The sequence below is a fragment of the Zingiber officinale genome, chromosome 11A, assembly GCF_018446385.1.
Source record: "Zingiber officinale cultivar Zhangliang chromosome 11A, Zo_v1.1, whole genome shotgun sequence".
In the NCBI taxonomy this organism is placed as follows: Eukaryota; Viridiplantae; Streptophyta; class Magnoliopsida; order Zingiberales; family Zingiberaceae; genus Zingiber; species Zingiber officinale.
In genome coordinates this window covers 3,436,842-3,501,254 of record NC_056006.1, presented here as the reverse complement: position 1 = coordinate 3,501,254, position 64,413 = coordinate 3,436,842, and the positions used below count along the sequence as shown (strand labels likewise).

The 64,413-nt window shown below is 37.7% G+C and overlaps 3 protein-coding genes across 3 annotated transcripts; 2 read left to right on the top strand and 1 right to left on the bottom strand.

Moving 5' to 3' along the window:
* Positions 1-7,664: 7,664 nt before the first annotated feature.
* On the top strand, positions 7,665-11,116 carry LOC122032251 (GTP 3',8-cyclase, mitochondrial-like). The gene is made up of 7 exons (XM_042591524.1): positions 7,665-7,825; positions 7,960-8,031; positions 8,672-9,244; positions 9,342-9,509; positions 9,591-9,782; positions 10,387-10,455; positions 10,816-11,116. Exons 2-7 carry the CDS (start codon positions 7,966-7,968, stop codon positions 10,897-10,899), a joined length of 1,152 nt encoding a protein of 383 aa, XP_042447458.1. The 5' UTR covers positions 7,665-7,825; positions 7,960-7,965; the 3' UTR covers positions 10,900-11,116.
* Positions 11,117-27,687: 16,571 nt separating this feature from the next.
* LOC122031731 (citrate synthase, mitochondrial-like) lies at positions 27,688-35,626 on the top strand. The gene is made up of 20 exons (XM_042590830.1): positions 27,688-27,825; positions 27,911-27,984; positions 28,090-28,152; positions 29,516-29,557; positions 30,148-30,213; positions 30,327-30,392; positions 30,514-30,627; positions 31,315-31,378; positions 32,008-32,090; positions 32,928-32,977; positions 33,065-33,142; positions 33,616-33,744; positions 33,833-33,875; positions 34,005-34,091; positions 34,307-34,408; positions 34,551-34,658; positions 34,750-34,800; positions 34,871-34,944; positions 35,119-35,170; positions 35,254-35,626. The coding sequence occupies exons 2-20, from the start codon at positions 27,934-27,936 to the stop codon at positions 35,344-35,346; spliced, it is 1,416 nt and encodes a 471-aa protein (XP_042446764.1). The 5' UTR covers positions 27,688-27,825; positions 27,911-27,933; the 3' UTR covers positions 35,347-35,626.
* A 1,396-nt stretch (positions 35,627-37,022) lies between these two features.
* Positions 37,023-41,086, bottom strand: LOC122032217 (wall-associated receptor kinase 2-like). The gene is made up of 3 exons (XM_042591483.1): positions 40,087-41,086; positions 38,578-38,745; positions 37,023-38,350 (listed from the first exon to the last, which is right to left on the bottom strand). Exons 1-3 carry the CDS (start codon positions 41,024-41,026, stop codon positions 37,167-37,169), a joined length of 2,292 nt encoding a protein of 763 aa, XP_042447417.1. The 5' UTR covers positions 41,027-41,086; the 3' UTR covers positions 37,023-37,166.
* Positions 41,087-64,413: the final 23,327 nt, after the last annotated feature.

The following is a 64,413-nucleotide window of genomic DNA, read 5'->3' as shown; positions in this document are numbered from 1 at the left end:
GGTTCATTCTGATTTGTGTGATCTTATGACTATCCAGACAAGAGGTAGTATTGAATATTTTATCTATTTTATAGACAACTATTCAAGATACAAATAAATTTACTTAATGTGTTGCAAGACTAAGTACTTTGATTAGTTCAAAGAGTACAAGGCTGATGCGGAGAAATATTAAAGTAAAAGTCACTATGGTAAGATCGTAGTGGCAAGTACCTCTTGGGAGAATTTAGGAGTCACTTATCAGAAGTTGGATTTCAATCCCAACTAACTGCATCTGGTACACCCCAACAGAATGATGTAGTAGAAAGAAGGTATAGGACTCTTATGGAATAATTAGATAGGTGATGAGTTATTCAGAAAATTACCAAATTTGTTTTAAGGATATGCTCTGGAAACGGAAGTGAACGTAGTACCTTCCAAAGTCATAATTCTCTACTCATATAGAGTTGCTGAATAGGCATAAGCCTATTTTGAAGCATATTCGGATTCGGGTAATCCAGCACATATGAGAGATAATGATAAGTTGGATAGGAGTTCACTTGTTTGTAAGTTATCCTAGATAAACAAAAGTAGGTTTATAGTCTTAAAAATCAGAAGGTCATTGTTAACATCAATGACTGTTTTTTAGAAAAGGACTATATAATGAACCACGTGCTCATAAGTAAATTTGTTCTTAAGGAAATAATAAAAGATATGTCTAATCTAGTACCAACTGTACAAGATGAGATACCACAAGAAAAACTGCAACATGTATCACAAATGATACACAATTGCAGAAAATGTCTTATCGTAGTGGGAGGGTTGTAGAGCAACCTTAAAAGATTCATGTTTTGGGAGAGTTTTTGGACTCGATCCCTGAAGGACATGAACCTGATCTCCGGACATATGACGATGCACTCCAAGATAAATATGCAGCATCTTGGCAAAGAGTAATGAATAATAGAATTAGAATATATGTATTCTAATAAAATCTGGAAGCTTGTAAAACCACCAAGTGGTGTAAAAGCCTTTGGGTGTAAAAGGTCTATAATAGGAAAAGAAGGATAGATAGGAAGGTAGAAATCTTCAAAGAAAGGCTTGATGAAAAAGGAAACTTTTTTCACTGGTAGCCATGCTAAAATCTATCTGGATTCTTTTATCTATTTGGCAAGTGGATGTCAAGACAGCATTCCTTAATGGAAGTCTTGAAGAAAGCATCCATATAAAGCAACCAGAAGGGTTCATTACAGAGGGCTAAGAGCATCTTGTGTAAGCTCAATCAGTCTATGGACTGAGGCAAAGCTTCAAGGTCTTGGAACATCCGGTTTATCAAAGTAATCCAGACCTATGGATTTATTTAGTAACCGGATAAGTCTTGTGTATACAAAAGGCGTGATGGAAACATGGTGGTATTTCTTGTACTATACATAGATAACATTTTTGGTAGTTGGAAACAATATCAAAGTGTTGTCAGTAGTAAGGGTATGGTTGTCCAAACAATTCGATATGAAGGACTTGGGAGAATGTATATATTCTTGAGATCAAAATAATAAGGGATCGCAAGAAAAGAATATTTTACTTATCCCAAGCTTCATACATCGGAAAAATCCTTGCTCGTTTTAAGCATGCAAAACTCCAAGAAAGGTTTCTTACCTTTTTAGGATGGAGTAACTTTATCTAAAGATATGTCTCTGTAGACATCAAAGGAGATAAAGGAAATAAAGGCAGTTCTTTGTGCTTCGGCTGTCGGAAGCCTAATATATGCTATGCACGAGATCAGAAATCTGTTTTGCCAAGGGCATAGTTAGCAGATATCAAAGTAACCCTGGACAAGGATAGTAGACTGCAGTAAAGCATATAGTACCTTAGAAGCACTAGAGATTATATGCTAGCTTACAAGGCAGTTAATTTAGTCCTTGTGGGTTGCATGGATTTTGACTTCCAATCGGATAGGGACAATAATAAGTCAACCTCGGGGTTTTGTGTTTACTTTAGGAGGTAAAGTCATAATTATGGAAGAGTGATAAGCATAGGTGCTTTTCTGGACTTCGCCATAGAAGCTTAGTATATGGCAAGCCTCTGAGGTAGCCATAAAAGCTGAATGACTCAATAACCTCAAGATAGACTTAGATATGATTTCTGGTTTGTCCAAAGATTATTACAATTTATTGTAATAATGTTGGTGCAGTAGCAAACTCGAAGAAACCATAAGTCTATAAGGCAAGTAAACACAATAGAGCGCAAGTACCACCCAATACGAGAAATCGTATAAACGAGGAGAAGTTGTTGCCGCCTAGATTGCATCAGGTGATGACCTATAGATCCTTTCACTAAGGTCCTTAAGGCAAGAGCTTTTGATGGACATGTTGAAGAGCTAGGAATCAGATGTATGGCAGCAGATATGGCAGCTTAGTCTTTTAGTATAAGTGGGAGAGTGTTAGAGTGTATACTAAAAGCCTAGCTTTTGGTATAAACATTTATCTAGAAATAAGAATCACATTGGTCAAATGTCTACATTTATGATAAATGTAGTTGTTCAATTAATTTATATTGTAGATAACATGGTGTGTGGTGTCACACGAGAAGATCATGTTATCCTTATAAATTATAAACAGTAGCTCACGACCATAATGGAAAGGAACAAACCATTGGAAGGTCGTAGTGTAATTATGTATTAGTTTATCTTAACTATATAATTACACTAGTACACTTAGAGTGTATTGAGTAGGACCATTAGAGGTCGTTTCTTTTATACTGACTTTATAAAGAAACAAAGACCTCAGTTATTATGGAAGTGTGTGCTCTTAATCCTAATATAATAACAAGCACATATATTTGATATTTATTTCTTTAATTTATCAATGGGTGAGATTTAGTTCGATGAATCAATAAGCCCGATAAGTTGGGAAATGATATCACTTATAGTGTGTGTTGTCGATTATAGAAGGAAACTGTGTCCTAGTGATCTAGGTTGAGAATGTCCCCAAGAGGAGCTCATAAGGATTGTCATGTTAAACCCTGAAGGTGGACTTAGTCCGACATGACGATGAAGTTGAGTGGTACTACTCTTGGAGTTAGATATTAATTAAGTGAGTTGTCAGTAACTTACTTAATTAGTGGGCATTTGTTATCTTAAACACAGGGAGACTAACACACTCATAATAAGAAGGAGCCCAAAAATGTAATTTGGGATTGGTGCGGTAGTTCAATAATAGTTCTTTAGTGGAATGAATTATTATTGATGAAATTAAGTTGTGTGTTCGGGGCGAACACGGGATGCTTAATTTCATCGGGAGACCAAAACCAATTCCTCCTCTCGGTCCCTATCGTAGCCTCTAGTATATAGAGATTTATACCCACCGCATACCCACCTTCTTACCCATCCAATGGGGCCGGCCAAGCTAGCTTGGAACCCAAGCTAGGGCCGCCAAGTCCAAGTGGATGAGCCGTAAAGGCCACCCTTGGGTCCCAAGCTTAGGTGGCCGGCTACTAGAATATTAAAAAAGATTTTTATTAAAATTATTTCTTATGTGGATATCATGATTTTAAAAGAGAGTTTAAAAAATTAAAAATTTCCTTTCTACAAAAGATTAAGAGAAGAGATTAATCTCTTTCCTTATTTGTAGATTAAAAGGATGGTTTTAATTTTTGGTAAAAACTTTCCTTATTTGTAAATCATCTACATGTTTAAAAGAGAGTTTAAAATTTGAAATCTTTCCTTATTTGTTGATTAAAGGAGGATTTTAAATTTTAAGAAAACTTTCAATTTTAATCATGTTCATGATTTAAAAGAGAGTTTAAAATTAAATATTCTCTTTTATAAGTTTCTACAAAAGATTAAGAAAAGATTTGATATCTTTCCTTATTTGTAGATTAAAAGATATTTTAATTTTTAGAGATAACTTTCTTTTTAACCACATGTTTAAAAGAAATATTTTAATTTATAAAATTTCCTTTTTATTAACCACCATGAAGGGAAAAATTATTTGAGAAATTTTTATAAATTTCCGAAAGCAAATTAGGAAGTTTTAATTCTTGTGTGAATTAAAATTTCCTTGATTTGTGGAATGGTGTGGCCGGTCATTGTATTTGTAAAAAGGAAATTATTTTTAATTAAATAAAATTTTCTTTTTCATGGCAAAATAATTAAGGAAGTTTTTAATTAAATTTCCTTATTTGTCAAGACCAAGGATTATAAAAGAGGGGGTAGAGAAGGCTTCATGGTGAACAACTCTATTCTATTCTTCCTCTCTTTTCCTCCTTGGTGGCCGGCCCTAGCTTCTTGCTCTTCTCTTCTTCTTGTGGCCGGCGGCAATCCCTCTTGGAGCTCTTGATGGTGGCCTGTTCTAGCTAGGAGAAGAAAGAGAGAAAGGAGGTTTTATTTCTTGCATCCCTTGGAGCTTAGTGGTGGTGGCCGGACCTCTACTTCTCTTGGAGAATTTTGGTGGCCGAAACCTAGAAGGAAGAAGAAGGTGCTTGGTGGTTCTCATCTCGGAAGATCGTTGCCCACACAACGTCCGAGGTTAGAAGAGGAATACGGTAGAAGATCAAGAGGTCTTTCTAAAAGGTATAACTAGTATTTTTTCTTTCCGCATCATACTAGTTATTTTTGGAAATAATACCAAATACAAGAGGCTTACGATTCTAGTATTTCGAATTTATTTTCGATGTAGTGTTCTTATGTTTTCTTCTTTTTCTTGTGATTTGATTGTTCCTTTTGGTTAACCTAAAGTTATTTTAGGAAATTAAATATTATTTTTCTATAAAAGGTTTTGTCTAGTCGGTGGTGGTTGCTCCCATATCCAAGAAGGTCATGTGCCTCGCCACGTCAGTACTGGGAACTAATTATGGAAATTAATATTTAATGGAATTAATAACTTAGGTGATTTGGATCGAACGTGTTAAGTTCCGCAGGAGATCCAAGTCAAAACCTAAAAGAACAAATAGATTAAGTTTTGGATCAAACGTGTTAAGTTCCGCAGGCGATCCAAAATTTAATTTAAAAGAACACATGGTAGCTAGGAAAAGGTTCAGACCTTTGTACAAAATTTTTGTACAGTGGAACCTCTAGGCTTTCCGAGTAGCAACCAACAACTATTCATAATATTTTCAATTTCTGTAAATATTTTCGACTATCGTCTGCAATTTTGAAGAGTTGCAATTTTGAAGAGTTGCGAGGAGATTAAGACCATTTTGGAGGCTGAGTGTCTATACAATCAGAAACGTTTTTGGGAACTCGTAAATATTAATGTAAATTGACAATGTTATTACTGTGATCAAGTTCAAGAATTAGCAAGGGGTGAATCGTGAACACTGCTAGTTGACTGTCTGTCTTGTTTTTTCATTAAGTGATTGTGTAATATCTTTGATTTTCTTTTCATAAAAATTTGTGTACGATCCTTCTTCATCTTGACTGAGAAATGAAGCTAGAATATCCAAATATATTTTTTTAACATAAGTATCTACCTTGTTGAGACGATTAATTCTAAAAATGATCGGTTCATCTCACGAAATTTCTCATCGGCCACCGATAAAATGGAAAGTACTCATGGAAGGCTATTCAAGTGGTTAGCATTATTAGAGTTGTCATTCCGCTAGAAAAAAAAATTATATGCTACGGTTAAGATTTGATCTTTAATTATCTGGTTAACTATTGAAAACCATTGTTTTGTTGTCTCAAAGTTAGAATATCAAAATCAATGAATCATTATTCATTAATAATCATGATGGTAGTAATTTTTTATTAATAGAAATTTATAAAGGTGAAGCAAAGTTGGATGCAAAATTATTACGGTATGATCTTATGAGATCATATCTCCTGGTTTATAAAAAAAATGGAATAGGGGATGGATCACTTGTAATTGTGGTCATATCGTAGTCGTGATTCGACCGCAATGGATTACGATCCCTTCCTGAGTTGACCATCCCCCTTAGGTTATAGTTTGGATCCGGACAAACAGTCGAAGGTTGTTGGAGGTGGGCAAGTGATCATGTGACTGGGCACCGAGTGAAGGGCGGCCTCCACCTGCCCGCCCGAACCCAAGCTGTAGCCTAGGAGGATAGTGAATTTAGGAAGGAATCATAATCAATTGCGGCTGGATCACGGTTATAAAACGGACGTAATTTCGTGTGGCTCATCCCCTAATCCACTTTTTAATAGACCAGGAGATTTGATCCCATGATCTTATGGTCAGTATTTGAATTACTAAAATAATTTTTAGAATGTAGGGTAAAATTGTATATAATAAATTTTTACGGAAGATAAGTCGTTATTAATTTTGGCAAAGATTAAATGAGCTTCTCAAATATTACAAATCATCTAAAGATACTCTTCTTAAAAAAAAAATTCCCCTAAAAGATATTAAGTAGTTATTACAATATGTTTAGGATAAGTTTAAATTTAGAATTTATACTATATAAAAACTACTTAGTAATTGTTAGAGAATATAAAAGATACTTAGCAACTACCCTAATATGTTTAGGGTGAGTATGAGCTTAGGATTTACATCGTGTAGAAGTTACACAATAGTTGCTACAACAAAATTAGGGTGAGTTTCGATTTAAGACCTATATCGTGTGAAAGTTACTCGGTAGTTATTATAACATGTAGAAGTTACTCGGTAACTATTACAATATGTTTAGAGTGAGTTTATGATTTAAGATGAGAATTTAAGAATTTTAAATACTATTATATCAATTATTATATAACTGTTATAATTCTAAGCTTTAAACTCACTCTAAACATAAACATATTGTAACAAGATATCAATCATAAACTCAGTATAACAATTAATAAGTAGTTTTTACCCATTATACTAACTATCGATAACTTCTACAGGTTATATATATATATAGTAGCTACCCTTAACTATTAAAATATTATTGGCCCAAAGGATGATTATTGGGATTAAATCACGGATAAACACCTGTTTGTTTGTTTGTTTTTTATTTTTAAGGGACGCCCATTTCATAGAGAATGGTTTTTCTCTTTATTATTATTCTTAATTATATTTTTTATAACTTAAAAAAAATCCCAGATTGTAAACAGATTGGACCTAATGCGAGTCAAATCCAAGTGAAGATCAACCAACGGACGTACGTCATCACATACGTCTGTTTAATCATATTCTTTATAAATCAAATAATCTTGTAACGCCCAGACCTGAGCGGGTCCCACCCGGATTGAACTAGAAACGTCACCAAAACATGTTTAATTTTGGAATTCTTAAGTTTGGACTTCCGAAAAGTAAGGTGCACCTTAATGATACGAATGGTATCATCTAACTTTTTAAGTCATACTTAACCAAAATATCAGAACCAGTGTATTACAATCACCTCCACTTAAAGACACAACATCCTCGTTGTGTAACCACGAATCACACCACTGATAAATCCTAGAATCTCCCTCGTTAGATGGTGCCTTAGGTGCTCCTGCCACAGGTGTACTCATGGTCGTAAGATCATTCTGATATCATCTATAACACCTTGGCCCTTTTAGAGTTCTTAAATTTGGTTTTCGGAAAAGGAAAATATAACTTGATGATATAGATAGTACCATCTAATTTTTTAAATCATATTTAATTAAAATATCAGAATCGAGGTATTACAAATCTATTTTGACACGGCGAGAAACTGATAATGACAGTGCTCCATACGGTACTTAACAACAACGATCTGTCAATCGCTCCAACAAGAGAGATTATTAAATTAGTCGTCATTTTTGGCATCGAATAAAAGGCGATCAATCTCGGGCCGTCGATCGATCTTTATTCGTTTCTTCCTCGCTTGCCTCAAATTCCTCTTCCATGCTTTGATTCATCCGGCGAGAGAGTTCTTCCCCAAATAGGAGGTTAGTTTGGATTTTTCCTCTTCAGATTTCCCCCAAATCTCAGGGTTTTCTCCTTCAATTCGGTTGTTTTTTCTCGCGGATGAGCTCCAGGAGATCTGAAATTGCTTTCTTTTTTTTGGTTGTTTCCTGTTTAGGTCATCATGAGGGGAGGACGGGTTCTGGATCTCCTCCGCCGGGGTTTGCCGTCGCAAAAATCCAATTTTTGGGTAATTTCACAACCTTCATTCTTCTTCTCCTGCTGCTGTTATTGTTTTTTTTTTAATAAAAAAAGGGAGATGAAAAGAGTGAACATAAGAGTTAGTTCATGCATTCATTAAAACTTTGAGAGCCCAGCATACACTGAACCTGATGAGCAAACTACAAATTTCTCAAATGAAACTTCATTCTTCTGTTTAGGGTTTAGGGCCAGACTTGCTCGTCTCTCTTAATAGAGAAATGCCTGAAGTCATAGGAGAATACTATGCAATTCTGTGTTTATCTAGAGGAGGGGAATCAGGAAATAAATAGAGTTGTTAAATGAAGAGAAAATGAAAGAAATGAGCTGTCTTATCAAATTGCCTTTCTATTATATTCTTCTTGTTTATCTGGCCGGAATTGAAAGGGAAGAAATAATATCCTCAAGTAAACTTATTTTCTTCCGTTTCCGTTTTTATTTCCCAATTCTAGCGAAAATAAGATAGAGGAGCTGGATGGAAACAACTTTTTCCCTTGCATTTTACATGTTTATGGTTTTAGAATGATTGTTTCTTTTAAAACAACTTCAATGACTGAAAGTACACTATTGTGTATGTCTCCCACGATATTGGTGAAATATGAGCTGTATTGGTGGCATTTCAATTTTTGTAGTTGACTGTTGATGGACAAAGCTGTTCAAGGTCAATGGCTTCTGCAACTACTTGTGCTGTTTTATCTGAATTGCCGCCGAAAGTTTCAGATAATCTTCCATCTGATATGCTGGTTGATTCATTTGGGAGGTTCCATAACTACTTGAGGATCTCATTAACAGAGCGTTGCAATCTCCGATGCCAATATTGCATGCCAGCGGAAGGTGTCGAGCTTACACCTAAGGCTGAGCTCCTTTCTCATGATGAAATTATTCGACTCGCAAATCTCTTTGTTACTTCTGGAGTGGATAAAATTAGGTTGACAGGAGGTGAACCTACAATTAGGAAAGATATAGAGGACATATGTTCAAGTCTTTCCAACTTAAAAGGTCTAAGAACGCTTGCAATGACCACCAATGGGATAGTTCTTTCGAAGAAGCTCCCAAGATTGAAGGATTGTGGTCTTAATGCGATAAATATTAGTTTGGACACATTGGTTCCAGCTAAGTTTGAGTTCATGACTAGACGGAAGGGTCATCAGATGGTCATGGAATCAATAAATACTGCAGTTGAACTTGGATACAATCCTGTGAAGGTATCATTAATATGTTTATAAAGAATTTTTCTCGATAGTTTTTCTTGTTAGTGTGCCTCTTTATGCATAATGAAATGGTCTCTGCTTGCTTTATCAGATAAATTGTGTTGTAATGCGTGGACTAAATGACGATGAGATTTACGATTTTGTAGAGATGACAAGAGAGAAACCGATCAATGTTCGCTTTATTGAGTTCATGCCATTTGATGGGAATGTTTGGAATGTCAAAAAGCTTGTTCCTTATGCAGAAATGCTGGATAGAGTGGTAAGGTACATTTCTGCCAGATGTTTGAACCACAAACTTATAAACTTATCTATGATTCTCACGATAAATTCCTCCATGCAGAGACAGTGGTTCAAAAATGTAGAGAGATGTAAGGATCACCCTACTGATACAGCGAAAAATTTCAAGATCAAAGATTATTGTGGAACTATCTCATTTATTACATCAATGACTGAACACTTTTGTGCTGGTTGCAATAGATTAAGACTTTTAGCAGATGGAAACTTCAAAGTGTGTCTCTTTGGTCCATCAGAGGTATGATATTTGTAATGGTTCTTTGCCTATGCATTTAGCTTTTGACTTTTCATATTGTTCTTTTATTCATTTAGCTTGAATTTTGCCTTGAATGTTGTTTGTGAGAATGTCTTCTACATCTGATAATTTTAATCTTCGACAAATTACTTATCAGGCCATATTGAAGAAAAATGTAATATTATACAGTTTATGATTCATGTTAGAACAAGTTAAAGATCTTCAATTGCAAATTCATAATATGTTAAAAACCTTGTCTATGTGGTCATGCATCTTGGACAGTGTCTAGGTCTTCTAGGGTAAACACAAACAATCAATTTTCTTATTCAACAGTAGTGCTTACGATCCAATACTTTGATGCCCTTTCATATTACTTATATCAAATAAGAAGTATTATTTCGATTTAGGAATGAAAATGTTATTAATGAAAAGACCCTTCTTTACTACAAAAGATTATGGTTAGGTAACATGTAACGGCTTTCTAATGCGGTAAACTAGTTGACCGTCTTCTGTCATAATACACTTTGCACATTTAAATAGTAGGGTTGCCACTGTGTTCTAGCCTCTGCACACTGGGTATTGACTAAATATCATCACTTTTTTATAGGTAAGTTTGAGAGATCCATTGCGAGCGGGAGTTGATGACCTCGTGTTGAAGGAAATCATTGGAGCTGCAGTAAGTACAATTCTCGAGCACATAAATTGTCTCAACCGAAAATTTCTCGAGAATAACTTTTTTATCATGTTATTCTGCGTGATATTGCTTGTCATTAGGGATGCGTCAAGAACTTTCAATCATTAAAGCATCGTCAAACTGTGCTTATATCAACTATTTGGTTTGACTATGTAAATCTTATCCTTCAAATGAGCTATATAAAATCTTGGATAGATTTAATAGACCAAACAAGTCGAATGTGACAAGCCAAATAACTCATACACACAGAATGAATTTGGCTTATGCTCATTTATTGCACTATATAGAGCAAATTCTGCAATTGTTTGTGTTACTAAAACTATGCCACATTTACATTATCAGGTAAAGAGGAAGAAAGCTGCACATGCCGGGATGTTTGATCTCGCAAAAACAGCAAATAGGCCCATGATACATATCGGTGGTTGAAGCGATTACATTCTGATTACTTTTTGGCCGGTGGTATATATCTACAGTGAAGCCCTTACATGCTGATGTCATAGAAGAATATACATATTTTAAAATGTATCATGTTAAGAATTGAATTTATGAGCCCTTTGTGCTGTAATATGTTTTTTTTATAACAAAAGTGTTTGATAAAGTATGAAAACACATGCTTCAAAAAAAATGTGATTCATATTTGGCAGAGGTATCCATTCAATTTGAGTGAAATTATTGGACAACTATATTGAAATATATTAATATTTTAATTCAGTTTGATTTGAATTTTTTAAAAAACGGAATAATAGTTAATTTTAAAGTTTATGATAATTCTAAAATTTGAGTAGGATTTTAGAAAAGTCACTTAATTTTAGTAGGTGAACTAAAACTTTTCTCATCTCATTTTAAAACAGGATTAAAAACAAAAATTTTAAAAAACTTTGAACTGAAATAAAATTTAACAAATTTGATTTTTTAATTTATATCGAGTCTTTCACTATGATTGAAGAACAATATCAAAAATTTAGTGTATCATATCAAATTATATTGATATTATTGATATACTTAAAATTTTAATACGATATTATATTGTATCAAATTCTTCAATATCGATATCGGTTTGAGATTTAATATCGATATACCATATATATTATATCAAAATTTTAATATAGATGATGTGCAGTATCAATATAAATATTTTTATATTGAATTTTTAATATGATATATGATATATAGAATTCGATCGAACACCCTTAATCTTCCATACTCTTTCAGTAGAGACAAACTCATTCAAATAATAGAGAAGAAATATAAGAATTAATTTATTATTATAATAAAATATGGTGCAAAAATTACTTCCCTAATAAATGTCAATGCTCTTGGATGCTAGGAAGCCTATTTATTTTAATCCAATAAGAAAGCAGGTTTGTTGAATTGATTGCATGTGAAGAGATGGGGGGGGGTTGAATCATGTAATTTTCAAAAACTCATTTTATCGGTTTTAAAATTACGAGTACGCAGCGGAAAAGAATAAGAAAACAGAAACAACATAGAGCACAAGTGATTTTACTTGGTTCGGAACTTTCGGCGACTCCTATTCCAAGACCCAGATCCCGCGAACCTATCGATGGATAATTCACTAAAAAACCTCTTCCAGTACTTCTGGAAGAGGAAATCGATTACAAGAAGATTAGAACAAGTACAACACATTGCACTTGTTCTTTTACAGTAAATAAAAACACAAATAGAACTTGTTACCGACACGTAGGATCAAGCGTGGGAACCTTCGTGTGTCGTAGTCGATCTACTGGACGTGATCGGAAGTCCTTGGAACAGTCGTTGGGCCCAGTAGCTTTGCAGCAGAGTCGTAGCAAAAGCTTGGAGCAGTCAGAAGCTCAAAAGGATGCGCAGAAGCTCGTATATCAGTTGTGTCTCAATGTCTTCTCGAGACAGCCTTATAAAATGAATGGAAGGCACCTTCCATAGCCATGGAAGGGACCTCCAATGAGGTATATTCAATCCCGAACAGTCCAACACTTATCCACGACTTTGACAACAATTTATACTGCCTTCTATGAATAGTATGAAGGCGCCTTCACTGCTTGAGGCCGCCTTGGGCATTGTTCATCCGAAGGTAATTTTTCTCTTTTTATCCTGCAAAATAACATTAGTTCAAATAACCTGCAAAATAAGTATTAGGACAAATAATAATTAATAAAGGATAGTAATTAGTTCCTGTCCTCCCAGGACCAGGAACTAGTCAAGATCTCAGCTTAGGGATCTCAAATGGATCTAAACTGGACCGATGCCTACTGTCCTTTCAACCGGGACGCGTCCTCACTTAGTCACTCTTCTCGAGTGACTTATCTTAACTTACCAGTTCACTAGATATCTGGTCAACTTGTCAACCTGTCTAGACTTCATGCCAACTATCTGGTCGACCCATTGACCTAGTTGGATTTTTTGCCAGATATTCGATCATCCCATCGACTTATCTGTGTTGGTGCAATTTACCTAGGTTTGATCATAGTTTTGATGTGTGATATGTGTTTAAGTCATGCAAGATTTGGTGAAACACATGAGGAACTTGGTATGACCATGTTTGGGAATCTCATCCTAGGGCTCGGATCCTTGAGTCGGTGAAGGATGGTGTGGAAGACATCCAAGGGACCGTCGGACGAGGAGCAATGGAGTGGAGCTGAGGGAAGCAGACTTTAAGGCAACATGAAGGATGGCACGGGGAGGCGCCACAGGTTCGGGTGCATCTAAGGGACGAAGGCCGAGGAAGAGGGCTTCAAAGGCGACTCCGGAAAGGATGAGTATGAGTGAATGTAAGGTACCGTCGATTGGTACTTAGACCAGTTGACTGGTCTAAATTCATGAAGAGCACAAAAAGGTTCTATGCTCGTCGGCTGTGAAGATCAGTCGACTGGTATTGACACCAGTTGACTGATATATGGCTGTTGGCAGAAAATGAGTTCTGCAGAGAGCCGTTGGTTGTATCTAACGGCTATATCAGTCGACTGGTGCATGGACCATTCGATTGATGCCGAGATGAGTTGATGTTGTGATCAACTCTCTCCTCTTATTTAAGAGGAGGTTTGGGGCATGAAGGATGTTTGTTACTCATGATCATTGAATAACTCCTAAGTCTCTGCCCAAAGCTCCCAAAACCCTGCTCTCTTCTTCCTAAGCTTATTCTCAATCTTGTAAAGAGGAAGAGAGCATTGTGAGAGGTTGTACTCCACTGAGAAGGAGTAAGTTTTAGCCGGAGATTGCCGGGGACTAATCCACCAAAGAATTAAGAGTTCGTCCACCTCAGGGACAAGCCGTGAAGTAGGAGAAAGCAATCTCCGAACCACGTAAAAGGAATTATGTTAACGTTTGCATTATTTCTTTACATTGCTTTCATTGTTATAGTTGTATTTCCGCTTGCGCACTAACCTTATAGGAAGAACAAATTGACTTGGGGGTGCACAACTATTCAACCCCCTTCTAGCCAGCCACAAGATTCCCAACAAGTGATATCAGAGTGAGGACGTCCTTCAACGGACTAATCGCCGAGAAGAATACTTCATTAAAATGACCGGTTCAAACATCCATCCATCCAAATTCGAAGGAGAATTCTCTTGGTGGAAAAAGAGGATGGAGGTATTATTCGATACCGATTTTGATATTATGCTAATTATGAAAAATGATTTCGAGATACCTAGGGATGAAAACAACATGATAATCAACAAAGCAAGATGGAGCAAGAAGCAAAAGGAAGAACACTTAGAAAATTCAAAGGCCTTGCATCATCTACTAAATGTTCTTCCTCAACAAGAAATAATAAGGATTGGAAACTACACAAGTGCCAAGGATTTGTGGGAAAAACTAGTGGAGCTTCATGAAGGGACATCGGAAGCGAAATCAACAAGAAGGGACCTTCTCCGAACTCAACTCAACAATATCAAGCTTAAGAAAGGAGAAAAGGTTTCTATTCTACATTTTAGAATTAAAGAAATTTTAAATGGACTAACAAGTGTAGAGGAGACACTTACAAACCGAGACATCATAATGAAAGCCATCAATGCTTTCCCAAGAACCACTACATGGATGTCCATTGTAGATTCATTCTACATTTCAAAAGACCTAGAGAAATCCTCTCTAGATGAATTCTTCTCAACAATGTGTTGGTGCAACGGAGGGTGGCAAGAGGAGGGTGAATTGCTGTAAACAAAAAGTAACTATACCCTCCTCGTACTTTCAACTCAGTTAGTGCAATAGTTAACAAAATAATAAATCAATAAAAAGAGACTCAGGAATTAATCTGGTTACAACCAAGGAGGTTGTTAATCCAGGGCAGTAGAAAACTCTCCTTTGCTGAAGGCGGAGAAGCCTTTTACACTTTCAAAAGCTCAGAACTATTGCTAGGAAACACTACAGATTGAATGCTTGAGTTGTTGTTGAATTCCTAGCTCCAGGGGCCGTTATATAGCTCCTGGAAACTCTATCCCGAGGGTCCAAGGCGCCTCCAACAAGGTTCAAGGCGCCTCTAGCTTGGTCAGCGGATAAAACTTTATCCGCAACGCAAATGGTCAAATCTGACCTGTTGAAGGCGCCTTCAACAGGGTTGAAGGCGCCTTCATGATGGAGGCGCCTCCAAGCTGGCAGCACAGATTCCAGCTTGGTTTTTCCAGCTTTCGACGCTCCGTTCTTTTGGGTGATTGCGGCCAACCGGAATAGGACTCACCCGAACCCAATTCCAGGCCTTCTCCTCGAGCAGTTTTTCGTCCCGGCTTAACGTCCCTCGAACGCCGCACACGCTCTTCACGCCCACCGGGAGTACTCTTCCGCAGCTCTCTGGTCCTTCGGATGCACCAAGCCCGTCGGCTTCCTTCCCGTGCCGTCTTTCTCGCTAGCTGCGTCTTCCGCTCGACTTCCTGTGTTCCTAAGCTCCTGCACACTCAGACACAGGGATCAAACACAGCAGGACCTAACCAACTTGGTTAATCACATCAAAACTATCACGAGGTCCAACAATCTCCCCCTTTTTGATGTGTATCAACCCAAGTTCAAGTTAGGGTTAAAAATAGACATGAACAGTAATTTTAAAGAAAAAATTACTAAACTAACAAGTTAAGTATAATTTTTGCAATTAGAAAAATTGCAACAATTTATATAAAAAAATTGCAACACTTTTTAGAAAAACAAATTAACTGTTCTCTAACTCTCCCTAAACTTGTACTTTTCTCTCCCCCTTTGATCACAGCAAAAAATGGGGTCTTTAGAATTCTCAAGTAAGATTGAAGTTTTTGAAAGTTTTCTAAGTAAGAAAAATGATTTTTTTTAAAAAAAAAATTGCTAAGTTAAAATCAATTTTCCAAAAAATATTTAAGTAAGAAAGAAAAAAAATCCTAAGTAAATGTTCAAATGTTCCCAAAAAAATTCCTAAGTCAAGTGAATGATCTTTTAGAATTTTCCAGAAGAAAATTTCTAACCTAAAAAATTAAGTTAGAATTTTTTTAAAAAAAATCTAAGGAATTTTTGTTTATTTTAACAAATATTTTATAAACTTTCAAAGCATTATTTAATTCTTTTTTAATATTTTTTCAGAAAGTTAATTAAACATTTTCTTTCAATATTTTAGCTTCCAGGTCGTGGCAAGGCACTAGGCCTTCTTGGTTATTAGAGCAACAACCACTTCCTTAAACAAAGCTTCCATAAAGAATTTCAATGTTTAATTTTCTCACTATAAGCTTTTAATTTTTTGAAAAATTAATTAAGCACAAATTTTGGAACCCAATAGAGGTTCCTACCTACAGGATTATTCAGATACTTAGGGGGTACATAATTTTTGGGTATTCTTCTAAGTTGACCCTGATGGTTTCTAATGTACCAGTTCAATTTTCCATAAACTTTAATTTTTGAATTTGGAAATCTATTTAAACATGTATTATTTCTTAATTTCTCAATTTCTAATTTTAGATTTTTATTTTCATATTTCAAATTTCCATTTTCTTTTTCTAATTGATCTAATTCTTTAGACAAAGCTTTAATAAACTCAAAAGACTGTTTAGAGTTTAGGGCACGTACCTTACTTACCTCATCTTGCGATGCTCCCCCTTCATCATTGCTTTCTCCTTCTGATGTTCCTCCCCCTTCATCTATGCTCATTTCTGAGCTAGACGTTTCTTCTAGCTGATGGTTGGCCATCAGTGCTAGTGCCAAGAATTCTTCGACTTCGGAGTCAGAGGACGACGAATCATCCCATGTAGCCTTTAGATTGTGTTTGGGTCGAGTGGGCTTCTTGCTCCTTTCCTTACTTTTGCTCTTCAGTTTTGGACAGTCGTCTTTGATATGTCCTTCTTCGTTGCAATTGTAGCAACGAACCACCCTTTTCTTTCGCTGGAGCTTTTTCGACTGCAATCTAAATTTGTTAGAATTTACAAATTTATTAAATCGTCTTACCAGTAGTGCCGCTTCGGATTCGTCGATCGAAGCTTCGGAATCGGGATCGTCCCTCCTTGCTTGTAGGGCGACGTCGAGGTTTGACTTCACTACTTCTTTAGGCTCTGCAATCCGAGACTCGTGAAGTTCAAAGGTAGAAAACAAACTTTCTAAGGTACTTACCTCAAGGTCCTTAGAGATGTAGTAAGCATCTACTAAGGACGCCCATTCCGGAGTCCTCGGGAAAGCGTTGAGCGCGTACCGGATGGAGTCTCGGTTCGTTACCGTTTCGCCAAGATTCGTCAGTTGCGTTATCAACTCCTTGATCCGTGCTTGGAGTTGCGCTACCTTCTCGCCGGTGTTCATTCGGAGATTCGTTAGTTGTGTTCGAAGAATGTCGCGTCTCGCTAGCTTTGCTTCCGAGGTGCCTTCGTGGAGCTCTAGGAATTTCTCCCAGAGGTCTTTTGCGGAGTCATAGCTTTCGATCCGACTTACCTCTTGGAGCGGAAGAACGCTGAGCAAGTGAAACTCAGCTTTTCCGTTCGCCACAAAATCCGCCTGCTCCTTCTTCGTCCATTGGAACTCTTCTTTGTCTTTAGGAGCTGTAAAATCGTATTTCATTGTTAGTAAGATATCGAACTCGGTTTTGAAGAATACCTCCATTTTTCGCTTCCATGTAGCGAAGTCTCCGTCGAACTTCGGGGGATGGATGTTCGCTCCGGCCATCGTCTTGATCGTAGTGCTTCAGTTGGCGGTTAGTCCTTCTGAGGCTATCAGGCTCTGATATCACTTGTTGGTGCAACGGAGGGCGGCAAGAGGGGGGTGAATTGCTGTAAACAAAAAGTAACTATACCCTCCTCGTACTTTCAACTCAATTAGTGCAATAGTTAACAAAATAATAAATCAATAAAAAGAGACTCAGGAATTAACCTGGTTACAACCAAGGAGGTTGTTAATCCAGGGCAGTAGAAAACTCTCCTTTGCTGAAGGCGGAGAAGCCTTTTACACTTTCAAAAGCTCAGAACTATTGCTAGGAAACACTACAGATTGAATGCTTGAGTTGTTGTTAAATTCCTAGCTCCAGGGGCCTTTATATAACTCCTGGAAACTCTATCCCGAGGGTCCAAGGCGTCTCCAACAAGGTTCAAGGTGCCTCCAGCTCAGTCAGTGGATAAAATTTTATCCGCAATGCAAACGGTCAAATCTGACCTGTTGAAGGCGCCTTCAACAGGGTTGAAGGCGCCTTCATGATGGAGGCGCCTCCAAGCCTGCTGGAGGCACCTCCAAGCTGGCAGCACAGATTCCAGCTTGGTTTTTCCAGCTTTCGACGCTCCGTTCTTTTGGGTGATTGCGGCCAACCGGAATAGGGCTCACCCGAACCCAATTCCCGACCTTCTCCTCGAGCAGCCTTCCGTCCCGGCTTAACGTCCCTCGAACGCCGTGCACGCTCTTCACACCCACCAGGAGTACTCTTCCGCAGCTCTCTCGTCCTTCGGACGCACCGAGCCCGTCAGCTTCCTTCCCGTGCCGTTCTTCTCACTAGTTGCGTCTTCCGCTCGACTTCCTGTGTTCCTAAGCTCTTGCACACTCAGACACAGGGATCAAACACAGCAGGACCTAACCAACTTGGTTGATCACATCAAAACTACCACGGGGTCCAACACAATGGAGCTCCATGAGACTCGGATTGAAGGATTAGATGGAGAAACCTATAGATCAAGAGGAGTAGCCCTTGTGGCAAACAAGGGAAAGGGAAAGAAGAAGAAATCTCCATCTCCACCATCCTCTGATTCCGAGGAGTTAAGTGCTTCAATGGATAGTGATCAAGAGGCATATATGGTAAGGAAGATGAGAAAAGCGTTTAAGAATTTTAATTCTAACAAATCACATGCTAGGAGAAGTTCAAGGGGAAAGAGTAAAAGAAGGAAGATAAAATGCTACAATTGTCAAGAAGAAGGACATATGAGGGATGATTATCCTCTCTTGAAGAAGAAGGAAGGAAAGAAGAAGGAAGGAAAGAAGAAGGAAGAGGAGAAGAAGACAAAAGAAAAATGGAAGAAGGTCAAAAGTTTATTCACAACATGGGATGATCCATCATCATCGGAGGAAGAAGAACACCATGTCTCCTATTTTGTATTAATGGGAGTTGATGACATAGCCTCCACCTCATCCGAAAAAGAAGAAGGAAGGAGCTTAAGTGAAGATGAAGAAGGAAGCTTAGGTGAAGGGCAAACATCGGATTCGGACGTCTCGATAAGCGAGGTTTACAATCTTCCTCCTTATGTTTTAATTAAAATTATTAAAAGTACAAATGAAGATTTGTTTAAGGCTAAAAGGAAAAATAAGTCTTTGAAAAATGATATTATTAGCCTTGAAGAAAAATTAGAATCCATGTGTTCTAAGTATAATGATATGCATGTTTCTTCTACTATTTCAAATGATTCATGTTTAGAAGAAGAAAGTAGGAAATTAAGAGAAAAGGTAGAATACTTTATCAACGCCCTTAAAAAATTTGAAATTGGCTCAAATATCCTAAGAATTATCATTGAGAGCCAAAGGGCAAGCTTTAAGAAAAAGGGATTAGGTTATGATGAATCTAACAATGAAAAATCTTATCATTGTTTAATTGCTAGGGGGCAATAAAAAACAAAGACCATAGATAGGAAATAGATCCCCAAGGAGTATTTGGTTAACCCAATTATGAAAAACTTCTATTGGGTACCAAAATCAATCATCAAGGGTTAGAGAATTTTGGGATAAGTCAACCATGGAAGTCATAATTCTATTTTTTTTTTCTATATGGTTAACCCTAAAGGGGGGACACTTATTCTTGATAGAAATTCATGATAAAGAGAGCTAAGTAGAGGTTACCTTTATTTTATCTCATAATGACTTGCATTATATTCCTAAATATAGATGTGAGATGATAGGATGATACTCACAATTCACATATGCTTATGACATTTTGATGAATTATGAAATGTATCAAATTCTTAATGATCATAGGCCAACTATGGGGAAAGCAAATGTTTAATTAATGAACATCTTACTCATAGATCATAGTTGGACATTTTAAATATTTTGAAAACATTCTATGTTTTACTTGTAGTGGTACACTTATTTTGAAACATATGAATACAAAATAAAGTTCCAAATTGATACAAACTTGAGTTATTTCCAATGTTTTTGAAGTTTTATCAAAACATCAAAAATACTTTGAATTTTCATGAAAATATATTTTTTTTTCTTGATAAAGGACCTTAAAAGAAATAAGTTTTCAAATTTTCATGATTTTTTGAATTTTTTTTATGCATTTCTGAAGTTGACTTCAAAATGCTGAAATTCGAACTGCTAGTGTACCAATCGACTGCATCAGATACTAGTCGACTGGTGCATGTTTTCCAGCACTTTTAGGAGCTAATGTTTGTTAATTTAGTCTAAAATTTGATGTCATAGTATGTATAATTGTTTGGTACAATCTTTTTGATGATATCAAAGGGGAAGAAATAGGAAAGTTTAAGTTAGAAACTTAATTCTACATATTAATATGCAAAACTTGAAATTAAGTGTTAGAGCATATGTTAAGGGGGAGTTTCAATTTTATGCTTCATGTTTATACTATGCTTGTAATTTTTAAGTTGTTATTTGTGTCTAACTTAAATATATTACCACACATTAAAAGGGGGAGATTGTTGGTGCAATCGACTTAGATTTGATCGGTTTGATCATGATTTTGATGTGTGTGTCAAAGAGTTTAAGTTAAACTTTCATATGTATTTGATATATGTTTAAGTCATGTAACACTTGGTGAAACACATGACGAACTTGGTACGGCCATGTTTGGGAAGCTCATCCTAGGGCTCGGATCCTTGAGTCGGTGAAGGATGGTGTGGAAGACATCCGAGGGACTGCCAAACGAGGAGCAATGGAGTAGAGCCGAGGGAAGTGGACTTTAAGGCAACATAAAGGATGGCACGAAGAGGAGCCGCGGGCTCAGGTGCATCTGAGTGACGAAGGCCGAGGAAGGGGACTTTAAGGGCGACTCCAGAAAGGATAAGTGTGAGTGAATGTAAGGTACCAGTCGACTGGTCTAAATTCACGAAGTCACAGAAAGGTTCTGTGCTCGTCAGCTACAAAGATCAATTGACTGGTGTTAACACCAATCGACTGGTATATGACCATTGACAGAAAATTAGTTCTGTAGAGAGCCGTTGGCTGTGTCTAACGGCTACATCAGTCGACTAGTGCCTGGCAAGAGGGGGGTGAATTGCCTGCACAAATCAAAACTACCCTCCTCGGATCTTTCAACTCGAAAGAGCAATAGCAATAAAAATAACTAAAACAATAAAACAAAATAGAAGGACAGAAAAGACCTGGAGTTAACCTGGTTACAACCAAGAAGGTTGTTAATCCAGGGCAATAAAAAGCGCGCAATAGAAAAATCTCCTTCTCTGAAGGCGGAGAAGCCTTTTACACTCTTACAGCTCAGAACTATTGTTAGGAATTGATTACAGAATTGATGGAACAGTTGATGTTTAATTCCTAGTTCCAGAGGCCTTTATATAGCCTCTAGAAATCTTATCTTGGATATCCGAGGTGCCTCCAATAGGGGTTCAAGGCGCCTCTATCGAGAGAGTGGATAAAACTTTATCCAAAAACCAACGTTCACTTCTGTCAGGTCCGAGCCGCCTCCAACAGGCATTGAAGGCGCCTTCAAGCTGGAGGCACCTCCAAGCCTGATGGAGGCGCCTCCAATCTGGCTGGCATCTTTTTCCATCTTGCTTGCGTCTTTGCTTCGTCTTCCGAAGTCCCGTTCTTTTGGGTGATTTCGGCCAACCGAAATAGGGCTCACCCGAACCCAATTTTCGACCTTCTCCTCGAGCAGTCTTCCTCCCGGCTTAACGTCCCTCGAACGCCGTGCACGTTCTTCTCGTCCACGGTGTACTCTTCTGCAGCTCTCTCATCCTTTGGACGCACCGAGCCCGTCGGCTCCCTTCCCGTGCCGTCCTTCTCGCTAGCTGCGTCTTCCGCTCGACTTCCTGTGCTCCTAAGCTCTTGCACACTCAGACACAGAGGTTAAACACAAAGCAGGACCTAACTAACTTGGTTGATCACATCAAAACACTCGCGGGGTCCAACTATCTCCCTCTTTTGATGTGCATCAATCCAAGTTCAAGTTAGGGTAAAAAAATAGACACATAGTAATTTTAAAGAGAATTACTAAACTAAATTTTAAGCATAAATTTGCAATAAGTAAAATTGCAACTAAATAAAAGTTAAAAAAAAAATCTGAAAAAAATTATCTCCTCCTAGTCTTGTACTAGTTTAATGCTTTTTCAGAAAGTTAATTAAACATTTTATTTCAATATTTCAGCTTCCAGGTCGTGGCGAGGCACTAGACCTTCTTGATTATTGGAGCAATAACGACTTCCTTAGACAAAGCTTCATAAAGAAATTCTTTGTTTAATTTTCTCTCTTGAAAGCCTTAATTAAATAAATTAATTTAGCACAGATTTCGGAACCCAATAGAGGTTCCTTCCTACAGGATTATTCAAGAATTTAGGGGTACATAGTTCTTGGACACTCTTCTAAGTTGACCCTGATGTTTTCTAATGTACCAATTCAGTTTTCCTTAAGTTCTAATTTTTGATTTTAGAAATCTATTTAAGCATGCATCAGTTTTTAAATTTTTAATTTCTAATTTTATATTATCATTTTTTTATTTTAGATTATCGTACATCTCAAGTGGACATGCTTTTGCTAATTTCATTTTCAATTCAGTATTTTCTTTTTCTAATTTAAACAAATCTTTAGAAAGAGATTTGATAAATTTAAACGACTGAGTAGGGGTTATAGCACGTACCTTACTTACCTGACTTGGTGATGCTCCCCCTTCACTGCAGCTTTCCTCTTCTGATGTTCCTCCCCCTTCATCTATGCTCATTTCTGAGATTGACTCTTCTTCCAACTGATGGCTTGCCATTAGCGCTAATCCCGAGAATTCTTCGAGGTCTGACTCGGAGGATGACGAATCTGACCAAGTGACCTTCAGGTTCTTGTGCTTGGAGGATTCTGGTTTCTTGTACTTTATCTTTACCTTCTCTTTCTCCTTTTTCTTTAACTTTGGGCAGTCGTCCTTGATGTGTCTTCTTCGTTGCAATTGTAGCAACGGACTATCCTTGTCTTTTGATGATGTTTACTCGACTGCGATCTAAATTTGTTAGATTTGAAAAACTTATTAAAACGTCTTACCATTAACGCAGCTTCGTTTTCGTCAATCGATGCGTCAGAGTCAGAAGCGTTTGTTTTTGCCTTTAAGGCAATGTTTTGACTAGTCTTCTCTACTCCATTGGGCTCTACAACTCGAGATTCGTGAAGTTCAAAAGTAGAAAATAGATTTTCTAAAGTAATTACCTCGAAGTCCTTAGAGATGTAATATGCATCTACTAAGGAGACCCACTCTGGAGTTCTGGGGAAGGCGTTGAGCGCGTACCGGATTGAGTCCCGGTTTGTTACTTCTTCTCCAAGGTTGGTTAGTTGAGTTATTAACTCCTTGATCCTTGCTTGGAGTTGCGCTACCTTCTCACCGTTGTTCATCCGAAGGTTCGTTAACTGGGTCCAGAGGATGTCGCGCCTCGCTAGCTTAGCTTCCGAGGTACCTTTGTGAAGCTCCAGGAATTTTTTCCAGAGGTCTTTCGCGGAGTCGTAGCTTCCGATTCAACTTACCTCTTGTGGTGGCAGCATGCTCAGCAGGTGAAATTCTGCCTTTCCGTTGGCGACAAACTCGGCCTGCTCCTTCTTGCTCCACTGATGCTCTTCTTTGTCTTTCGGAACTTCAAAATCATATTTCATAGTTAGTAAAATATCGAAGTCGGTTTTAAAAAATACATCCATCTAGCGTTTCCACGTCGCGAAGTCTCCATCGAACTTCGGGGGATGAATATTCGCTTCGGCCATCGTCTTGATTGTTGTGCTTCAGTCGGCGGTTAGTCCTTTTGAGGCGGTCTGACTCTGATACCACTTGTTGGTGCAGCGAAGGCCGACAAGAGGGGGGTGAATTGCCTGCACAAATCAAAACTACCCTCCTCAGATCTTTCAACTCGAAAGTGCAATAGCAATAAAAATAACTAAAACAATAAAACAAAATAAAAGGACAGAAAAGACCGGGAGTTAACCTGGTTACAACCAAGAAGGTTGTTAATCCAGGGCGATGAAAAGTGCGCAGTAGAAAAATCTCCTTTTTTGAAGGCAGAGAAGTCTTTTACACTCTTATAGCTCAGAACTATTGCTAGGAATTAATTACAGAGTTGATGGAACAGTTGATATTTAATTCCTAGTTCCAGAGGCCTTTTTATAGCCTCTGGAAATCTTATCTCGGATGTCCGAGGCACCTCCAATAGGGGTCCAAGGCGCCTCCATCGAGAGAGTGGATAAAACTTTATCCAAAAGTCAACATTTACTTCTGTCAGGTCCGAGGCGCCTCCAACAGGCATTAAAGGCGCCTTCAAGCTGGAGGCGCCTCCAAGCCTGATGGAGGCGCCTCCAAGCTGGCTGGCATCTTTTTCCAGCTTACTTGCGTCTTTGCTTCGTTTTTCGAAGTCCCGTTCTTTTGGGTGATTCCGGCCAACCGAAATAGGGCTCACCCGAACCCAATTTCCAGCCTTCTCCTCGAACAGTCTTCCTCCCGACTTAACATCGCTCGAAGGCCGTGCACGTTCTTCTCGCCCACCGGTGTACTCTTCCGCAGCTCTCTCGTCCTTCGGACGCACCGAGCCCGTCGACTCCATTCCCGTGCCGTCCTTCTCGCTAGCTGCGTCTTCCGCTCAACTTCCTGTGCTCCTAAGCTCCTGCACACTCAGACACAGAGATCAAACACAAAGCAGGACCTAACCAACTTGGTTGATCACATCAAAACACCCGCGGGATCCAACAGTGCATGGACAGTCGACTAATGCCAAGATGAGTTGATGTTGTGATCAACTCTCTCCTCTCATTTACGGGGAGCTTTGGGGCATGAAAGAGGTTCCTCATGCTCATTGAATAACTCCTAAGTCTTTGCCCAAAGCTCCCAAAAGCATACTCTCTTTTTTCTAAGCTTATTCTCAATTTGTAAAGAGGAAGAGAGCATTGTGAGAGGTTGTACTCTACCGAGAAGAAGTAAGCTTTAGCCGGAGATTGCCGTGGGCTAATCTACCGAAGGATTAAGGGTTCATCCACCTGAAGGACAAACGGTGGAGTAGGAGCTAGTAATCTCCGAACCACGTAAAAGGAATTGTGTTAGCATTTGATATTCTTTCTATACATTGTTTTCATTATTATAGTTGTATTTCCGCTTGCGCACTAACCTTGTAGAAAGAACAAATCAACTTGGGGGTGCATGACTATTTAACCCCCCTTTTAGCCGGCCACAAGATCCCCAACAATCTGGACTTCGTATCAGCTATCCGGTCGGTCCGTTAATCTAGCTGAATTTCTTGCTAGATACCCAGTTAGTCCTTCAACCTATTTGGACTTCGTACTAGCTATCTGGTCAGCCCGTTGACCTAGTTGGATTTCTTGTCAGATATCCAGTCAGCACGTCGACCTATCTGGACTTTTTCTGTACACTTAATCAAGTGGTTAGATCATATTAACACCTAACTTAACCTACTTATCATTCATCAAATCTTAGTTTGATTATTAGTACAAACTGTACTAACAAAGTTTACCTTAGAATTATTGTTACAAAGATTATTGTTTTTAATTCATGTTAGAACAAGTTGGAGATCTTCAACGTAAATTCATAATATGTTAAAACCTTCTCATGCATCTTGGATAGTGTTTAGGTTTTATGGGGTAAACACAAACCATCAATTTTCTTACTCAATAGTTTTGTTTCATTCAATACTTTGATTAGAGCATAAAGTGATAATGCTCATTTCAAGCGATTCAGAGTTATCGAACTCTCGATTAAATATAAATAGATAAATTACGAAAGATATTTTACACTAGTACAATAACTCTATGTAGCGATCGAATACTTAGATCCCTTTTTGTATTACTTTATCGAAAGTGTCATTTTTATTTAGGAATGAAAAAGTTACCAATGAAAAGACCCTTTTTTACTGCAAAAGATTCCTGACTAGATAATATGTAAAGGCTTTCTAATGCAGTAAACTAGTTGACCATCTTCTGTCTAAACACACTTCAAACATTCAAATAGTAGAGTTGTCATTGTATTCTAATATTTGCACACTAGATATTTGACTAAATATCGTCCCTTTTTTTAAGGTAAGTTTGAGAGATTCATTGTTGAAGGAAATTTTTGGAGTTATAATAAGTACAATTCTCGAGCACATAAATTGCCTCAAAAGAAAATTTCTTGAGAACAACTTTTTATCATGTCCTATTATGCATGATATTCTTGTGATTAAGACGCATTATGAACTTTCTATTATTAAATCATTATCAAATTAGAGGTGAAAAATATTAAAAATTTTAATATACTGTACATATCATATCGATATATACCGAACATTCCAATATTAATAGTATATTAAAATTTTTGATACGGTATTATATTATACTAATTTTTTCGGCATCTATATGAGATTTAGAATTTTAGTAAAATACATATTATATCATTACTGAAATTTTAATAGAAATAGAATAAAATTTATATCGTGTCAAAAATTTAATATATCAAAATTTCAATATAAGTATATATTTTTTTTATATCGAAATTTTTAGTACAATATAATATCAAATTTTGATACAATACAGCATACCGTCCTTGCATGAAACTTTACTTTTATCAACTATTTGATTTGACTACATAAATCTTACCCCCTCAAATGAGCTACATAAAATCTTAAATAGACTAAATAGATCAAACTACGCAACATTTACATTATCAGACAAAGCGGGATAAAGCTACACATGCCGGGATATTTGATCTCGCAAAAATAACAAGTAGGCTCAGGATACATATAAGCAGTTGAAACGATTACATTCTGATTACTTATAGGCCGGTGATGCATATCAACCATTGAAGCTCTTACATCCTAACATCTGAGAACAAGATACATATTTTAAATTGTATTAGGTTAAGAATCAAATTTTCTGAGTCCTTGTATTGTAATCTGTTTTTTTTTTCATAACAAAAGTGTTTCTTATTGTTGCAAAAGGTGGTAATTCAAATATCCGGAGGGGTAAATCACAGTTAGCGGCCCCCTGGATCCGACCCTATAGATATCCAGAGGAAGTAAATCACAGTTAAGCTGGATAGGAGGGGTGACTGGGTGTCGAGTGAAATTTAAAGCGCAGCAGATCGAGATTTTACGCCCGTGTACAACTGACGACCCTCGATCCCTGAACTTCCGTTATGAGCGTCAAATATTCTTCCAACTTATTCAGCCCGTGGAGGCGTTTCTTCTTGAGATTGTGAATGCAGAGAAAGAGTATCTAAACACATGTTCTAAAAATATAATTCTTATTTGACTTTGGGTCAACATATTTGTTGCAAGGCCAATATTTCTTTTCTCTTTTCATAAGTTTGGTAGCGAGTAAATATTTCTTTTCAATGCCAAGTTTATTAGACATTTGACTATATTAAAATATATTAATATTTTTAACTCAGTTCAATTTGACTCTTTTATTTAAATTGAATAATAGTTAATTTTAAAGTTTTTGATAATTCAAAATTTTGATTGATATGTTATTAAAGTAATTTAATTTTACTAGGTGTACTGAAACTTTTCTCATCTCTTTTTAAAACAAGATTAAAAATATATTTTTTAAAAAAAATTGGACTAAAATAAAATTTAACAATTAACGGGTGTATATCATTTTTTTTTTGGGTGTAGGGTTTACTTTAGAATTATTCTTCGTAGAAAAATTATTGTTATTCTTAAAACTTTGTGAGAGAGGGCGAATAGGAGTTGTCCTCCCCTTCCGCTTCTTCCTCCTCCTCGAATCGCTCTTCTTCTCCAGGCGTTGCTTCAGGTAATCATCCTCATCGATCGCTTGGATCTCTTCTTCCCCCTTCTTCCGTTTCTCTGACCTTAAATCGCTCGCATCCGTTTTGCAGGGGATCCTTCGGAAGTCGAATCGATGGTGTTATTCCGGAGTGTGGCGGCGCTCTCGAAGCTCCGGTCTCGTCTGGTGAGTTGCTTGTTGGAGACTTTGTCGATGTTATTTTTGCAATTGGTCGTTTTGTGATTTGGCTGTCGTAGTTGAATTTGTGTCCTTTTTGATCTTTGCTTCTAGGCACAGCAGTCGAGCTCGTTGGGTTCCATACGATGGTTGCAAGTACAGAGCGCCTCGGATCTTGTGTGTTTTTTTTTTCTTTTCCTTTTGGATTAATTTGGTGATTTGGCCTTACTCCTAGATTGTTAAGTGATTGTATGGGAATTTGATATGAGAGTTTTTTGCTCTTTCAAATTTTATTTTGATGCACGTCATATGTAATACACATGTAAAAGCCTTTTTTTTGGGTTTCCAATTCCATAATTTTGAGAAAGTCTTTTCTTTTTTGTCGTAGAGATACAAAAAAAGAAAAAGAAAAGACTTTCTCAAAATTATGGAAATACTTTCTCAAAATTATGAAAAGGCTTTCTTGTAATTTCCAGAAAAAGAAAAGACTTTCTCAAAACCTTTTTTTTTGGGTTTCCAATTCCATATTTTTGTAATCGCTAAAATATCTGGAAATACTAATCCCTTGTCACTTAATAAACAAATGTTCATGCTAGTAAGTACATAGCCAATTTAGTAAAATTTCATATCCTTGTTCCTTTAAAGATAAGAATTGAGATTTAAATTATTGGGAATTTATTTCTATCATTAAACTAGATTTTTGTTGTTTAGGAATTATTCCACTACAGTTGGAGTTCTCCTTACAAGGTGAAGTAAGCTAATTTCTACAATAACACTCACCATCTTTATGAAACATGATCCTGACCGACCACCATGTCAAACCCTTTTTGGTGAATTTCAGCTACCCCTGTCATGAATTGCACACAGTGAGAGAAATAACTCATTAGCTTCACTAGCCTAACCACTTGTCTAAAATGTTGAAGTCAACTTATTAGTAGCTCAACCATATAAGCTTATGAATCCCTTATGTTATCCCATGATTCACCTTATGAGACAAAACTAGAGTGTCAAATCTCCCTCACTCAAAGCGTGATGTCCCCATTAAGGATCCAAGTCCAACTCATAGCCAGAACCATTCCAAATTGGTAGCATGTGAGACCCAATGGTAGCTTTGCCATCCTTTCCAACATCTTACCACACCTAGGATTAAATGTACTCTTTAATCAATTGTCATAGTCTACGTGTATGAGAAAACTCATTGATTTGTTGGAATCCACCATTAACCTAAAATGCATAAGCACAAGTTAATAACAACACTTATCTAAGCTTATAAACTCCTTTTATTAACCCACCATTCGCCATGTGGGACAGTGTGACCAAATTAGAGTGAAACTTTCCTTGCTATTGACCCTTGTTGAATATTCTTGTCACTCCATGCATTTCCCATGTTCATTTTCATTTCCAGTACCATTGCAGTTTCACTTTTTTTGTTTAGATTAGTTGTTAACAAAGCACTTGTTTGGTGAATTTTGCTTGTAACATTTACTAACTTTATCTTCTTGTAAAATAATTTTTTCATTCTTCAATGATCTTTTTGCAGGATCTTCATTCTCAGCTGAAAGAATTGATACCAGAGCAGCAGGTTTCTTATTTTCCCTTAAGTAGGAATTTCCTTGTATATATTTGATATGGTCCACATATTCTTACATTGTTCAACTTACAAATATAGTTTTTTTTTATTCATTATATCTCTTATAAATTGGTTGTTAGATATTTCTGCATGTTTTATATAGTTCAACTATGTCTACACTGTGTCCTAGCAAAGATTGGCTTCTAGAATAGTTACTAAATATTGTAGAAAAATTTAGGGAAATAGTCTGTTAGATTGTAGAAACATGATAACCATTTAATTTAAATCTCTTCAAATTATCAGCATCTTCATATCACTATTTCTGCTTCTTATCGTTTAAGTTCATAAATAAAACCGGACTTCCTCGTACATATAAATGTTCCAATCAGAAAATAAATTAACTATACAGTTTTGGACTGATGGAAACATGAATTGAAGAGCTACTGTTATTAGACATGGTTAGCATGCATGCGGAGCTTAAAGGTAAAAGGTTTATGTGAAATAAATAACACAGATGGTATGAAAAATCTTGTTTGGAGAGCGTGGCCTCTAATGTTGTTGTAGAAACTCTATTCTCTATCTGTTCTCTTTCTCTCTTCCAGGAACGTTTGAAGAAGTTGAAATCAGATCATGGGAAAGTTCAACTTGGAAATATAACAGCTGATATGGTATATATGTACTCTAGTAAACTCTATATAAATATTGCACTCCAACAATTCGACAACGATGTCCTGTTTCCATGTTTATTTATTAATTACTAGATTAACTTCTATTTGGATAGGTTATTGGTGGAATGAGAGGAATGACAGGACTGCTATGGGAAACCTCATTACTTGATCCAGATGAGGTCCATTCTTTTTCTATAGAGTTATTTTAGAAATTTATTTTTAAACTCATAAGTTTCTTACTGACTATTTATTCCATGAGTATTTGTTTGAAGAATTACAATGGCCACTGAAAATTTTCAGGGAATAAGATTTAGAGGTCTTTCAATCCCTGAATGTCAAAAGTTACTGCCTAGTGCAAAAGCTGGTGGGGAACCATTGCCTGAGGGTCTTCTATGGCTTCTTTTGACAGGAAAGGTGATATGCTGAATTGTTTATCTCAGACATAATTTTATGATTTGGTTTCTTTGGTCACAGGTATGTAAGAGTGGGCATGGGATTATTAAAGGCAGACAAAAAAGAAATTCATTTTACCCCTTTTTTTTTCTCTAAATACTGCTATGTTTATGAAGCCATTGAAGGTTTCTATGCCTATTTTGGGTATAGATACTATATCACACCCAATGGTTGTTGGAATTAGATCCTGTATGCTTGCTACAGTCACGTTGATAATCCTCTCTTGAAGAGTTCTAGTAGTTGCAAAACTGAAGGAGCTTCTATATGATTTTGAAACTGTTTCATCTGCACAGGAAAAAGTCTCCTAGTTACCCTTGTATTGACTTTTCCACCTCTACCTGACACTTTAGTAGTTCCTATATCATATTGCTAATCTTAAAATGCCATGTTTTTTGTCAACTTCAATTGCATAGCTGGAAGGACATCAGAAGGACACATTGAGTTTACACATGGCTTTTTAAAGTGGTTTGATGTTTCCTGAGGGTGTTTTTTTTTTCTGTTTTCTTTTGTTCTTTACTTTTATGCTTATGCCTTACTTTATGGTCATAATTGTTATTTAGATGTGGTTGGCTTGTCTATATCTGTTTTGGTAAGAAGTGACTGGTGTCACCTCATTCTTTATGCTGAAAGCTTTTTCTTTAATTCTAGGTGCCTAACAAAGAACAAGCTGATGGACTATCTGCAGAATTATGTAATCGTGCAAAAATTCCAGGTTTCGTTACTTATCTTTTTCTTGTTTCTTGCAGCCATAGTTTAGCTCACAGTAAGTCTTCAGAAAAGATTCACTTAATCTATAAGCTGTTACATTGCAAGGCACAGTCTACCTCAGGAGATGTCTATGTTTGAATTGGGAGAAACTACATTCATATACCTACTCTAGCAAAATGCTTTGAAAGTTTTAAGATGATCAAAATGTTTGAATTTGGAGGTGAAATGAAAATTTCCCTTCAGATTGTTATATAGTTGTGAACTCAAATCCTCTTAGCAAAGCACAATTTTGGTAACTTATGTGAGGGTTGGCATGATAACACGTGAATTAGATATTTATTTAGGATCTTCTGTCAAACTTAGCTTCCACCATGATACTTGGTGAATCTTATATGCTCATTGTTGTTGTTTTCCTGTGAATGAAGGCTTCTGAGTATTTGTCTCATGATACTTATCAAAGTTATTTGAACTCTTGATAAAAATATTGAACTTCTCGTGGCACTTTGCGTGTATATCTCCCTTCTTGATTTTGGCAATCATTTGGTGATGTAGGAGTCAACATTTTGTATGCATAGTATTTACTGAAGCTTGTATTAGAAATTTGGTACTAAATATTGTTTAATATCATTGTAGATCATGTATTTAAGGCAATTGATGCTCTTCCTGTAGCTGCTCATCCGATGACTCAGTTTGCAACTGGAGTTATGGCACTTCAGGTAATCAATCAACTGTTATCTTCATGTTTTTGCAAACAGGTCAAAGTTGCGATTTTGTAGCTTCAAGTTTGACATTCAATTAGGTAATAAGAATCCACTATGATATATTTAATATAAAATCTATATCCTCTCATTGCAACAGTCCAAATACTTCATCTTTCAGGAGTTAAAAATGTATTTCTTGTTGGAATAGGTGGTTGACTACAGGTCAATTTAACTTGCTAATATTGAGAAAGAGATAGGACCAAATGATATGGCTGATGTCTGCTAAATTTATTCTAGCATTGATGTGATATGCTTTATATAATTCCATATGGTCTTACATAAATAAGATAGTATTTGTTGAGCTTGAGAAACTAGGAAACATGGTGGATAGGTTAGTATTGGTTGAGGCCACTGATTGCGGTTTCAAGACATTAATCTAGTTAGTTGATTGGGTTGCAATAGTCTGCATGATGGAGGGTGTGCCAAAGTTGTTTGGCAAGGTGTTTAAATGTGAAGTTCATTGGTAAGCTGTTCCACAGGGAGGTGTTCCATGCCATCTACATCCAGTATAGCAAGTCGGATATAATTCCTGGTTATAGTGGGAAGATTATGATCTTCCCTTTTTTTTTCCCTTTCATTTACTCCCAATTTTTGGGATGACTGGATTGAGAAAAAAATGGTACAAATGGAAAAAATCCCATGTTTCTATCACCCTTTCACTTTCTCTCCATGTAAACAGAATATTTGTGCAATATTAGCTACTTTCCCCCCACTTTTCCATCCTCCCACCAATACGAATTGTCCTGGTATTTTTGGCAAAGTTTCTTAAGATAATTAACTACAACATTTCAGGTTGATAGTGAATTTCAAAAGGCATATGAGAAAGGGATGCCCAAAGCCAAGTAAGTTTTTGTTTCTTTTTTCAAAAAAAAAAAAAGTTTATTCAAGTGCATAAAATGGCAAAAAGAGAAAAATTCTTTTTGTGTTAGGTTTTGGGAGCCAACATATGAAGATTCAATGAACTTGATTGCTCGCCTTCCAACAGTTGCTTCATATGTTTATAGAAGGCAAATATCTTTCTTTTTCCTCTTTCTTTCCTTATATATGCTTCTTTATTAATATTTGGTGATCTAGTGGCCTTCTACTTCATTAGAAAAAAGAATATCTGTGGATTGCCATATGTGATTAGTGCTGTATAATCATTTAGTAATCAAAAGCCCTGAACTTGATTTTCTACAAATAATTAGACATCTCATTGCTTTTAAGAAGCTAGAACTGATAAAGTTTTCATATTGTGTAGTGCAATTGCTATATGTAAGATTGCAATTGTTGTATGTAAGATTGCGAAGTTTGTTGAGTATATAAGGATTTGATTTCACATGCTATTTTTATAACAAGCTGCCTTTGATATTTTAGACAGAAATTAATTTCTCTCTTGTAGATGTTAGACATATTATTGTTTTTTCAGAACTACTTTTTAGTTGACTTCCTATAGATCTGTGTTTACATACTAATAGGTTTGTTGTGGTATATTATTCAGAATTTACAAGGATGGCGGAATCATACCTCCAGACAATTCTCTGGATTATGCTGCTAATTTTTCTCACATGCTTGGTTTTGATGATCCCAAAATGCTTGAGTTGATGAGACTTTATGTAACAATCCACAGGTGACTAATCTGTTTAATTGCTTAAATTTATGTTGGTGTTTTTTGTGATTACTCTTTATATTAACGTTTTGATTTATATAATTCTCAGTGATCACGAGGGTGGGAATGTTAGTGCTCACACTGCTCATCTGGTAAATGAGAACATTATTTATTACTTTTCACTGATATCCAACATGAAATATAAATGCTAACTTTGACATCTTGTCCGAGTGTTATATCTACAAGATCCTTTCCTTTACAAATCATTCTTAAACATTCAGGTGGGTAGTGCTCTTTCCGATCCCTACCTATCATTTGCAGCTGCATTGAATGGTTTAGCCGGACCTCTTCATGGCTTAGCCAATCAGGTACTTATATTGTCTTCTTTATTATATACTATTTTTTTCACTACAATATTTGAAGCACCATAGTTTTTTTTGTACAAACGAATGTTGAAAAATACCATAGTGAATTGCTTTATGTTAGTGTTACTAGTCTGTCCAAATAGTTGTTATCGGTTATGATTCTTTTCATCTTGAAAAGAAGTCCGTGGCTTCACTTTTTCTTTTTGGTTATTGTGCAGGAAGTTCTTCTATGGATTGAATCTCTTGTAAAAGAGGTTGGAGAGGATATTACAACAGATCAATTGAAGGACTATGTTTGGAAAACCTTGAAAAGTGGCAAGGTACTATAATATTTGAGCGTGATGGATTGGAAAAGGCTCAAGCTATAATGCATTGGCCTTTTTCTTATAATTTGTTTGTTGTTGTCTGGGTTTGATGATTTAAATAATGTTTCTGTTCTGAATTTCAACTCCTATGCTACAGGTTGTTCCGGGATATGGCCATGGAGTGTTACGAAAGACAGATCCAAGATATACTTGCCAAAGAGAATTTGCTCTGAAGCATTTGCCAGATGATCCACTTTTTAAGCTGGTAAATCCGTGAAACTTTTCTGTCATTGATTTTGCTAGAAAAAAGGATTGAAACTAAATTGAGCGATCTTCCTGTGAAATTTCATTTGTAGGTTTCGAAATTGTATGAAGTTGTTCCTCCTATACTCACTGAGCTAGGCAAGGTAATGTAAATAAGCATCTCATCATTCATACTTGATTAGCAATATTTTTTTTAATGTTTTTTGCTTGCAGGTCAAGAATCCATGGCCCAATGTTGATGCTCATAGCGGAGTCCTACTGAAGTATTTTGGTTTATCAGAAGCACGGTAAGCTTTTGTCATACGATTCATTATGCGCCTTATTGAAATTAATTCTATTTTTGAGTTTACTAGTAAACAGTTACAGGTGAAATCACAAACGTTTAAAAATTTTGTGGTCATTTTGAAGATTTTGAAATTTTGGGGCCTATTGTTAAGCCTTTTGATATTTGATATTTTCAGGTATTTCACTGTTTTATTTGGTGTATCAAGAAGCATCGGCATAGGCTCTCAGGTGAGTCCATCTCTCTACCTCCTTAAATCGATTACAAGACTTGTGCACCATCTAAACCCCCTAAATATTTGGTGTTTATGCAGCTTATATGGGATCGAGCCCTCGGATTACCACTCGAGAGGCCAAAGAGTGTGACCATGGACTGGCTCGAAAGCTACTGCAAGAAAGCGGCCTGAGTTCCTTCTCACATCGCGTCAGGTCGAAAATGGCTTCTTTTTAAAATAAATGCTCAGAGCATAGTTTTGTTTAGTTGCATTGTTCCGACAAGCATCGTTTCTGAATTTATGGTGATTAATTTACCTGGTAACCTACTCATTCAATCGACGGGATTGTTGGAACAATGAGTACCTGAGCTACTTTTATCATTTTGGTTTTACTTCTAACACTATTTATGCATCATTTCTTGTAATAAGCATCACACTTGTGATCCAATGCCAAAATGTGCTCATTTTTACATCTCAAAGTTTTTTTGGAGTATTTATTTAACCAAGTTCTAAATTTTTAAGTTCAACTAGATCGAATTTGTTATGGTAATTAAAATTAAATAGAAAAGTATTAAAGACTTGTGAGAATAGTATGAAGAAGGCAGTTATTGTTATTCTAGGTTTTGATTAGATAAATTTTAACTCTAATGGAACAAGATAATATATTTATTTTCAAATAAATACCATTTTCGGTGTTTTATGATAAAAGATGCTACTAAACAATATTGTAATGTGATATGGATGGGATTGTAAACAAGTACAGCCAGGTTGGGCTCAATATTTTAAAACTTATTTATTAAAAAAACACAAATAAAAATCAAGCCAAGCATAATATTATGTGTTCAATCTTGTCTATTAAAAAGCCTATTATTATCAAATTAAGCTCAAATTTATAATTTAGCTAAAACTTAATTTAGAAGAATAGAGAATGTATTTTGATAAAAAAAATATTAAAGGTGTCTCAATGTTCATGAAGATTAAAAGCATTGTTATTAACTATGTGAGGTGTGAGGTATGATAGTTTTTAAAAATATTTATGTGAAACCCAAACTTGAGAGATCACTCAAAGTAAAGTGAACTGAAAGATCAATCTACATATTTGCTCATATCAAACTAATTTATTTTTAAATTTAAATGACAAAGCAAGCAAGGAAGAATCAAAGAGAACTAACAATGTTTGTTTTTTTTTTTTGTTTACAAAGACAATCCAAATAACTTAAAATAGAGTTTTACATTCAAGTAAAGACAGTTCTACACAATAACTCACACAACCAAATTATTCAGAAAATTAGATAATAAACACATTGAAAAAGATTGTGATTCTTATAGGTATGTTAGAATAAGAATTTTGAACCTTGGTGACTTGACAAATTTAACATTGAAAATTATTTGAATTTTTATTTTTATTTTTTTAGTTGACATCAGATATTTAAGTTTTTGACCCGACTAATTCTGAAAATGATTAATCCGTCCCCTAATGGATCGGATACAACAATGTACTTGTAATTTAGCTAAAACTTAATTTAGAAGAATAGAGAATGTATTGTGGCCTGATAGTGAAACAAAAATATTAAAGGTGTTTCGATGCTAATAAAGATTAAAAGCATTGTTACTAACTATGTGAGGTATGATAGTTTTTTAAATATTTATGTGAAACTCAAACTTAGGATATCACTCGGAGCAAAAGTGAATTTAAAGATCAATCTATATATTTGCTCACATCAAACCAATTTATTTATAAATTTAAATGACAAAGCAAGTAAAGAAGAATCAAAGAGGACCAACAATGCTTTTTTACAATGACCACAAATAACTTTAAATACAATTTTATATTCAAGTGAAGATAATTCTACATAATAACTCACATATGAAACTAATTTATTAAGAAAACTAGACAATAAACATACAAATGCAAAGGATTAGAACCTAGAAAACATATAAGAGGATTACATAAGTAGGCAAACAAACACACAAGTAGCAACATAACTTGAGCTCATGTCTCTTTCTTGATGTTACAACCAATCTTGGATATTGCTCCATCCTGTGAGTCTGCTCTCTATATTGAATGTTGTATTGAAATTAGCACGATTATCATTTGGCAACCCACTGAGCAAGCTCTCCATTTCTTCAACATTGTGTTGTACTACGAACGGGTGTTGATTAAGAGCTCTTAATTCACTTAGCTCCTCGGCCACTTCCTTCATAGTTGGTCTATCCTCTCCTTTCAACTTTAAACATTGTTTGATAAGTTTAGTAAGTTCTTGAATAAATTCTATATTAGCTTCCAATTTCACTTGTTTGTCTAACATCTCCGAAACCCTATTCTGATTCTCCAACATAGTAAAAGTCGACACCAAACTCCTTTGTTCTTCAGATTCTTCAAAATTAATAGCTTGCTTACCGGTAAAGAGCTCCAAGAGAACCACACCAAAGCTATAAACATCACTTTTATAGGTCAACTCATATGTCACTAGGCTCTCTGGATCAATATAACCGTAAGTGAATTGCAACAGTGTAGCAAATTGTTCCTTTCCCTTGGGAACCAACTTTGAAGCTCCAAAGTCTGAAATTTTTGCAGTGTTATCCACATCTAATAGTATGTTAGATGATTTCACATCTCCATGAATGATTTGAGGTGAAGCTTTTGAGTGCAAGTAGTCCAAAGCATCAGCAGATTCATAAGCAATCCGCAGTCGAGTATCTAAGAAAGTTGTAGTTCTGTTCTCATTTTCATGAAGTAAATGAAATAATGTTCCATTTTGGATAAACTCATAGACCAACAAGGGCATCTCCATCTCCAAACAACAACCCAAGAGTTTAACTATGTTGACATGGTTAATATTTGATAAAATAAGTGCCTCTGTTCCAAATTGTTTCTTCAAGTCCTCATTAATAAACTTAGGTTTCTTTATGGCAACAACATCTTGGTTTTCCAAAACTCCTTTATACACAACTCCATTTCCTCCTTTCCCAACAATATTTTTGTCATCAAAATGATTGGTTGCCTTCTCTAATTCTTTGCTTCCAAATATTTTAAATTTGTTGAGGCTTTTTTCTAACTTCATCCTTTCCTCCAATTCATGACCTCCATATTGTTTGAAATATTTTCTTTTCATCTCTTCTAGTTTTCTCCTTTGATAGACTATATAGAGACACATAAGGCAAAGTAACAAAATGATTACACCACTGCAACCACCTGCAAGGTCATTGCGTTCAACTTACAAAGAGATGACAAAACACTAATCCAACAGAAAATAATGACAATCATTTAATACTACTGTGGATATATATCTATATATTAGAAAATCTTATATTGTTACGTTTCTAATTAATTTTCCTTTCTAAGAAACATACCTTAATTAATTTATTATATTAAGAGTTGAGCAAAGACAAACAAGTAATCTGTGAGGAGAAGCTTCTTACCTATAGCCACCTTCACTGCCAAGGGCAATTTTTGATCAGGGTTGCATGTTCCATTGTAAGCGTCACCGTGAGTGCCTTCTGGGCAGTCGCAACTGTAATTACCGGGCAGGTTCTGGCAGTTGGCGCCATGTGAGCATGAATTTGATTGGTGATTGCACTCATTGATGTCTGAAATATATTCAAGTGCACGCAAAAACTACAGTCTTAGCTAGGCATCATCATTTGCATTTAGAAAGGCATCTATAATGAAAGTTCGGCTTTTGTCTCAAAAGTAGGGTCACGTTTTGTTATTTATGCAAAAAGTATCTTAATTTTAAAACTACTAAAAACCAGTATTAGAAATAGTATTATTTTCTTCTATCCTACCGCCAACCTCTTAAATCTCCCCCCTCTCTCTCGTCTCTCTCGTCGTTTTTTTAATACATTCCTATTTTTCAATATTAAAAAGGACCTGATATATTTTCATATCAGGTCCATCATTGGGCTTGATATAATATTATATCAGATCTACGATAAGTCTAATATTTTTCCATATCAGAACTAGAATGGACTTGATATGATCCAATATTAGGCCCAACGTGAGCTTAACATTTTCCCATATTAGACCCAGAGTGGGCTTGATATGGTCTAATATTAGATCCAGCGTGAGTATGATCTTTTCTATATCAAGCCTAGTCTAAGCCTAATATTTTCTCATATCATGCATGTTGGGTCTGATATGAAAAATATCAGGCCCAACAGTCCAATATCAGACCTAGTGTATGTTTGATATTCTCTGATATCAAGTTCACAGTGAGTCTAATATTTTCTCATATCAGGTCCAGAGTGGACCCGATATGGTCCAATATTAGACCCATCGTGAGCCCAATATTTTCCCATATTAAGCTCAGAGTGGGCTTGATATGGTCCAATATTAAGCGCAGTGTGGATCTGTTATTTTCTATATCAAACATAGTCTGGGTTTAATATTTTCTCATATCATGCATGTTGGGTTTGATATGGAAAATATCAAATCTATGTTGGATCTGGTATAATCTAATATCAGGCCTAATGTATGTTTGATATTTTCTCATATCATGTGCATGTATTAAAAAATAGCGTGAGATTTAGGAGCTTAAAGTAAGGATTGAGATAGAATAATATTATTTTTAGTGTTATTTTTGTTAATTTTAAAATTGGAGTGTTTTTTTAAGTAAATAAAGAAACGTCGTCATTTTTTTATAAAATGCCGAATGAAGGTTTATTCTGACGTGGCAACATGGAGTGGTTTACGGAACCGCCCCTTCGTTCTTTTGTTTTTTTAATAATAATATTATTATTATTTAAAAAAAAATAGTGGCATATTAGCTTTTTATATTAATGTGGATTTTTTCTAACTTACTGTAGAAAGATATAATGGGATTTTGTATTTTTTGACCTGGTAGGATGTGACAAAGGAGTTCACATGTAACTTCAAACATTGACGTCAGATAGAATAATTAATTAAATCGATTGGTATAGACGACTGACCTTGGCATCCGTCGGAGTCGGAGACGTAAGGGTTGCCTTGGTATCCCGGCGAACATCTGCAAAGATAGCCAGGGCCATTGGAGGAGTCCACGCACACGCTGTTATCGCTGATGCAGGCATAAGAGCTCGAGTCGTGACTTGCGACCTCCTCGCACGTCTCGTTGCCGATGGCCCAGTCCATGACCACCGGCATCCTGCCGTCTTCGTTAATATGCATCAATTGGTCCGTGGTGATGTAAGATGTCTGAAACCGGAACCGATCGGCCTCCAACAAGACTGCGTAGCTGCATCTTTCCGAGCGGTTGAAACTCCTAGAAAACACGACATCGTAGTATTGGAGATTCTCGGGTATGGAAGTCTGGCAGCAACCCATGCCGGAGCAGGAGTCATTGACGATGCTCCCTTCGTCCTCGCATATGGACACACAGCCACTCTGGTAGCTAATATTGCTCCCGTGGTAGTCGAGGATGTAGGCGAGGGTATCGCAGCCGATGGCGGTGAACTTGTTGTGGAGATCAGAGAACCTATACGGGGTGCCTTCCAGATCCAACCGCCATTCTGAGTAAGTGACGTTGTTGTAATTCGGATCGTAGCACGCTGAGGATATGTAGTTGAGCATGCGCACTTGGCCCATCGCCAGCGAAATATTGAGGACCTCGAGATTGTAATAGAAAGGCTTCGTGAGGCCACTTTCGATGGCGTTGCAGGTTAGATTGAAACCTCCTCCCAAGGAACAGTTTGCTCCGATGCCAGTTTCGGTATTGTGGAAGATACAGTGGTCCCTTTCCCCGGAACAGTTAGAGCCGAAGGCGCCGATGCCGAATGGGTAAGGGATCTCCACGTCGCCGCATTTCGTTGGGCATCTTCCATCAGGCACAGTGGATGCAACTGCGGGTAGCTGCAGCAGCAGCGCTAGCATTTGGGAGAGGAGCAGAGACATGAGACTGCTGCTGTCGTCGCTGAATGCATAGCTTCTAATTAGCTGATAGATAAACTAATGCACTCTTCATTATACGAGCGGTGCGATGATTAAAATATAGGGTATTGTCACATGAAATTTTACGATCAAAACTCGACGTGACCTTCTGTCACATAGACATATATTTACACTTAATTAGAGTTAATTCCGATGGATACATATCCTTAACAAATTAAACTCTCTCGTATTGACAGTTATAAATTAATCCTATAATTTATATTTTTTTTATATAATTTGGTAATAAACTGTAAAACAGTTCTGAACCTTTGTGCCGGTACAATCAAGTTTGACAAATAGCTAGTACCGCATATTCGTCATTACTTACGCATACTCTGTCTCATTCTAAACACACGACAGCAAGATTATAATAATTCAACGGCATGTCCTTGACTTATTGACGGCTTTAATTAGAGGCCAATAAAATGACTCATTGATATGATACATAAATAATTCCAAGTTGCACTTTGGGACAGTGTGTTGATTAAAATGTAGAATGTTATCATATAAGATTTTGAGATTAAAATTGGATCAGTTTGAGCATGCTAATAATTAGTATTTATTCATGATTTATTTTGTCTGTGTTAGCCTAGAGACAAGTTGATGAGACCAAGCAAATTATCTTTTGTCACATAAATAAATTCAAGTCAAAAGGTGAAAAAATAATTTGCTTTGTGTTAATCACTCACTCAGACACCTACGATTTGATCTTAGTTATGATAAATTTATAGGAATTTTTTCTCCAAATGTGACATGTAATTACAGAATACTGGACTTTTTGATCACACTCCATGAATACTTTCTAATTTATCCTGATGACTGATGAAAAAATTCTATGAGATCAGGAGTATAGATCTCTTAGGACCACATTTTTGTGGTCCAGGAGATGTGCCACTCGCATTTGCGGCCGGATCACGGTCGCGATCTGGCCCCAAATGGTTGCGATCCCTTTTTGGATTCACCGTCCCCAACAGATTATAGTTTTTGTTCGGAGCGGGCGGCCGGAAGCCGCCTGGAGGCCTCCGGTCGTAGATAAGTGGCCAGATTACTAGGCGCAAAGCAAGGGTGTCCTCCGGGCGACCTCCGGCCGCCCGCTCCAAACAAAAACTATAACCTGTTAAGGACGGTGAACCCAAAAATGGATCGTAACTATTTGCGACCGCATTGCGACCGTAATCCAGCCGCAAATATAAGTGACACATCCCTTGGACCACAAAATGTGGTCTAGGAGATTCTGCCTCATGAGATGTTGAACTAAACTAACTAAATTTATCTTCCATGAACAAGTTTAAGTCAAAAATCGCTTAAACAAATATATATAAATATAAAAGAAAAACAATCAAAGTCAAATAAAGTAATCCTTTTAATAAATTGTTTCAGACATTACTAATTAAAGCAATTTAGCTTAAACATTAATCATCTTCCGGAATAGTTGATCAAGGAAATAATTATATTAATCTAATTAATTTGTGATGATAAATAACTAGTGCTAGATAATTGAGCATTTGTGTATGTTTACTTGCAAGTACTCGTGAATATTTAGATAAAAGAGAGTAATGAACATTTAATAAGTATATTCATGTTTGAATAATATTTAGAAATATTAGAACCCATATATCCTTCCTAATTTCTTTCATAAATTAATGCTCATTCAATTCTTATGATTAAAACTTATATATATACATGTATATTTACTGATACGGTGGAGGAGGGCCACCAAAGAAGGGTCAAAGGGGGAAAATGGCCGCTAACGAAGAGGTCGGGGTCAAAAAAAAAAAAAAAAAAAATGATCAAAGGCTTTGGTTTATCGATCGAACTTGACGATCAGGAGCCATCAGTCGGTAGGGCGAGGATATCGAATGACCATCCTCCTGTAGTGGCGACTGGAGAGGCAAGCGGCAATCCATGACAGGTTGGGCCTCGTCGATCGAGCGGCACGAGTAGTCAGACAAATATAATCATTGATAGTTGGGAAGAAGAGAAAGGGACAAGCCAGCAGCTTCGAATTGCACAACCAGTCTGAGCGGGAACCAATCGGCCTATAGTGGGACCCAACTGCATATCTCACCATAATCTTTTGGAGGTTAGTACTACTGACAATAGGATGTGTCCAGCAAATAAATCATATTTTAGAAGCTTCCTGCCTGTACTCATATCAGAAATTTGCGTGTTTGTTAAGGAAAGGTATCAGAAAATTTTGACTTGTCTTTTCTTATGGCATTTTGAAAAACGTGCATACGTTTTGGGATGTATACTCAAACACTATAGTGATACTATAAAAGAGGGGTTCCCATATACAAACGAAGGTATGCAAAATTTTATTATTCAACACACTATGTGCTACAATATTCTTACTGTTCTCCACTGTACTGGAAACTAACTTGAACGTCGGAAGGTCAATGCCGGGAATCCCTTCTCAGCTCGGTACTAATGCCTTTTGCATTGCAAGACCACGCACGTGGAGTTACCGTTTTGTCAACCCCACAACGTAACTACGCCCCCAACTATCACCTTCTCCGCTTTCGAACAAGATGATTTACTAATTCAAAATTTTAATATCTATACGTTAGACTCAATCAACTTTGACAAATTCCTCGTAGTTGTTATCTTTTGAATTGGTCTAGCTAATCTTTTCCCATTGCTTACAGCTTAATTACATACATGATTACAACCTCCCATCTTGTTTTTCTCACTCTATACAACATCCCATAGCTGACTTAGCTACTAGTGCATCTGCATAATCTCTCATTCCGAACACACAACAACAAAATAATAATAATTAAATTAATTGGAACAGATAAATTTACACGATTCACATAAGAATTTATATAAAAGTCCATTCTAGTTAAATCATCCTTTTAATTAATACTAGCACAATATAGTACAATGAGGACGTACGACATTCGAGGACTCTTTACTATAATAAATTATCCCTTTTACAAATTAATTTAATTTTTATATCAAATATTAACTGATACTATACTTAATATTAAAGGTCCAGATTTTTCATTAATTAGTAAAATATTATTTCAGTAATTAAACTAGAAATCTGTGTTAAATATTAACAGTCATCCAGAATATATAGTTGATGCGCTTGGTAATAATCATATCTATTATTATCATGTAAAATAATTGGAACCCTAGCTCGAAAACAATACAATGTATATATATATGACATTTATGTAAGTCAACGTAGATTCACGTAAGAATTTATATAAAAGTCCGTTCGAGTTAAGTCATCTTTTAATTAATACATGGGTTCAGTAATTAAATAAAAAATCTGTGTTAAATAATAATAGTCATCCAGAATAGTTGATGTACCAAGTAAATTAATTGGAACCCTCAAAAGCAATGTATTTAGATATATCAGACAATTTATACGACTCACTGATGTGAAATTTATGAAAGTCAACTTAGATTTACATAAGAATTTACATAAAGTCAAATCGAGTTAAGTCATCTTTTAATTAATATATTATTATTTCAGTAATTGGAGAAGAAATCTGTGTTGAATATTAATAGTCATCCAGAATAGTAGTTGATGTGGGTAACTGATACGGTGAGTACGGTGGGATCTATAACGTTAGATTTGAGGTCAAGAAAATTAATTAATATAACAATTAAAATTAAAAAGGGTGAACTTTTGGATTATATTGATGCTATTTCAAAATAAGTTTAGTATCATCATCGAGTATTCTGACTGATTGGACCAAATAGCTGATCAGACAAGCCAAACATATCGCTCGATTGAACTGAATTATATATTCAAATGTAGCGGCCAAGTGTAAGATGGTTGCTCAACATAAATTTCGAGCGGATATCTTGTCTGAGAGAATACAGAATCCTCAACATAAACCCGGGTAGACTTAAAGGCAGTCGGACTCACGAGACTCAGCTTCTCACTATGCAGAGGCAGGACCCTCAGTCTACAATCGATCGGATTTACGGGACCCAGCTCTCCACTTCTCTAAATGCAAGACTCTCAACTAACATCCGCCCTAGCCCCATCACTGGTCAAATATACAAGGCCCAGCTCCTCATTTCTCATGAGTATAACTCCCAGCATCCAGCCGGTCGGCCCCAGTATTGGTCGGATATATGGGGCACAGTTGCCCCATGAGCATAACTCCCAGCATAGAGCTGGTCGGCCCCAACGCCGGTTTGCCCCAGCGTCGGTCGAACATCCGGGGCATAGTTCTCCATATGAGCATGGCTCATAATCTATAGCTAGTCGACCCAAAGCTAGTTGTAGGTGCAGGTTGCACTAATAATTCGGATTTGATGTATGACAAATAGGTTAAAGTTAGATGTGCTGTTTGTCTAACGCTTCTACCAAGTGTGCAAGAGTTAATTGGTCTAAAGGACCTGACACTATGCTGAAATCCAACTAGGTCCGCGGGGCCCGATAGTTGGTGGAAAATCTAACTAGGTCCGCGGGACCTGATAGCTGGTGGAAAATCTAGCTAGTTCTGCGAGGCCCAATAGTTGGTGCGAAGTCTAGATAGGTCCGTAGGAAGTCAGGTTGGGTCAGCAGGACCTGACAACCGGTTGAAATCCAGTTGGGGTTGCGGACTTGACAATTGGCGGGAAGACCTGGTGGGTCAGAGGCAAGTTAAGTGATTGCAAGTGGTAAGTGAATGTAAGCAATTGGAGTAGAGATTCAGTGAGGACGCATTCCCCGTTGAGGGAACTGCAGGCGTCGGTCCAACTTAGTTCCATTTTGGAAGCCTAAGCTTAGACCTTGACTAGATCATGATATCGGGGAGATAAGATCTAAATAGACCTGACCACGGTTCGGAACCGACGGTTCGACGGTTCGGAACCGCCGGTTCGACAGTTCCAGGCAGGTCGACCCTTAACCTTAACCGCCTAAGACGGTTACGGTTCACGGTTCAGAACCGCCGGTTCACGGTTCGGTTCACGGTTCGTCACGGTTCAAGATTAATATGTTAATAAAAATTAAAAATTAAACATTAAACATTAAAAATTAGAAATTAAAATTTATTAAAAAAAGGGCTTGCACTTATTTAAGTTGCCTACGTATCCCTTTAGGGGAATCAAAGCCCACGTAGTTCTTTTACATTTTTATCCTTTTACATTTTCATTCACTTCCATTTCCTGTTCCTGTCGTATTTGTTCCTTCAGTATCAAAATCTTCAACTTCGTCATCTGAAAGTTGCATTCCTTGGATTCTTTTCTCCGCTCTGGTCCAATCGTCCAGTAATGCTTGGGCTTCCAATAAGTCGGGAGACAAAGTTGATCGTCGTTCATCTAATATGTTGTCGCCGGCACTGAACGTCTGCTCCACAGTAACAGTTGACACTGGAGAAGCTAAAATTTCTTTTGCGATCACGGAGATAACGGGAAAGCTTTGAGTCTTCTGTGATCACCACTTTAAGATATCGAAGTTTTCGCTATCTGCTTCATTAAAATCAAAAGAAGTCGTAAAATAATTCTCAAGTTCCTGTGTGGAACTTGAGGATCCCCGTGGACGTTTTGTCCGTTCTTTTAATAAGAGTTGTGCTTTTGTAAGTTTTAAATTACTATTAGTAGTTTGTTGAATTTCAGAAATATTAATTTGTGTTCCATATTTTGCATAATATTGATTATAAATATCATATAAATAAATTCTAACATTATATATAATATTAGCTGGATCAGGGGAAGAAGAATCTTTAATTGGAATTAAAGCATCATAATATAAAGTTAACATTTCTTGTAAAACTTCTAATTTAAATTTAGGATCTAAAGCAAATGCAATTAAATAAATTTCAGGAATTAAATAAAAATATTTATCCTATTTAGTTTTCATAGCTAAGATGCAAGGAGATAAAAATTCATTATTAATATGTTCATTTAAAACTAATACTATATTAGAAAATTTTTCTAAAACTAATTGAGTAGTGGGATAATAAACACCGGAAAGTTATTCGGTTGCATCATTAAATACTTTTAAAATTTCACAAATACTACTACAAATATTCCATTGTTGTGAAAATAAATATATATTAGTATTAGTGTTTTGTGCAAAAAATGAACATAATAATTCTTTATATTGAAATGAATCTTGTAATAATTGGTATGTTGAATTCCAACGTGTTGGTACATCACGTGGAAATTTTTTAGGTCTCATTCCATTAATTTTACAAAACCTACCCCATTGTTTCATTATAGATGGATGAGACCATAAATAAGAAATTGCAATTCTAATTGGTTTAATATAACTTTCTAAAATTTTTAAACCATCTTGAACACATAAATTTAAAACATGGCATACACAACGAATATGAAAAAATAAACCTCCAATAATAGGTTGACAAACAAATTTTAGATCATCTATACAAGCGGTATTAGAACTAGCATTATCTAATGATATTGAAAATATTTTATGAGTTAAACCATATTCTTCTAAAATTAAACATAATAATTGTGCGATATTATGAGCATTATGTGATTCATCAAAAACTCTATAAGCTAATAATCTTTTTTGGAGGTTCCAAGAGTTATCGATCCAATGGCAAGTCACACCCATATATGAATGTGTTTGCCAATGATCACTTCAAATATCGGAACATAAAGAAACTTTATTATCTAATTTACTAAATCCATCAATTAAATTTTTTTTTCCTTGTTTTACTAATTTTTTAATTGTACGAGTAAGTGTAGTCCTAGGAACACGTTTAGCACATGGATTAAGAGATTCTTTACAAAAATCTTCAAATGTGCATTTAGATCCAAAACTAAAAGAAAGATGTTCTACGGAAACAAATTTAGCTAATGATTCTCTTAATTTATTATCCGAATATAAAAATAAACCGGAATCGGTACTACCGTTAGTTGAAGAAAATCTTGATAATTGTGTTTGAGAACGGTCGAGCCCATATTCCATCGGGTGTTTCGTTTCTACATGTCGTTTCAACGACCCATAGCCGCCGCCGGCTTGGAATTTGTAGGAAACATTGCAGTGCTTACATTTTGCACGCATTTCTCCCGACGGAAGAGTGACATTCTCGAAATGTTTAGTAAAAATAGAAGACTTTAGAGGAGGAAGTTCCCGAACCTTAGAAGTAATTGCATCAGTACTTCCTTGTGTGTCGGGTGTCGGATTCGGAAGATGTTCGATCTCATCATCGGTGGATTGAATGTTGGGGTCCTCCTCCCGCGGATTCATTATTTGCTTTCTCCTTCCGAGCTCGAGATGATGCACCTCCGCGGCCTCCTTCCATTGTAATTGAAAATTGAAAACGAAAGCGTGTAGAGATTAGAGAATACGAAAATGAGATTAAGAGTAGAGAAGATGTGTGTGAAAAATGATTAAATAAGCTCTCTATTTATAGAGTTTTGATAGTAACGGACACTAAATCATAGCCATTGATAAAAAAACGGTCAAATGATCCTAACCGTTGAAAAAGAATACCTAAAAAACCCTCCCAACGGCTACGAATCGCCGGTTAACCGGCGGTTCCAACGGCTATGAACCGCCGGTTAACCGGCGGTTCAAGCTGTTTAAAAAAAAAAAAAAAATTTGAGGTTGAACCGCCGGTTCAACCCGCCGGTTTTACACCCAATGAACCGGAACCGACCCGACAACTTGCCGGGCCGGTTCCGGTTCGACCCGGCGAACCGGGTCAACGGGCAACCGGCCCGTTGACCCGGTTACGGGCCCGGGCTAGACCCGGCCCGGGGTCGGGTCTAGATCTAATTACTACTCATATGCTATTATGTTGTGTTAACTCTGTTTTGCAGGATGAACATTTTTTGTTGCCCATGACTAACCTTTTCTACAGGGGAAAGCTGCTAAAGAAAAGGGGTTCGGGTGCTCGGACCAGGCTCACCTGGGCGAGTTGCAGGCACCCAGGAGGTCCAAGCACCCGAAGTCGGTCCAGGCGCCTCGACTCGAAACTTCATTCACAAAGATGATGTGGAACGCATTGATTGGCAAGCCACATGATCCAAGCGGCCGGAGGGGTTCCAAGTGCCCGGAATGGATCTATATAAAGGCCTTCGACTCAGAGCTTAAAAAATACAACAGCTACGACTTTCTCTTCTGCTCGGTGCTCCGAAAAAGCTCCTGCGACGTTGTGAAGCTCCTTCGATAACCTGCGATCAAGATTCTTTTCTTTTATTGTCGGTAACACCATTTTATAGTTATTGTACTTGAAATCTGTAATCTTTTTGAACTATTAGTGAATTACCCAATGAAAACACTCGACGAGTGCAGACCTTGGAGTAGAAGTCGTTGAAGGTTTCGAACCAAGTAAAAACAACTTGTATTAGCATTATTTTTTTTTGCTTTTACTTTCCGCTACGTAACTTAGTTTTTAAAATCAAAATTTTCAACGATCGCTGTTCACCCCCCTCCCCCCCTAGCGAATTTTCGATCCTATAGGTCAGACTCTCTTTAGGAGACAACATTATCAGAGAATTATAACAACTTGTCAGGGAATATGCCATTATTCTAACATATACAGACAACAGAACCTTCTTCCAACCATGGGGAAGCTATCGTACATACTTTGCCATCCGACATACTTTGATACCAAATATTCTCTACCACTTCATTAATGTGGAGGTTATGAGAGACTGTATAAAAGGGGGAGGGGTCCTCTTCGTTGGCTAGATGCACGCATGAAGGCATACACATCTGTATACTTGTGCATTGGCGCTATTGTTACTAGTGTTCATCTTCTTTTCCATTTCACTCGGCCATTGTTCTGATTTGAGCGTTGGAGTATCAGCGCCAGAGACCCCTTCCCTTGCCCTGTGACTAACACTTCCTTCTCTCAGTTTTTGTCTTTGGTGTGCACAGGTCTGCAAATCCTAGCTCCAAGATCACTTAACACCACTTTCTTCTAGCTCAGGGTTTTTGCACGATCAATACACAAGCCACCTCGATGTCACCCCAGCCAGCACACCATCTCCCCCATTTTTAGGCAGGATCAAATTTGACGCCGTCTATGAGAAGTTTGCCTGAATCTAAAATGCGAAGATGGAAAAGGCTGAATGACTCACCACCGTCACCTTATCACAAGAAGACTTAGAGCTGCTAATAATAGCCCGAGCATAAAAGTTAGTGTAATAATAATAAACAACGGTCAAGGGTCTTGTGTCGCATGACCCGGCTGTGCCAATGACAGACCCTCATAGTGAGCAAAGGACTCGAGTGGAAGGTTTGACTGGGTTCCAACCAACTCCTCCTCTGGCAAGCTTCATGAAAATGCACCTGCAACCGATCAACATGTCACCCGTGCCATCCTCCCCCGTCGCGTATCACGGGGCGTTGCTCCGCACACCGTTTGATGATATGGCCATATTCTAGGATGGGTGGCAAGGCTCGAAGTATCATATTCTGGAAACACACCTGCTTGAGATCTTCGAAAGAAGAAAGCTCCAATGGCTAGCATTTCCCTTGAATGAATAAGTGTGCCATTCTCCCAATAAATTTTAGAGGACAGATTGCCGAACTACTTCTACCCTTTGACAATTGGAGAATACGGAGGAGCGACCGACCCAAAAGATTATCTACTTAAATTTGAAAACGCAGTCATCCTTCATCAATATATGGATGACATTAAGTGCTTAGTGTTCCTTACCACTCTTTCTAGATTGGCGCAAAGATGGTTCAGTCAGCTCCTGGTTGAGTCCATTTTTTGCTTCAAAGATTTTCACAAAGCATTCTTACACCACTTTGCCATCAATAGGAAGTATCAAAAGAATAGCCTGAGTTTGTTCGCACTCAAGCAAGGGGCCAAAGAATCCTTGCGAACATACATTAAGTAATTTAACTAAGTGGCATTAGATGTTCCGTTTGCCACTTCTGAAATATTAATAAGCACTTTCTCCCAAGGCCTTTTATAAGGAGATTTTTTCTGAGTTCTGTCAGAAAGCCCCCAGAGGACTTTGACGACCTACTAGGGAAAGTACTCAAATATATTAATGTAGAGAAAGCCCAGGCCGTTCGAAAGGAGGTGACTATCTCAGCTCTGATTGGCCACACCGGTCGACAACCACTACCACCCCCAGAGTGCCCAGAGACTCCTGCCTGAATCTTCCACCAATCCAGGAAGAAAGGGCAGTGCGGAAAGTAAATTAGTCATTGCTTGAAAGGCATAGACATTTTTGTGACTACCATCAATCTACTCACCATGCTATCAGTGAGGGCCATCAGTATGCTAAAAGGCTTCATCCAGCTGCTGAGTCAAGAGAAGCGAATAAAGGATCATCCTCTCTTTCCTCTTAATGATCTCCTCTAAGACATTATAGGAAGTGAATAAAAGATGCTCGGATCAAACATCTGACCGACATCTTCATGACAAGTTCGATCGACAACTCTGAAGTAGCCCTAGTTGCAGGAATTGTAAACAACCATTTCTTGCGGCAAATCCTTTCGGCATCTGCTCAGATATACTAGTCGACTCGGTCATCCCTTCTTAGAAGTTTGAGATTATCAGTTCAAACTATCTCAAGGTGGCAAAAAAAGGCGAATACACTCTCCCCCAGCGCCCCCGCTAACTCGTTCCAGGGCCAACAAGGAGGAGGTAAATCACGGGCGGCTACTAGCCTTTGGAATAATGATTAGCACATAAGGGAGGAATTTACCTCAGCTTTGCCGAGATTCGAACCCCATACCTCATGGTGGCAACACCTCATGCGCTAACCACTAGACCCATTCGAGGGGACAATTCAAACTATCTCAAGATAAGTATGAACTTAAATTTTAGAATTTAAATTTTAAAAATATTTCTTCATCAAATAGGGAGTTCATCTCTCTAAGATATTCAGGTCACACACTATTTCTCTCCAGCTCTTTAAGACATTCAGGTCATATACCGTGTCTCCTCAATTCTCCAAAGCATTCGGGTCATACATCGTGTCTCCTCAGCTCTCCAAGGCATTCAGATCATACACCATGCCTCTTTAGTTTTCTAAGGTATTTGGGTCATACATCATACCCCTTCAGTTCTCCAAAGTATTCGGGTCATACACCGTGCCTTTGTAACTCTTCAAGGTATTTGGGTCATACATCGCACCAATGTCCTAGACTCCTGAGCCGTTCGGCCGGGTTATAAGTGAGCTTACTTTCATGCCTATATTCCAGATTCTCGTACCGCTCGGCTGAGTTATAAGTGAGCATTCTCTCGCGCTTATATCCCAGACTCTTAAGCCGTCCGGTCAGGTTATAAGTAAGCATGCTCTCGCACCTATGTCCCAGACTCCTGAGCTGTCAGGTTGGGTTATAAGCAAGCTTGCTCTTGCGCCTATATTCCATACTCTCTGTTGTTCGGTTGAGTTATAAGTGAACATGCTCTTGCACCTGTCCCAGACTCCCGAGTTGTCTGACCAAGTTATAAGGGAGCATGCTCTCGCCCCTGCCCCAGACTCTCGAGTCGTCTGACCAGGTTATAAGGGAGAGTGCTCTCATGCTTATGTCCCAAACTCCTGAGCAGTATGACCAGGTTATAAGCGAGCATGCTCTCACATCTATGTCCTAGACTCCCGAGCCATCCGACTGAGTGATAAGAGAGCATGCTCTCGCACGTATTTCCCAAACTCTCATGTCATTCGGTAAAGTTATAAGCGAGCTTACTCTCATGCCTATATTCTGAAGGTCCCTTGAGCGGTCTGCTAGAGGGGGCGCATAGCCCTGCAAAGAAAAATGAACCTTCCTCGAACTTTATAGCTTTATACTTAACACTTGTATAAACAAAATAAAAGAGTAAAGAGAAGAAGCACGAAGAGTTTACTTGGTTACAACCGGGGAGGTTGTTAATCCAAGGAAGATGAAATCACACTAAACTCTCCTTCAGGCGAAGAAACCTCTTTATAACAATTAAAACACTCAGTTACAGAACAAGACTAAAAAGAAATGAATCACAATTGTTGTATCAAACCATTAGGACCAGGGCTATATTTATAGCTCTGAGTGGGGTGCCTGGAAGGGTTCCAAGCGTTTGGGAGGGAATAAACTTTTATCTCTGTCACAACAGAACGTGCCACATCGTGTTTTAGATAAATTCCTTCTCCAGTCACCCAGAAGGGTTCCGGGCGCCTGGATTCCGGGTGCCCCGGACAGGTCTTGGCGCCACGGACCAAAAAAATCAGCTTTTGTTGATTTTCGATCTCGATATTCCGCTCCATTTTGCTCGCTTTGGTCTGGGTCTTCCCCTCTAACTCTGCTTGCTTAGGTGATCTCGGCCATCCAAAATAGGGCTAACCCGAACCTAACTTTCGACCTTCTTGAGCAAATTTTCGCTCCGGCTTCTCGTCCCTTGGAGACACCGCGCGCCTCGTTCTCGTCCACCAGCGTACTCTTCCGTAGCATCTCATCCCTCGAACGCACTGAGCTCGTCGGCTCTCTCCCGTGCCATCCTTCTTGATAGCTGCATCTTTCGCTCGATTTCCTATGCTTCTAAGTTCCTATACACTTAGACATAGGGGTTAGAAACCAACAGAACCTAACCTAACTTGGTTGATCACATCAAAACTACCTTGGGGTACTATAAATCTTCCCCTTTTCAATGTGAGCAACCCAAGTTAAGATAGGGTAATCAAACATAAAGAAACAATAACAAGGTAATAAATTTACAACTAAATAATTTGTAAAAAAAAAAATTAAATTACCCTCCTCCTAGACTTAATCGTCCCTTCTCCCCCTTTGATCACATTAAATAGGGTACTTTAAAACGATTTTGGAAGATCTAAATTTAAAGTTTAAAGAAAATCAAAAAATTATGAAAGGTTTAGTTTCAAAAACTCTTAATTAAAATTTGAAGTTTAAGTAAAATTTCAAGAAATTTACATTTTGAAAAAGTTTTCTAGCGAAAATTATCAAAAAAAAAAAAATTGTTTAGATAAGATTTCAAAGAAAAATAAATTTGCTAAAGCACTTTAACAAATATGATTTTTATTAATTGAATTTTTAATGATCAGAAATTTTGATAGACAAATTAAAGTATTTTTATAACTACTAAATGCTTAATAGTTAATTAATTAAATACTTATTTCAATAATTGGCTTTCAAGCTGTGGCGAGGTACTATGCTTTCTTGGATATTGGAATAATAACCACTTTCTAGACAAAGTCTTTTAAAGAAATTGAATATTTAATTTTCTCTCTGAAAGCCCTAAGTCCAAAAATAATCAACTTAAGCATGTTTTGACACCCAATATAGGTTTCTTCCTACTGGGTTAATTAAAAATTTTCGAGGAATATACTTTCTAGATAATTTTCTAATTTTCTCTTGTAATATCTAAATTGTCAATTTAATCCTTTATAGCTCCCAAAGGTTGAAGCAGACAAATTTGAACATGCAAAATTTTTTAAGTTTTCTATTTGATCCTTTAAATTTGCATTCTCAATTTTCAATTTTTCATTTTCAGTTTTAATTTTGTTGAGATCTTCTAGTTAATAAAAACCAGCTAAGGTTGATTTTAAATTTTTATTTTTTTTCTAGCTTACAACAATTTTTTGATAATAGTTTTATGAACTGAAATAACTTGTTAGGAGGAAGAGACCGTACCTGACTTACCTTGTCGATCTCGTAATCTGAAGTATTGCTTTCTTCCGATGTTGCTCCCCCTTCATCGATGCTCATTTTGGATGAGCTTGCTTCGTCTTCATCTCCTTGGTGACTTGCTACTAGCGCAAGTCCGGCGAAGGCTTCTATCTCCGATTCGGATGATGTGTCATCTTACGTTGCCTAGATTATACTTAGGCCGGGCTGACTTCTTATTCTTGTTTTTTCTCTTCAATTTTGGGCAGTTATCTTTAACATGACCTTCTTCATTGCAGTGGTAGTATCTTACTTTCCTTTTTCTTTTTGTACCCTGTGCTTGCTTAAATTTATTAGATTTAAATAATTTTTTTAAATTTTCTTACTATTAACACCGTTTCACCATCATCAAGTGATGTCTTGGAATCTGGTTCGTCAAATTTAGGTTTTAAGGCGTAATGTTTTTCCTTGATTACTTCTTTAGCCCTACACATCTTGACTCATGAATTTCAAAATTTGAAAAAAATATTCTAAAGTGCTTACCTCTAGATCCTTAGAGATAAAACACGCATCTACTAAGGTCGACCATTCCGGAGTCCTAAGAAATATGTTAAGTGCGTACCTTAGCGAATCTCGGTTGGTTACATTTTCTCCGAGATTCGTGAGTCTAGTGATGAGCTCCTTGATTCTTAAGTGAAGGTGTGCAACGGTTTCATCTTCTTTTAACCGGAGGTTGCTGATATGCTTCTAAAGCAGGTCCTGTCTTGCTAGTTTTTCCTCAAGATCCCTTCGTGTAGTTCTAGGAATTTCTCCCAGAGCTCCTTGGCTGACTCGTAGGCTCCGATCCAATTGACTTCTTATGGCGGTAAGACACTCAGCAGATAAAACTCTGCTTTGCCATTTGCCACGAAGTCAGCTTGCTTCTTCTTCGTCCATTAATATTCTCCTTTGTCTTTCGGAGTTACAAAACCATATTTCATAAATTTAAATAATTCAAAATATGTTTTAAAAAATACTTTCATCTTTTTCTTCCAGCTAGCAAATTGCCCCTCGAACTTCGGTGGATTGATGATCGGTTTGACTATCTCATGTGCTTTGTTTGACGGTTAGTCCTCTTGAAGTAAACTTGGCTCTGATACCAATTGAAGGTCCCTTGAGCAGCCGGCTAGAGGGGGGTGAATAACCCTACAAAGAAAAATGAACATTCCTCGAACTTTATAGCTTTATACTTAACACTTGCATAAACAAAATAAAAGACTAAAGAGAAGAGGCACGAAGGGTTTACTTGGTTACAACCGGGGAGGTTGTTAATCCAAGGAAGATGAAAGCGCACTAAAATCTTCTTTTGGCAGAGAAGTCTCTTTACAGCAATTAAAGCACTCAGTTACAGAACAAGACTGAAAAGAAATGAATTACAATTGTTGAATCGAACTATTGGGACCAGGGCTGTATTTATAGCCCTGGTCGGGGCGCTTGGAAGGGTTCCAGGCGCTTGGGAGGGGATAAACTTTTATTCCGTCGCAATGAAATACGCCATGTCGCATTCTGGATAAATTCCTGCTCTGGGCGCCTGGAAGGGTTCCGGGAGCTCGGAGTCCGGGTGGCCCGGACAGGTCCAGGTGCCCCGGGCCGAAAAAAATCAAAATTTATCGATTTTTTGGTCTTGGTCTTCCGCTCTGTTTCCACTCGCCTTGGTCCGGGTTTTTCGCTCTGGCTCTGCTTGCTTGGATGATCTCGACCATCCAAAATAGAGCTCACCCGAACCCAACTTCAGGCCTTCTCGGCTCCAGCTTCTCGTCCCTTGGAGATGCCGCACGCCTCCTTCTCGTCCGCCAGCGTACTCTTCCGTAGCACCTCATCCCTCGGATGTACTGAGCCCATCGGCTCTCTCCCGTGTCGTCCTTCTCGCTAGCTGTGTTTTTCGCTCGACTTCCTGTACTCCTAAGTTCCTTGTACACTTAGACACAGGGGTTAAAAATCAACAGGACCTAACCTGACTTGGTTGATCACATCAAAACAATCTTAGGGTACTAACATATTCCATACTCTCGAGCTGTTTGGCCGGGTTATAAACGAGCTTACTCTTGCACCTATGCCCCAGACTTTGGTGTTGTTCAACTAAGTTATAAGCGAGCATGCTATTGCACTTAAGTCTCATACTCTTGTGTCACTTGGCCGAGTTATAAATAAGTATGCCCTCGAGCTTAAGTTCCAGGCTCTCAAGCAAGTTCGCTTATAACCTGGCCAAGCAGCTATGTTATAAGCCAGCTTGCTCTCTCGCCTATATCCCTGACTCTTGAGCTGTTCGGCTGGGTTATAAGTGAGTTTGCTCTTATTAGGGTCAATTTGTAGCTAGAGGGGGGGGGGGTGAATAGCTCGTCACGCTTCATTGGGTTGCTTCGTGATGATGATTTGCAGCGGAAATAACTTAAAGCAACACTTACAATGCTAACACAAGGATTTACTTGGTATCCACCTCAAGAAGAGGTGACTAATCCAAGAATCCACACATGACACGCACTCTCCACTAATAAAAGTACTCCTTCTCGGTAGCTACCGGAGGTGGAGAAGCCTCGTACAACACTCACACAACATACAACTCAATGTAAGAAGAAAAATACAAGAACACAAAGGAAAAACCTCTTCTTTCTTGACCTTATTGTAGTTGATCGCCTCTTGAACCTTGGAAGTGCAGCAGCACTTGTCCCAAAGAGCTTCCAAAAACTGCGGAGAGTAGACACAGAAAGTCACGTGAGTTGGAGAAAAAGAACTGTAGCGTTTAAACTCGTCGTCGCCTTTATATCTGCGCTTCTAGGGCTCCCAATCGATTGAGCCTCCTCCCAATCGATTGCCATGTCATATCTTAGCGATCTTACTCGTCCAAAACCTGTATCCTGCGTAACGGTCATATCCCAATCGATTGACCAATCGATTGGGGAGGCTTGAATCGATTGGCTGATCGATTTAGAGCACCTTTGTGCTCTGCTGGAAAAGGCCTGAATCGATCGACCAATCAATTCAGGCTTCCTCGCGTCTACATGAGGAAACCAACCCCAATCGATCGACTGATCGATTGGGGACTCCTCTATACTCATGACATTTGCTTCCCAATCGATCGGCAGATTGATTATGCTAGCCTTCACTCACTAGAACAACATGTGAGGTTGTGAAAAACGTACGGGTAATTCCTCCAATCGATCAACTGATTGATTGGACTATAATTCAATTGATTGGTTGATAGATTGACCTCCCTTTGACTTGCTTAACTCAAGTCTAAGATTTCCAAACCAAACATCCAGTCACTCGTGACCTGTTGGGACTCCTCATGCCTATATTCTGAAGGTCCCTTTAGCGGTCTGCTAGAGGGGGCGCATAGCCCTGCAAAGAAAAATGAACCTTCCTCGAACTTTATAGCTTTATACTTAACACTTGTATAAACAAAATAAAAGAGTAAAGAGAAGAAGCACGAAGAGTTTACTTGGTTACAACCGGGGAGGTTGTTAATCCGAGGAAGATGAAATCACACTAAACTCTCCTTCAGGCGAAGAAACCTCTTTATAACAATTAAAACACTCAGTTACAGAACAAGACTAAAAAGAAATGAATCACAATTGTTGTATCAAACCATTAGGACCAGGGCTATATTTATAGCTCTGAGTGGGGCGCCTGGAAGGGTTCCAAGCGTTTGGGAGGGAATAAACTTTTATCTCTGTCACAATAGAACGTGCCACATCGTGTTTTAGATAAATTCCTTCTCCAGTCACCCAGAAGGGTTCCGGGCGCCTGGATTCCGGGTGCCCCGGACAGGTCTTGGCGCCACGGACCAAAAAAATCAGCTTTTGTTGATTTTCGGTCTCGATATTCCGCTCCATTTTGCTCGCTTTGGTCTGGGTCTTCCCCTCTAACTCTGCTTGCTTAGGTGATCTCGGCCATCCAAAATAGGGCTAACCCGAACCTAACTTTCGACCTTCTTGAGCAAATTTTCGCTCCGGCTTCTCGTCCCTTGGAGACACCGCGCGCCTCGTTCTCGTCCACCAGCGTACTCTTCCGTAGCATCTCATCCCTCGAACGCACTGAGCTCGTCGGCTCTCTCCCGTGCCATCTTTCTTGATAGCTGCATCTTTCGCTCGATTTTCTATGCTTCTAAGTTCCTATACACTTAGACATAGGGGTTAGAAACCAACAGAACCTAACCTAACTTGGTTGATCACATCAAAACTACCTTGGGGTACTATAAATCTTCCCCTTTTCAATGTGAGCAACCCAAGTTAAGATAGGGTAATCAAACATAAAGAAACAATAACAAGGTAATAAATTTACAACTAAATAATTTGTAAAAAAAAAAATTAAATTACCCTCCTCCTAGACTTAATCGTCCCTTCTCCCCCTTTGATCACATTAAATAGGGTACTTTAAAACGATTTTGGAAGATCTAAATTTAAAGTTTAAAGAAAATCAAAAAATTATGAAATGTTTAGTTTCAAAAACTCTTAATTAAAATTTGAAGTTTAAGTAAAATTTCAAGAAATTTACATTTTGAAAAAGTTTTCTAGCGAAAATTTTCAAAAAAAAAAAATTGTTTAGATAAGATTTCAAAGAAAAATAAATTTGCTAAAGCACTTTAACAAATATGATTTTTATTAATTGAATTTTTAATGATCAGAAATTTTGATAGACAAATTAAAGTATTTTTATAACTACTAAATGCTTAATAGTTAGTTAATTAAATACTTATTTCAATAATTGGCTTTCAAGCTGTGGCGAGGTACTATGCTTTCTTGGATATTGGAATAATAACCACTTTCTAGACAAAGTCTTTTAAAGAAATTGGATATTTAATTTTCTCTCTGAAAGCCCTAAGTCCAAAAATAATCAACTTAAGCATGTTTTGACACCCAATATAGGTTTCTTCCTACTGGGTTAATTAAAAATTTTCGAGGAATATACTTTCTAGATAATTTTCTAATTTTCTCTTGTAATATCTAAATTGTCAATTTAATCCTTTATAACTCCCAAAGGTTGAAGCAGACAAATTTGAACATGCAAAATTTTTTAAGTTTTCTATTTGATCCTTTAAATTTGCATTCTCAATTTTCAATTTTTCATTTTCAGTTTTAATTTTGTTGAGATCTTCTAGTTAATAAAAACCAGCTAAGGTTGATTTTAAATTTTTATTTTTTTTCTTGCTTACAACAAGTTTTTGATAATAGTTTTATGAACTGAAATAACTTGTTAGGAGGAAGAGACCGTACCTGACTTACCTTGTCGATCTCGTAATCTGAAGTATTGCTTTCTTCCGATGTCGCTCCCTCTTCATCGATGCTCATTTTGGATGAGCTTGCTTCGTCTTCATCTCCTTGGTGACTTGCTACTAGCGCAAGTCCGGCGAAGGCTTCTATCTCCAATTCGGATGATGTGTCATCTTACGTTGCCTAGATTATACTTAGGCCGGGCTGACTTCTTATTCTTGTTTTTTCTCTTCAATTTTGGGCAGTTATCTTTAACATGACCTTCTTCATTGCAGTGGTAGTATCTTACTTTCCTTTTTCTTTTTGTACCCTGTGCTTGCTTAAATTTATTAGATTTAAATAATTTTTTTAAATTTTCTTACTATTAACACCGTTTCACCATCATCAAGTGATGTCTTGGAATCTGGTTCGTCAAATTTAGGTTTTAAGGCGTAATGTTTTTCCTTGATTACTTCTTTAGCCCTACACATCTTGACTCATGAATTTCAAAATTTGAAAAAAAATATTCTAAAGTGCTTACCTCTAGATCCTTAGAGATAAAACACGCATCTACTAAGGTCGACCATTCCGGAGTCCTAAGAAATATGTTAAGTGCGTACCTTAGCGAATCTCGGTTGGTTACATTTTCTCCGAGATTCGTGAGTCTAGTGATGAGCTCCTTGATTCTTAAGTGAAGGTGTGCAACGGTTTCATCTTCTTTTAATCGGAGGTTGCTGATATGCTTCTAAAGCAGGTCCTGTCTTGCTAGTTTTTCCTCAAGATCCCTTCGTGTAGTTCTAGGAATTTCTCCCAGAGCTCCTTGGCTGACTCGTAGGCTCCGATCCAATTGACTTCTTATGGCGGTAAGACACTCAGCAGATAAAACTCTGCTTTGCCATTTGCCACGAAGTCAGCTTGCTTCTTCTTCGTCCATTAATATTCTCCTTTGTCTTTCGGAGTTACAAAACCATATTTCATAAATTTAAATAATTCAAAATATGTTTTAAAAAATACTTTCATCTTTTTCTTCCAGCTAGCAAATTGCCCCTCGAACTTCGGTGGATTGATGATCGGTTTGACTATCTCATGTGCTTTGTTTGACGGTTAGTCCTCTTGAAGTAAACTTGGCTCTGATACCAATTGAAGGTCCCTTGAGCAGCCGGCTAGAGGGGGGTGAATAACCCTACAAAGAAAAATGAACATTCCTCGAACTTTATAGCTTTATACTTAACACTTGCATAAACAAAATAAAAGACTAAAGAGAAGAGGCATGAAGGGTTTACTTGGTTACAACCGGGGAGGTTGTTAATCCAAGGAAGATGAAAGCGCACTAAAATCTTCTTTTGGCAGAGAAGTCTCTTTACAGCAATTAAAGCACTCAGTTACAGAACAAGACTGAAAAGAAATGAATTACAATTGTTGAATCGAACTATTGGGACCAGGGCTGTATTTATAGCCCTGGTCGGGGCGCTTGGAAGGGTTCCAGGCGCTTGGGAGGGGATAAACTTTTATTCCGTCGCAATGAAATACGCCATGTCGCATTCTGGATAAATTCCTGCTCTGGGCGCCTGGAAGGGTTCCGGGAGCTCGGAGTCCGGGTGGCCCGGACAGGTCCAGGTGCCCCGGGCCGAAAAAAATCAAAATTTATCGATTTTTTGGTCTTGGTCTTCCGCTCTGTTTCCACTCGCCTTGGTCCGGGTTTTTCGCTCTGGCTCTGCTTGCTTGGATGATCCCGACCATCCAAAATAGAGCTCACCCGAACCCAACTTCAGGCCTTCTCGGCTCCAGCTTCTCGTCCCTTGGAGACGCCGAACGCCTCCTTCTCGTCCGCCAGCGTACTCTTCCGTAGCACCTCATCCCTCGGATGTACCGAGCCCATCGGCTCTCTCCCGTGTCGTCCTTCTCGCTAGCTGTGTTTTTCGCTCGACTTCCTGTACTCCTAAGTTCCTTGTACACTTAGACACAGGGGTTAAAAATCAACAGGACCTAACCTGACTTGGTTGATCACATCAAAACAATCTTAGGGTACTAACATATTCCATACTCTCGAGCTGTTTGGCCGGGTTATAAACGAGCTTACTCTTGCACCTATGCCCCAGACTTTGGTGTTGTTCAACTAAGTTATAAGCGAGCATGCTATTGCACTTAAGTCTCATACTCTTGTGTCGCTTGGCCGAGTTATAAATAAGCATGCCCTCGAGCTTAAGTTCCTGACTCTCAAGCAAGTTCGCTTATAACCTGGCCAAGCAGCTATGTTATAAGCCAGCTTGCTCTCTCGCCTATATCCCTGACTCTTGAGCTGTTCGGCTGGGTTATAAGTGAGTTTGCTCTTATTAGGGTCAATTTGTAGCTAGAGGGGGGGGGGGGGGGGGGGGGGTGAATAGCTCGTCACGCTTCATTGGGTTGCTTCGTGATGATGATTTGCAGCGGAAATAACTTAAAGCAACACTTACAATGCTAACACAAGGATTTACTTGGTATCCATCTCAAGAAGAGGTGACTAATCCAAGAATCCACACATGACACACACTCTCCACTAATAAAAATACTCCTTCTCGGTAGCTACCGGAGGTGGAGAAACCTCGTACAACACTCACACAACATACAACTCAATGTAAGAAGAAAAATACAAGAACACAAAGGAAAAACCTCTTCTTTCTTGACCTTATTGTAGTTGATCGCCTCTTGAACCTTGGAAGTGCAGCAGCACTTGTCCCAAAGAGCTTCCAAGAACTGCGGAGAGTAGACACAGAAAGTCACGTGAGTTGGAGAAAAAGAACTGTAGCGTTTAAACTCGTCGTCGCCTTTATATCTGCGCTTCTAGGGCTCCCAATCGATTGAGCCTCCTCCCAATCGATTGCCATGTCATATCTTAGCGATCTTACTCGTCCAAAACCTGTATCCTGCGTAACGGTCATATCCCAATCGATTGACCAATCGATTGGGGAGGCTTGAATCGATTGGCTGATCGATTTAGAGCACCTTTGTGCTCTGCTGGAAAAGGCCTGAATCGATCGACCAATCAATTCAGGCTTCCTCGCGTCTACATGAGGAAACCAACCCCAATCGATCGACTGATCGATTGGGGACTCCTCTATACTCATGACATTTGCTTCCCAATCGATCGGCAGATCGATTATGCTAGCCTTCACTCACTAGAACAACATGTGAGGTTGTGAAAAATGTACGGGTAATTCCTCCAATCGATCAACTGATTGATTGGACTACAATTCAATTGATTGGTTGATAGATTGACCTCCCTTTGACTTGCTTAACTCAAGTCTAAGATTTCAAACCTAACATCCAGTCACTCGTGACCTGTTGGGACTCCTCATGCCTAGCATCCGGTCAACCTTGACTTGTTGGGACTTCTTCACCAAATGCCCGGTCAAACCTTTGACCCACTTGGACTTTTCTCCTCGTGCCAAGTGATTGGTCAACCTTGACCCACTTGGACTTATCGTCTCTTGCCAAGTGTCCGGTCCTCCATGACCCACTTGAACTTCCTTTCACTAGATATCCGGTCATCCTTGACCCATCTAGATTTCCTTGTGCCACGTATCCGGTCAATCCTTTGACCTACTTGGACTTCTCAACACCATGTGTCCAGTCAACCTTGACCCATCTAGATCTCCATTGCCTGACTTCACTCACTAGGACTTCTTTCTGCATAACTTCACTCACTAGGGCTTTCACTTGGCTTCACTCATCAGGATTTTCTTTTGCCTGGTTTCACTCACCAGAACTTTCACCTATGTTCACTCACTAAGATTTTCATACTGCCTGGCTTTACTCACTAGGATTTTCATCACCAAGTGTCCGGTCAACACTGACCCACTTAGATTTTCATTTCTACCAACCTTCCTGTTGGACTTGCCTTTGCCTAACCTCCAGTTAGGACTTTCCCAGTCAAGTATTCAGTCAACCTTGACCTTCTTGACTCTTCTTCACATCACACTGGTCAAACCTTGACCAGAGGAGAATTACACCAACAATCTATCCAATTGAATAATTGCACTTGTAATCTCCATATATTGTCAAACATTGAAATCCAAACATCAAGCCTCAAGCTTGAGCCAACTCAAGCTTAGTCAACCTGGTTAACCTGACCCAGGGGATTTTACACCAACAATCTCCCACTTTTTGATATTTGACAATACCTTTAAGTTAGGCTAGTCCTATAGCCTCAACTTCTTCTTCATGCCAAAACATGAATGAGGGTTTCCTTCATTCTCTCCCTTTCTTAGAGGGGAAACTCCCCCTTTGGATAATGAAGGTCTAACTTAAACCCTACATTTTCCCCCTTTGTCACAGATAAAAAACTCTCTCCCTGAAGAGTTACTCATGCGTTGTTCACAACATTACAATGAATATCTCATACCCTTCATTGTATCCAATGCTCATCATTGAGCAATAAACCACTTCAAAATGCTCGTCCTAGAGCATTTTCTCTAAAGAAGGTAAACCACCTTCCATGGGTTTGAAAAATAATTTTCATGTTCTTAAAGAGTGGCTCCCCTTAAAGACATGCTTCAAATTTCTATCACTGCACCAACAATGACTTGGAATCCCTAAACTTTTAGGAAACCCAAAAGTTGAAGTTTTGAGGTTCAATATAAATATTTGAAAGC

What these genes read in the sequence shown, in the direction of transcription:
- LOC122032251 (XM_042591524.1), top strand. Translation starts at nt 7,966, where the DNA reads ATGAGGGGAGGACGGGTTCTGGATCTCCTCCGCCGGGGTTTGCCGTCG. An exon ending in TTGGATACAATCCTGTGAAG is followed by an intron (nt 9,245 to 9,341) that starts GTATCATTAATA and finishes TTGCTTTATCAG; the next exon opens with ATAAATTGTGTTGTAATGCG. An exon ending in GTCTCTTTGGTCCATCAGAG is followed by an intron (nt 9,783 to 10,386) that starts GTATGATATTTG and finishes ACTTTTTTATAG; the next exon opens with GTAAGTTTGAGAGATCCATT.
- LOC122032217 (XM_042591483.1), bottom strand. Translation starts at nt 41,026, where the DNA reads ATGTCTCTGCTCCTCTCCCAAATGCTAGCGCTGCTGCTGCAGCTACCC. An exon ending in CGACTCCGACGGATGCCAAG is followed by an intron (nt 38,746 to 40,086) that starts GTCAGTCGTCTA and finishes AATATATTTCAG; the next exon opens with ACATCAATGAGTGCAATCAC. An exon ending in GGCAGTGAAGGTGGCTATAG is followed by an intron (nt 38,351 to 38,577) that starts GTAAGAAGCTTC and finishes ATGACCTTGCAG; the next exon opens with GTGGTTGCAGTGGTGTAATC.
- LOC122031731 (XM_042590830.1), top strand. Translation starts at nt 27,934, where the DNA reads ATGGTGTTATTCCGGAGTGTGGCGGCGCTCTCGAAGCTCCGGTCTCGT. An exon ending in TAATCGTGCAAAAATTCCAG is followed by an intron (nt 31,379 to 32,007) that starts GTTTCGTTACTT and finishes ATATCATTGTAG; the next exon opens with ATCATGTATTTAAGGCAATT. An exon ending in TACTCACTGAGCTAGGCAAG is followed by an intron (nt 34,801 to 34,870) that starts GTAATGTAAATA and finishes TTTTGCTTGCAG; the next exon opens with GTCAAGAATCCATGGCCCAA.